Below are 72,089 nucleotides of genomic sequence, written 5' to 3'. Positions count from 1 at the left end.
AAAATGCTGGTGGAATTGTTGAGCATTAATCAAAATCAAATCATGAGTCCTGGTAAATTGTAAAGGCACTTGACATTTCTCAGGAACTTTTTTCTCTTAAAAAAGATTGGTTTGAAACCAACCCAGACACCACAAAAGTTATTTATTGTGTCCTTTTGGATTTGCCTCAACAATGCAAAATATGACTTTTGGGTTTTTTATTTGATTGCTGGCATGATATATCCCTTTTTAAAGTAGCAAAGTAAAGGAAAATGTAGGGACCATAGTAAAACCTAAAAGAGTCAAAACACATTAACAATTTAAATATTCATATAGCTCTTTGACTGAATACAGTTTCTGATTTCATTTCACAAAACGTCAATTCAAAAAGCAGTGCAGATGAACAATGCTGTCAGCCTGGTCAGCACAAAGCAGTATTGCAGAGAAGGACAAGTAGAGAGAACATAACTGAGAAGTTTACTCCGCTGGAGGAGATTAAGTTCTGCAGAAGGTTATTTGCTCTGTAAGGCTACCCTGATTGATAATTATTTTTTTTTCTGATCATATGACTTGCCTCTGTTTATAGAAAGGATAAAATGTAAGCAGCAAAACAAATGTGGTAATATATGAAAAGGTAATATTTTATTTGGTCATAGCTGGTTTAACAATTAGCTTTGGTTCATGTTCCAGCTGGGTTCATGACATACATTGTTTGACTCGGCTTTTTTTAATACAGAAGAGCTTTCACTGCAACTGGCCAGCTCTGAACTTTATAGGTCTTCAGCTCAGCAGTGAGCATAACTGATAAGGAACTGAGTCATACAGGGAAAAACAGAGAAAATTCTCTAATTGGGCAACTCCTACCTTGCATGGGACATCACAGGGCTCAGAGGATCTCAGCAGGAACTGAGAGAGCTTATGAGTCTGGGAATAACTGACATTAATCATCATTCCTGAGGTTAGCAGGCACTGGCAGCCACTGCCTTGGACATGTTGTAGCCAGTGGTCTCCTGCAAGGTCTCCTAGCTCCCACTGTTTGGGACTGTATTCTTGAACTGCCCCCTAGCACTAGAACACTGGGTGCAGACAGGTTTGAATTGACCTGTTGTGATACCTGTGGGCTAAATGAGCCTAAATCCCCAAAGTGCTATGGGGATGTTGAAATGCTTATTGGGTTTAAAAAGAAAATTCTGACCAGCTCCAATTTTTAAAGGGAAAACACAGGTACCTGAGGCATGTGGTGTATTAGGAAGCAGTTAGTGCTGATTTTGATCATCTCACGGTTACTTAGTAATAGACTTGAATCCCTAAAATCCATACCGATCCTCAATGTCATGTGTCTAATAGCAGATAAATCAGAAAAGTATGCTTGAATGCCTATGAGATCAGGTTAAAACCTATAGAGATGTATGGTTGGAAGAGGCAAGGCCAAAATCTGCTGTCATGGATTTGGTTGAAAGTAAATAACTTTATCTGCTTCATTGAAGGTGCTCTGAGTTGGTGTGTCCAAACCCAGCATTTCACTCCACATCTTCAAAGTAAAACAACATCTCAAATTTTTCCTGCTTGAACATCTCAAACTTTTCTTTTAGCTTTAATAAATTTTAAAATAATTCTCTTTCCACATAGGCCAGCAAAAGGTGTGTGCACTACAACTATATTGGATAATATAGCTGGAATCTGAAGCTCTTTATCTGGATTCATGGAAAAACCTTTTTTTCAAATAATTTGTTGCCACCATCTCAAACAATTTCAGATAAGCTTTTCACAAGGGAAAAACAGGCTCTTCAATAAACTGCTTAGTATTGCTTTAATGCAATTGATTTTTGTGTTAGGGCTTGGTAAGCTCTTAAGAATTTAAAACCCATCAGGCATTTAACATACAAATGTTCAACTCTCAGCTTTGTACCAGCTTTCATCTGAAATAAACCAGCAGAACTAAGTAGGATTGCACAGGTGTAATTCACCAAAGAGTATGATCTAACTGTTTCACTTTTCCTATGACATCAAATACACTCCTTAGGGTGAGTCAATCTCCAGTTTAGTGGTGAAAACCAGCTAAATTTATTAGTAGCATGGATTCTTCTCAAGGTTTATGCCATAGTAGCCAAAATCAGCTACGGTCTCTTCAGTTTAATAATGTTGTATTTGGACAGATGATCGTTCACTTGAATATTTTGAAATAGGAGTCAGTTACTGTGCAGACTCTGTTCAATCAATTTCATGGCTTGGATACATTGTCCTTAGCTAATGGGTATCAACTTAATTGCTGCATGGAAATGTTCCTCTGCTGTACAATTCTTGCCATGGTGGTATGCTGTTTGCAGTAATCATCTCTCAGGAGTATGTAGATGCTAATTTATATATTTAAATTCATTCATAAATAGCTGACCGTTTACTAGGGCATGAAAATTGAGAATTTAATTTGATTTTTTTCAGATGAGCTTGTCAAATGTGTATTGCACAGTACAATTTTATGGGCATAAATGTCTAAATTTATTAATTACCTACACTGATAGACCTTTGAGCCAAAAAAAAAAATACAGTAAATATTTTCAATAGTCAGCCTCGATAGATATAGTCTGGTAAACCTTTTACTGGAGGAAAAAACCCAGCATAGTGTTTAGTGGGACACTGTTACATCACTGTAACATTCATTTTTAGTTCAGTTTCAAAATAAGTAACAATCATTAGGAACCTTTGATAATAAAAAACTATGCTGAACCTTGTCTTTAGGTTCATGTCTCTCCTTTTCATAGACTAATGTAATATGTTAAGTATAATATTATCTACCGAACCCTTCAAGTTGTATTTTCACTGAGACAAGTCTGCATTGAATCTACAGCAGTTCTGATGCAACTGAAAGTATTCATAAAGATGTAGTATATTAAATCGATACACCAGACTGCTTCAGAATTGTTCAAAATCCTTTCTTAGGTGAATGTTTATATATTCTTCTCAATGCATAAGGATGTTTCTCTCTGCTTATTAGACATATTTATTTTACAGTGGAAAGAGCTGCCAGAGAAGACACTGAACACAGAGGCAGCCCAGGTGGTTCACACAGACTGGGCACTCGACTTCTTATGGATGAACCTAACTGATAGGAACTACATGCAATATAAAATGAACACACAAACAAGAGTATCTCTTGGATGTTGTATTTTTGGCACAGAGGAAAAGTAACTGTAGGTTTTCTTCTTCTTCCAAACATACTGAATGTTTTCATACCACTCTGGAGCCAGGGTGGAAAAAAGTAAGAGGACAGATCTGTTAGTAAAACCCATAGCCCAAAAGCAGAGCCACCATACTCCGCTCCTGGTTTTACCTCACGCCATAGCCAAGTTGCATCACTTCTCTAGCATCTCTGTTTTCCTTCCCTTTCCATAAAATGTGGGTAGCAACGCTATCCTGCAGTAAACCACAGATATGTAAGAGTGCATTAAGCTTCTTGTATGACAGTTCTCATGCAAGTGCTAAATATTCTGTTATGTAATATGGATGTTCTTGCATGTGGTTGTCTTTTGATGTTAAGGAAAGGCTGAAGCAGTTTAAATACAGCACAGATTTACTGGTGGGTGATATGGAGACAAATGATGAGGCAGTCCATCTGCTGCCTTCAGTGAAAGCATTTTTCCGTTTCAGGGAATTTATATTTTAATACAGCTAGTTTCCAAACAATATAAGGTTTTCTGCAGTTCTGTAAGACAAATTGGATCCAAAAGTAAATGGCCTGCATTTCCATCCATAAAATGGTTTGTTTCTAGATTACGGACAAGACAACCAGTTCAATGGCCCTGGTAGAAGACAAAGAGGCTCTTGAGAGATCTAAGTAGTCCATTCACCAGTACTCTCTGGCCCATGCCCAGCTATGAACTGGCTTCCCTCTTGTCAGATTTTTATGACAACCAATTAAATCAATATGACTGTTGAGGCATATGGCAACAATAACGCTCTGAGTTTCTGCCTATTACCACTCCAGCAGGAAACCAAGAACACGCAGTATTTGTTATTGCTTATTGCAGGGATTCACTGAAGAATATCTCCCTCTTAAATAATAGATTCACTGTGACTGTGTCAAAGGCAATCAATACTGTGGATGCTGTCTGCAGAGCTGCTAACACATCAGCGTGCAGAAGGAGTTCTCCTGCTTTTCTGCTGTCTGGAGCCATATTCAGAAAATGTTGCTGGAATCTTAAGGCGCATCTGTTCTTGCCAAGACATATTTTAAAATATTAGATATTAATCTTGCTACAGACAACCCTCTGAGACAAGCCTACACTAATGTGCATTTCTGGGGTTTCTGCTTCATGGATTACTAGACATTTGAGTGGTGCAGACTGTGGTGAGAATTCACTAAACAGAACTTCTTTCAATGAGCACACTAGAGTTGTGATTTGTAGCCTTTATCAGCCATGAATTTATTTTGGAAAATATGCATTTTGCTCCTTGTATTTCTGGGTCCTGACAGATTTTTCTTCAGATAATGCCATGTTGGTAGAGCTCAACAGGGAATTTCAGTGCAAGGCTGTTTCAGTGAAAGGTTTGACTATGGAATTTCCATTTCTGTTTGGTTCAGTGTGTAAAATGGACGTAGTCCAAAGTCTCTGGATTTTCTGATTAGTCATTCTTAAGTAGAGCTAATGACCAAAGAGACTGTTTGGGGATTCCCCCGCTCCCCGCCTCTTTTTTTGGCAGGAGTTGTTGTTTTATTGCTATGTTGGGAGGAGAGAGGTCTATTTTTTACTGTAACTGTGATTTATATGATATATTGCGTGTGCTCCCAAGGCAGAACAAGTGTGGACATATTTAAGAGGAACAAAACCCATGGGATTGCACTGCATAAGATGACCATGAAGTTGAGACATGGGAAATGCGGTCATATTAGATCCAGAGAGAGCTGTATGGCACTGTGGCTAAAGGACTGCTCGTACCTCCGTTGGCTAGCTTCTGCATCTGTATCCGAATTTTAGAATAATAAGTAGATATCCAAAGAAGCATAACAGCTCTCCTGTGCCAATGACTGACAGGACCTTTTTAATGTTCCTTCTAATTCTAAAGTTGTTATTAATCTCAGTCACATAGAGGCATAAATTTGTGCATTAGTGTGTGATTACAGCTTTCCTTGTGTATGTGATCACAAATGTTTTAAATTTAGAAAACATACACTTTAAAACTACTATATATTAGATTTATATTATGGGTAAGGAATGTGTAAACTTATAATTCTGAAATTAATTTTTCAGATATCTTTAATGCTTTACTACAATTTAAGTCTGACATCTTCAAGTCGGAACTCAAAGTCTTCAAGACGTATCTGTTTATACATTTCACTTAAAGAGAAGCCACAACTTGAATGTACTTAGCCCTTGCTATTGCAATAATCTAATGGTTCTTACATCAGACGAATCTATGAGTAGAAATAAGGCAATGTTTTTCTAAGAATTTATGGGAAAGTTTGAGACCACATTAAAGAGCCATGCTTGTTTCCTTCTTCTTCTTTTTTAAGTCAAATAAACACCCCCACCCTTCCACGCCCTTGATATTAAAGTTCAGTATGGAATGAATTCTAAAATTTTGGCTTGGTTGCTCCTAACCAAGTTGTAGGAGTTCACGTGATTAGGAGGGAACAAAACCTTTTGGATAGAGCCAGCCATTCATGCTTTTAATGGATGTCAGGTGTCAGCTTCCTGCAAGGCTTACTGCACTGATGAAAATAGTATGTTATAGAATAAATTATTTTTCAACATGAAAAAAAGATAGTATCTTCTGATCCAAAATAAAAAACCTGCAGATTAGGCTTTAAGCACACTTAAAAGGTGATATAAAACTTGCAAAATCAACCTAGGTTGGGGCTTTTGTATACTGCTGGCACCTAAACCATTGAATTGGTTTAGAGAGATTAGCCACAGCATTATGTAGCTCTAGAGGTTCCTACAGATTTCTAGATATCTTGCTGGTGGTCTTGAAATTTTGCTAGATGTCTTAAGTTCACATACATATGGATGAATGCTTTGACTTGAGCAACTGGTGACCAAATTCCCCCTCGATTTTATCATGATCCAGCTGGAAAGCAGAAAAAGATGTGAATACATTAGCCCTGAAAAACACCAGACTCTGCACTAGTAACACTGAGTCTAGCATAGAGAGCACAAACCTCATTTTCGTTACCAAGGACTAACAACAAAAGGAACATTGCTGAAGGGGAGAAGGAGAGGGTTAAAACATGGCTCTGGTTATATATAATGACCTAGTGGTTTGAGCAACTGCCTAGGAAGGCAGAAACTGAGGGTCAGTTCCCTTCATAGACTGGGAACATAAAAACATCTTTCATCTTCCACTTGCCAAGTATGTGCTGCACTCAATCCAGACAATGTTTCAGAGGCATCTTCCTCTCATCTGACTGACACTGGCTACCATGGAGTGCATTAGTCATGGAGTTAGAAGAGGAACAAGCCAGGAGGGGCAAGACTTGGAACTGTAGTATGATGGCTAGGATATTCAGATTGGCCAGAAGATGTCTTAGTTCTAGCTTGCACTCTGAACACTGTTTCTGTAGGGAGCAATTGATTAAAATATAAATTGTATTTAATTTCAAATTAGTTCCATATACCAAATATAGGTCTAGATTTTGAAAGCAGAATACTTCTGCACAAGTCCAGAAGCTACGGTGAAGGAAAGCACATCAGAAGTTTTTAAAAATCTCTTCTGTTTCATAGCTCTTAAGAAGGTGGTGAAATTGCTTTATGCAATTATGCAAGCTCATTAGGCTTTCTTGAGCTGTTTTTCTTGGACTAGGCACAATGGTAGCACCTAACTAAGTCTAGCAAGTCCGAAGCTTGTCTTTGTCAATGTCTTAAAATCTAAGTTGAGTGTCTAATGTGGACATTTTTGACTTTTCTATGACATTTAGTTAATTTGTTTTCTGAAGGTGTCCCACTCATTCCCTCCAGTCTGCTAAGGCTATTAATTAGAGAGTTCTGGTGGCTGATTTAATATGTTTGGATGATAGTTTTAAAACAGGATGTTATTTTGTAAACTGACTATTATCTATAATTACAAAAGAATATTTAAAGGTTATTTTAAAGGTCATAAATGCTTTTAAAATATTGTGGGTAAGAAGCATAGAAGGGACTAGTTCTACAGCTTTTACTGATTTCTTTCATAATGTTATTGAAAGGATAAAATTTCTCATAGCTATTTAAATGGCTATTTTTTAGCTGGTAAAACACAGATTTCTTTTTAGGAAGTTCTTTCTTACAGAAAGTGTTTTCAAATATACATTTCAAAAGCAGCACATGTAAAGCATCATTATAGTACTTCATATTAACATTCCTGCATCTAAAATTTTTACCTCTGTCAGATCACATGAAGGGAAGGCTTTGTGCTTGGAATCATCATTTCTCTGAACCTCCTTGACATTCTAGAGACATCAGCCTCCCCTGGAGTATGTCTCTGATAGTCCTTCTAATTCCTTTGTTTCACAAGGGAACTGAGCTGAGCATGGCTTTGTGATTTTTTGTTCTTGAAGTACTATAAAGAAATAGATAATGATCGCATGCAGTGTTCTATACCAAATGTTGGTGGCTACTCAGATCAAAGCAAGGAATTGCTTTCTTATCCACTGCTTTAGAAAAACACTTACCTAAATGGTATGGGGAAAAAGGGCATTTTCATAGCTTCTTGCTACACATGCATGCCTTGTTGTATTTGACTAAGCTTAACATTGTTGCTGGTTTTCATAGGTGAATGAGAAAAATAAATATTTCCACTTATGCTTATGCTTCTAAAATAATATTTATATTATTTAATTAAATTTGTCATTCCAGTCTCATTATCAGCCTCATTCCACTATGAAAATGCTAACATACTGATTTTCTTTATTTCTGCATTGTTTCACATCTCTTCACCTTGCAGTGTGTAGCCAATTAGCCTTTGTTTTCATAGAGATAAGCTACTTCATTGCCACTGTAGAACTTGAGTGGCATGCAAAAATGCTGCAGAAATTACCAAGCACAATGAAAATTCAAGTCATGATAAAATATATGGCTAAATATATTGTGTTAAAATCTCATTCCAGCTTTCTTAGAATGGCTCATATTTTCATCAAAAAGCTTTCAGTACTTCAAAGAAGGTGGTGCCAGGCACTTGCCAGGAAGCCAAGAAAACTCGCTCCCATATAGGTGTTGTTAAAAGCGTGCAGTGGGTGAATCCATATGAAAAGCATCATCTTTAGATGTTGGATTATTGTTTCTACCAATTCACTCTCTTTCTTGGAAATTATTATGGTAGAAGGCTACATTTCTAATATTCGATTTTCATCTTCTGTACCTCAAAATGTCTAACTATATACAGTGTATAGCCTAGTGAGGTGCACCTAAAAGTACAGACCCAGCAGAGAACAAAGCAGCTGTTCACAATAGGTCACAAGAAGACAAAACCAAACTGATTTATGTCTCTTTCCCCAGTTACAGGAAACTGGCTATTATTTGTTATTCATGCCCATATCCTTTCTGTAAAGAGATACAATATGAAATGTACACTTCTAAAAAATTCTTTCCCCAAGAGGCACAGAAGGGCTCATAAGAACATAAAATGCTGTCCAAATTAAGCTGCTAAGCATGGGGGTATGAAGCATAGTTTGAAAAAAAAACAACGATGAAACCTTTCTTTCCCAGTGCCTTAGCAATGATTTCATGTGACTAGTTCCAATAAGTCTTTAGGACATGACTGGCTGAGTCAGGAGGAAAAGATGGAGAACTACTGGTTAATTCACAGTATTTTTGCCAGATGCCTACAAGAGTTTTATCTCAAAGTGAAAAATATTAACGGTCACTTCCCACTTTTTGATCCTTGTTTTGGAGAGCTGTACAGCAGGAAAATGTGGTTAATAAAAACTGTAAACATTGCTTAGGTGTTGATTGAGAGATTTTGGTGGCTGATGAGGAAAGTATTGGAGAAAAAAAAAACATAGAAAGAAGTCTTTCTCTTTAGTTTTTGAGAATGATGTGGAATTAGGACTTAGAAATTCTCCTCTTTCCAGACTATGAAATCCCTCTCATTTTTGCCCCCATCCTGTAGATGATGTTCTGCATTTTACGCAATAGATCTTATAAATACAAGGAATGTAGAGTCTTTTTTGCAGTTAGTCAGAAGGGCCTGATTACACCTCCAGAGTTAACTCAAGAACAAATACGTAGTTCTGAAAACCTAAATAGTTACTGACTTGAGAGTTACAATAATGCAAGGACAAGATGTCATACAGAATTTCAGCATTGCCTCCTTTCTTTGAGGGATGCCTGTTATAAAACATTTTTAAAAAGAAGAAAAAAATATTTACATTTCCAAAGAAGTTTAAATAACCATTTAAACAACAAACCGAGTAGCCCAAGTATACCTCAGAGACCAATTTTTCAATTAAATTGTAAGTTCACTAGGATGTGTGCTCACATTTAATGTCATATCTGTCTAACTCTGCCAGCTACTTTTAGTTGCTTGCAAAATTGCAGTCTTTGTATAAACGTTATTGGTTATGTAGACAGCCGATTATTGAATGATTTAGCTGAAGGTAGAGTTGCAGCCCTAGATTGCTGTCTGCATTAGAAAATGCGATACTTTTAGGAAGTTTGTTGTAAAGAGTTAAATCCTCAATTTTGCAGGCTTGACTTGACTCATCTGAGCAGTTCTTACACAGTTGGGCTGAGCTCAAATAGCATGTATACTGCTCTAAGTCCATTGTCTTAGTGGAGTTTCTCCTGGTTTAAGGTCGTATAAGATGGCTCTGCATGTGCAGCCAAGGCATCCCACTCAGGGAGCAATCCCCTGCCTCCAAACCAAATGGTGTAAGGTGGCTCCTCACTGTCTTTTCTTAAGCAGAGTGAATAACATATTGAGCATGTGGCCTACACTATCCTCTGGGCCTGGCGTGGTGCTCCCATGGGTTCAGATGCTATTTTTGGGGTATGTGTCTCTTTCAATAAAAATGCCTTAAACAATATGAGGAGTGCCACAGCCATCAGACCAGTGTTTTTGCAGCATGAAGTTGCAGGTAGGTGTTTGAGAAGGTGAGCCCTGTCCAGGTTGAAGGTGGATGCTACCCATACTCAGTTCAGTCTTCTTACAGGGATGATGTCAGGGTTAAACCATCTCGGGAAGCATGCGCAGCTTGATCCTGAACTGTCTGGATCATTCTGAAAGAAAGCTTGAGAATAAGTGTAGGCAGTGAGACAATAAGAAGGTGAAACATAGAGGTGAAACACAGAGGTAGAGTATTTGTCAGTGGAGGCTGATCCTATGTGACTTACCAATGGTAAGAGGAAGGTCTTGTCATGTAAGTAGGAGTCCTCTTACATAAGGTCCAGCCTCATCAGTAGAGATTTGTACAGCTGGTTATTAAGAGGATTGCACAGAAATAGATAGTGGAAACTTGCAAAATACAGAGTCCCAAGATGTGCTCATTTTCATTTGACATCAAAAAAGTCTGCCAAACAAATATTTTTGTAATGCATAATTGTGAGCAATTCAAAAGAAAAATTCCAAAAAGATATCGCCAATGTTTCTAGTTCAACTGTTTTTTTCCCCAGGCAAGTAATCAGATTTTGGTAATGGTTTTAAATTGTGTGCTTACATGTTACAAATGCTTTTAAAGATTTTAAATCTGTACCTGGTTTATATTGAGATTGTGTCTTTCTGTAATTTAAAACTGGTACAGTAATGAGGAAAATAGTAACCACAATAATCAAAACAAGATCATGGAATAAAAGTGATTAAAGTGAAAATGCAACCTAGCTATATAAAATAGTGCTAATAGTAATAGCTGAAGCAAGGATATTTAAGATCTAAGGATCTTGCATTCTTTTTTTATGATCTAATAGAAGCTACTATTACAGCACTATTGTTTTGCTGTAAGGCCTCTGACTAAATGGAAAAATGTTCTTTCCAAAGAACTTTCCTCCGAGACTTAATAAGCTGTTTTAGCGGAAAAGACATCTGATAAAAGTTACAAAATTCTTGCGATAAGTAAAAGTTACCTCTTCTAAAAAACCTCTCTCCTCCCTTCCCTTTCACTCTTTTCTTTCCTGAGTAACTGTAAATCCATTATGGTCTCGTTCATGTACTGCGTGGCAAGAAACTGGGAACTGTTATAAGTTAAAGAACCGGTATTTGGCACTTATGCATGTAACTGAAATACTGTTTCTTCCTGAATAATTCGGGTGTGCTTTTCATCAGCAAGAATCTGTGTCTGTAGTGTGAAATTCCATTAGCTGATACTGGAATCGCCTTAATGCAATAGCAGCAATATGAAAAGGCTCATGTCTAATTCATTGCAGTATCCCCAAGCCTCCCCCCACCCTGATGTATGAAGGCATGATCCTCCTGCAAAAGAATGCTGCGTAGGCCTTCCTCCAGAATACGGCTTTCTGGGATGAAATATGGGACAAGTTCATTTTTTGTAGACTTCAGGTACCCCTGACCTCTTGATCTTTTGTATGTCTCTATTTTTTTGGCTTGACAGACCACATGCCAACGTGCAGCCCAGAATTCCTCACCCGTGTGATTTATTGTTTACAGCTGTTCGAGTATTTCAGACATGGCAGCTGCTTTTCAGATGTCCTCAAATTAGAATGAAAGTCTTAGATAGAGGTCTTAATGCAAACCTGCGTGCTTGCAGAAAGAAAGGGGAAAAGCTGATGAAAAAATCATCTGAATTCTGCTCTAAAAGCTCTCAATTGATCCTAGCCTTGAGGGCAAAGGAAAATGTTTGGTTTATTTCGTAAGCTCATTAGGTGTGGGAGAGCCTATTTGGCATTTGCTATTGACCGGGCCTAAGCGAAAAGTGATCACTGGCAGGATGCTCAATAAGAGATCAATAACAAGCGTGTGATTGGATTAGCTACTTGATCAATGCTTTGTGCTAATATATTAACAAGCAAATTACCAGGCAGCCCATAAGAGCGGAGTGCTGACTATAATTGTATTACAAACTATCGTGATCTAATGACCCTTGAAGTGCAAAAGGTTATTTATACAGTCAAAAGGCCTAAAAGTACTTTGAGTGATGCTGCATTATTTCAGAAAGAAAATCCTTCCCTCAATTAGATAGCGTTCAATCATGTGGTTAAAATAGATGCATGTATTTTGCATTCTTCCAAAATTTTTGGACCAGTTTTAGCCGTGCTGGTGGGATTGAAAGGGGAGAATGAGTGACAGTATTTCAGTGGGCAATTAAAGGTGGCAACACTTCCACAAGAGCTGGGAAATCACTGGAGAGGAGAGTGGGGAAGGAGGTGGCTCCTGGGGGGATAGGAGAGCATTGCGAAGCAGCACCGGGGATCGAGTGGGAAGACTGCTGTGCAGCTGAAGGAATTACTTAAAGGCATCTAAGCCTGAAGACAGGGCTGTGCAAATACTTAAATTTAAATCTGAAAATTCTGTATGAAATTCAGAAGTAAGACATAAAGTATTGTAAAAACAGAAATCTCACCCTTTCTACAGAGTCTGTATTGATTTGTCTACCACCAGACCAGAACAAGGTATCTGTTTCTTGGAATTATGTTGCCTGGGTTCTCAGCACACAAACCATATCTTTTAGGTTTCTGTAAAGAGCGGAAAAACATTTTTAAAAGTAAGATCAATCTGGGTTTTGAGACAAGGGGACAAGCTTGTCTTCTAAATTTGGTTTTCATGATTAAATGGAAAATTGGGAAAAATTATTGAACTGCCCTCCTGCCCCCCCAATTCTATTCACTTTCTAGTTAGTTCTCAACTTTCCATTTTATAGTGTAAAACCAAACTGGTTCAATTTCTGTTCTTTATGGTCATTATCTCTGATATACAGCAGGCACAAGGCAGGTAAGCGCTAAAATGTTCAGAAAAATAAGCAGTTATGGAGTCCTAGACTTCATATTCAACTGGATCGATGTTTTAGCTGCGATTTCAGATTTCCAAAGCTTTGCCATTGCCCTCCCCCTTCCCCTTTGCCTTTCCTTCCTTCCAAGGGGAGGCCAAAATGATGGCAGTGAGCTGTTACTTGGGGGCAGGTGGGGGTCTCTGCCATGGCGCGGGGGCCAAGGGGCACACCAGCTGCGGCCACCAGCGAGGGGCAAGGAGCCCTGGCCTGGGCTCCCCGCGGCGACCAAGGTCCCTGCCTGGGCTGACAGCAGCTGGCCACAGCTGACAAAACAAGCTGCCAGGCTGCTATCCTCGGGGTCCGGCTCGGAGGAAGAGGAAGTGCTGTCAATCAGCGCACACACACGTAGAGCAGGAAACATGATCGCCGATGGAGCCGCTCCGGGGTTTGACGAGTGCTTGTCAGTGGTTTCTGACTTCTCAGGCGAGTTAGGGTGTTTTGCCAGGTGAGGACGTTACCTGCAGCATCAGCATGGGCTGGTCCCCCCTGTACGCACGCAGATGAAAGGAGCATTTGCCCATTTCCCCATTTCCCTTCACTCTGTTACTTTTTTTTTTTTTTTTTTATTTTACAGAAGGAGCTTCCCACAGATGTCAGATGATGAAACAGGGCTCTCTGACGATGATGGTTTTGAACCATGTGCGATTCATTTGACTTCTTTCTTTTCTTTCCCGTTTTAGAATTCCAAAGTGACCGTCTGAAAGCGAATGTTTTCACAGCAACCAACACCTTTATGAATTACTTCAAAGTAATCCGTTTCCTTTCCAAAGCCACATGTTAAGACTTGAAAAAATATCTGCAGTCATTGTTTTAAAACAGGTTTTGAGGAATTAAATATTATATATATATTCTTATTTCAGCTATAGATCTTATTTAACTTAAAAATGTATAGGCCCCAGACAATACAATAATACTAATTGCCTGTGACAGAACAGCTCAGTCAATGGGTCTTCAAGTCATCAGGTCACTCAGCATAATTTCAGCACATACGTTATTGTTTATGCCTTCATGAGGAAATTGCTAAAGGAACATTTTGCCATCCATCCCCTTAAGTAAGCACATCCAAAATCTTGAGTGCCAATTTTAGACTTCAGTTTGAAGCTGAGGGTAGCAAAGAAGTTAAAGAAAGGGCACAATTTCAAAACAGCATGGAGCCACTGAACCAGACATCATTTTTACTTTAATTGTTTGTCACTCCATAGGTCAAAAAGATAACCACACTCCTATCATCTGCAGTGTGAGGGAAAGGGAGTAGTCACATGTAGCTTGTAGTTTAGCTAGTCCCTATGCGTCCTAAACTTAGGGTCTAAAACTCCTTGGGAGATTTTTTGTTAAGAAACAGCTATATGCCATTTAAATTACTGGGGTTTGGTGCATTTTCTCACAATCATTTTGATAATTACACTTGATAAAATCAATTAATTTTCAGATTTTGAGTTTTCCACAAAGGGTTATGTCAGGTTATTATAGACTAAGAAGTCTGATAATTGGGAATGTTATTCCCTTTATGCAGCTTGAACACATCTTAGTAGCTTAAAATAAATATTAACTTTTTTCCTTCTAGAAAATCCTCTCCCTCAGTCTTCACAGGCAACAGGTTCCCTTCCAGTAATAACAGTGATAAGGGAAATTGTAGCTCCTAACTAAGATAAGGTTTGCCAAGATTGGATTGAGATCATTTTTAATGACAATTTATAAATCATTGCCAATTGCAGCCCAATACTATTATGTCACAACCCGCAATATAAAACAAACACACAAAGTGGAGTTAATGATTATGTCTTCAGTGGAGAAGAAGGCTTCTTTACTAAACAGTAAAATACCATTTAATTCTTAAGCTTCCGTAACTCATCCACAGGTTTATCAAATACTTAAAATGAGCAGTTAGAGAAAATCCTACATCTTAGCAAAGTGAAGTTGTAACACTGCTCTCTATTGCACACAATATGTGGTTAATTGTACTTCTAGGAATAGCTGCTAGAGATGTTTCTTTCTAGAAGAACTAGTTGCATGGGATGAACCCCACCATCTTCAGAGAGGGCCACCTGATAAAATCATCAGTGAAAAGGTACCGCCCCTATGCCATGCCTTGTGATGGCTGGTTGGTGAGTCTGAGCTGGGAGACAGAAGAGTGGGCAGCTGAATGTGAGAAAGAAAGTGAGAGATAAAAAAAAAAGAATTTGATAGTTTCTTAACTGTAGGCCGGGCTGCGAAGTACTGTATAACAGGCTGGGAAGATTAATAATATACTGCTAGGCCATTTCAGTGGCACCACTAAATGGATAAGTTAAAAGAGAAATTGAATTGGAACCTTCTGACTGGTTTATACATTTACTTACACAGTGGCAGCCTTTGAAGCACAATCTATTATGCTTCAGACAACCAATTAGATAAAACAGTAGAGTCCCAAGCAGATGCTTTTTTCAAAGCCATCACGCCACTCTAGCATCATGGCCTTGGTCTGTATCTAGAGTGATAATAAATGTGTGTCTCAGGATGGGCATATCTTCTTTTTTCTAAGAGCAGAAACAGCCACTGTGCCCTGGGAAACTGTGGAAGCAGTTCTGTCCTCTTCTGACGGGAAAGGAAAAGATTCATACCTTGTTTACCTCAGCACCTTAGATGGCAACATTCAGAGCCTTCTTCCTTTCTCCACCTGACACCATGTCATTCCTCACTGCAATGGTATTATTTTCTGGGCTGCAGAAGAAAGCCATCTTGAGACTAAAATCCTACTGAGCTGCAAGAGATAGCTTTCTTCTTGTAGAGCTTCTCTCTGGGATTGCTTCAAAACCCAGACAGGCATCCCTGCGTTGGTTATAGCTGGCTTGAATTTCAACCCTTCCTTAAAAAGTGCAGAGACTGAGAAGATGAAATTTCTTTTGAAATGAAAACTGAGATTGAGACATAACCATACGAAGCCAGGAATTTATACCGCAGGCTAGGCATAAAGTACCTATGCTTTAATCAGGTCTATCCTTAAGCCTGGTTTATGACCATTTCATCCTGGTTCTTTGATGAGACCATTTCATGGTTTCATTCACATTAATTCTTGCTTTATACTTAGAGAAGTTAACTGTTGGCACTGAGAATCAGTAGTGCTGTAACTGAGCAAGGATGGGTAGTTGTCATGAATCCTGATTTAGGATCCTGCCGACTATGCCAATTTGTTATGAATGGGTGATTTAGACCACTTAAAGAACCACTGTCAAAGGTATCAGCAAAAGTGGTTTTATTGAAATATGATGTTGTAAACTTAACAAAGCTTGATGGCAAGGTGTATTCTATTACTTTCTGCACAAAGGATGTAACAATGATTCAAAATTACCAAGACAGAATCAAAGTTACCAAGACAAATTCAAAATTACTAAGACACAAATCAAAGTTGCCATAATACAAAGTTGTGAGCAATGTTGGTCTCTTACCAAAAGTCTACAGTTGGCGAAAGGTCTCCCTGCCTCCAGGAGCAACCTTGAGAGGTGTCCCAGCTCAAGGGGAGATCACTGCCACGCAGCCAGCTGCTTAGCAGGGAGAGCTCAAAGAAGGCTCACTTAGGCTGTCATATTTATGGAATAAAGTGGTTGGCGTGTAGTCAAATTACATGTGATGGAAAAAGTATGCGTGAGACTGCTTCACTGCAGTGGACCGTCAGAGAAAAGGAAACCCCTCAACAAGAGAAGGGGATCAAGTTAACCAGGCTAAGGGTTTCACATGGGCAGTGCATCTCTGAGACCCAGCATTACGGTAGGGTAAGTGACCCACCTTTCCTCCTTGGCTGACTCTCCGGGTGGTTTGGAAATTGATGAGGAGTAAGGGGGTGCTGCAGGGTGAATCCAAAGAGTACCAAGGTAGCCATCCAGTAACCATTGATTGGGATCAGAGTTCTCTGCGTGCTTTTTTTTGGTTTTTTTTTCAGCAAACCCAAATGTTTTTTGGCAACAAACCCAAATACCTTCCTTATATTTTAATCCCCTTGTGAATCCCCTGAGTTGCTAAGACAGTCTTTTATTGTATTGCCTTTTCTGTAGCTCTGGTTAGAGCTCTTGCCCAAGGATTTCTAACGTGCCAGTGATCCAGCTCACAGGCATGAAGCACCCCACAGCCCAGATGAGTGCTCTGGGTGCTATTGTTGTCGAGGTATGTTCTCTCTCAGTTCATTCTAATTAAAAAGATGATTTCATTAGTGTAGGATCTGGAACTCCGTTCTGCTCAGTCCCAGCTCACAGCATAGGTCGTTCTAATATTTTTTCAGTGTCTCCAAGTGAAATGGTTTCCAACCTTTTCCTAAACGCTACAAGTTCTATTTGGATCAGGACCTCTGAGTTGTAAAGTAATGATGATAATGATTGTATTGTTGGTGTATTGTCCAAATAATAAGTTGTAACTATACAATATTTAAAAACACTTATATAAAAAACATTTTGCCTGTGCTGTGGGTAGGAAAAAAGGGAAAAACGAAGAGCTGTTAGCATTCTTTTCCTTTACTGCCTGGAACATTATGGGTACAGCTTCCAAAAATACTTGTAAAACTGACTCTACACATATCCAAAGGTAGAGAAACATGTATTCTGCGTGTGACAGTGATGACCTGGCATTTTCGTCTTTCTTTCTTTTCTTCCTTGCTCATCACAAAGCAATTCAATGCAAGGTATCTGTGCCATATACATAGTTTAAGGGGTGCACATCTGCAAAAGTACTATAGCATGGGTATTTCTGAGAGCCAGTGGCATTTCTTACTCTTATTAGTACTTCATTAAAAAATAAATTTAATGGAATTAGTAAACATCAAAGTGTGTAGAATATCCTTGCACATATATCAACATACCAAACAACTTTCCAGTGTTGTTAACTGCAGAAAAATCTCTGCCGAGCTTTACCAACTCTATACACTTCAAAACGGCTCACTTAAAATCCCCCATTCCTTTGATCAAATACCTGGAAAATATGCCTTAATGCATTGACAGTCTGGAATAATCATGCTTTGGTCATTCTAATGCATAGTTAACGTTCAAAATCACATACAGATTTTTGAGATAAAACAACTTTCCTCTGTTTTTTCTGTTGGTATTGCATTGGGCTAAGGTAAAAGCCCAGTTCCTTTGCAAGTTTGTGGGAAATGTTTTCGCACTTAACATTCAGAAATAATTTTGCTGGTGATATGGTTACCTTCCATTGTGGTCAGCATTGCATCAAGGTTTTCTTGATTAACCTAGGTGCACAACTGCATATATAAGCTTTTCATTCAGACATCTATTTCTTATTCTCTATGTGGTGTGGGGTATCTTACAAAAACTAGCTATGATTGTGAAGGAAATAGTCATTTAATAATGGGAAGCAAAGTCCTACAGTCCTTGCACACTCCAAACTGTCTTTAGTTCATAGGAATATTCCAATGTGAGCTATTATTTTCCACTGTATATTACTTTTGCTAGTTAATGTAATCTCACTGCACATCTATAACGTCAGCAATTATTATTATTAGCTCAATTTCTTACGCAGGAAAACAGACATTGAACATCTGTGCAATTTGTTCAAAGACTTACCTCAGCTAAATGGGAAAGCAATGAAGAACATCCAGATCTATCCTTAACCACATGACAATCCTGCCAGACCTAAAAAGACATATTGAATTCTACTTAATCACTTCTTGGAGCATGATAAAACACTCACCAATAAACTTTGATGAAATAGACACTTTCAAAGTATTAATGATTGGCCACTACCATTACTTTATAAGTAATTAATTACGTTATAAAAACAGAATTGTCCCTCCCATCTGCTCTATGGATTTCTGGATATATCATGCCTGCACTTCTGTCCTAAGGCATTTCTGTGTGAATGTCACTTTTAAAGAATTTGATATTCTGAAAAATAAACAACTATCTTTCCTATCTTTTAGGCATTTCATTCACATTAACTTTTAAAAAAAAAACAAAACTAATAAGTATTGGCTTAATACTTATGGTAAATCGTTGAACTATTCTGTTATTCCCAGTAGATGAATTGATTAAGTAATTTATTCTGAGCATATTAGTCATCCTGCAAACTTTCCAGTGGTCCTTGGTGGAGCCTGCATTTGTATGAATGCAAGTTTTATGTGCAAATCATTTTTATGGGTCTTTCAGCACCCTGTCATTTTTGTGCAAAATCAATAGAATGTGCACACATCAAACCTCATTTAAATGTGAAAATAGCTTTCATACCAATGAAAAGAAGCCATTTTGGAAAACACAGGGTTTTCTTTCACTTCTCAAGTCAAAGCTTCTGAGAACACCTACACAGGTCTATGAAATGCCTCCAAAAGCACCTGTGGCACCTCAGAGATCCTCTGCTTCTCTCCTTCGGTGGCTGATTGCATGCAGGGGACAAAATATGAAACATTTTTTGAACAGAACAATGAAAAATTTAGTGATGCATTACTACTTCACCCCTCTTCTCCTTCCAGAATGGGAGGGCATAAGACAGAAATCATGTACACTTTTTAATGTAAATAATGTGTGTCTCATTCAATTAAATGCTGTGGCCCTACATTGGAGTTATACCACTATAAAACTGAAATTGTAATCTGGAGAAAGACTGGTATATACATATATATACAGAGGGCAGAGCTAGAAGCAGGAAAATGTCACCTCTACTTCTGAATCTGTCTGCATTTCTCTTTGACAGCCATACTGTTATTTCAGTGGAATTTTTATAGAATTTTATGCAGACATGCATACGTATAGATAACTTTCACTGAGATACTTTCAGTGCCCATTGCGAAAGACTACAAATGAAGAGCAACTAAGCAGTCTGGGGGCACTGCATTACATTCTGTTTTGCTTTGTAGATGTTTCTGAATCTTACAAGAATTTGCAAGAAGTAAAGTCCAAGTAACATCTTTGGAATGAATTTGCAAAGCAATTTTTAAATAGTATGCATTGACATCCTTCAAAGCTGGGAAAAAAATATGGCTGGTATGACCCTCCAAATTGGCTGGTATATTCTATGTCCCATTTAATTTATCTAAATAGCTCCTTTAAAAAAGACAGATCTGTGGCGAAAATTAGGGAGGTGGCATAAGTATTAACATTGCTCCATTAAGATGCATTGTGAGCAGTAAACTTGATGTTAACTCTTGCACATATAATTGTTTTTAAGCAATTAATGAATAACATTTAAGGAAATCTGAAAAAAGGAGAAGATTATCATTTCTTTTTATGGCCAGGTAGTAAGAGGGTTAACCAGTTTTGCTACGGTTGACAGCACATAGTAGTAAATTCAGATCTTGTCCAATATGCATTTTTAAATGTTAAAAGAAAATACAGTTCAACTCATGGAAACACCATTCAACCCTTTAAATTGAGTTCATCAGTCACTGGCCTTTTATATTTTTATTTACTTATTTGCTTGTTTTAAAAAAATTCTCCATTGCATTAACCACATTAAAATCCTTCTTCAGAATAAGATCAACATCCAAGGCTAAATTTAAACCTCAGGAAAGGTAAAAGAATCTTTAATTTATGAAACTGAACAAGTAGACTTATCTAAACATCTCTAGGGCTTTAATGGGGGATATCTATAATTCTCTGAATTGTATTCCTTTCACAGTGATATTTTGTAATTCCATTCTATTACCCTTGCTTAACATTAATGAGATAAAAAGATCACATTATGGCGATTGATGTTCTTCAAATTAAATGCACGTTTCCATGTACAAAGCTGTCTGCTAATTTAAAAAACATAGCATGTAACATAGAATCATGACCATGGTCATCACTCAGCTGGGATCAGATAGCATTTTTTATCTATTCATTGGATTTAACAAGGCATGAGATGGAAGCAGAATACAAAGTGTGGGTAGATTATCCCATATCCCCCCTTTTGGCCACTTCTTGGCAATCTCAGCAAGGAAACTGAGGCTTCATGTTGCCATGGAAATAAACCTCAAGGTCAAAGGGGCATATGGAAGGTCAGGCAATGACAAAGGAACATCTGAGAGGCCATCTGGATGAGTGACCTGACATAATTAGTCATTAATCCCACTCTTGGGAACAATAGAGTTAGACGAGAATGTGTTTGGACTTTGATCGTGGTCAGGGTGATCTCATGGGGAAAAGGGAAGAAAGCTCCACTTGGTAACTAAGCAGATTACCCTGGCATGCTGTTAACTAAAGAAGAGTAGTCAGAAGAGGCCAGTGGGATATGCATTTTACATATGCTGTGTTTTCCCTTTGGTTACTACAGGCCTCTCTAGAGCCATGTGGCTCTAGGATTAGCTTTTGGGTAGTGATTTTTTTTTTTTTTTTTTTTTACAGTTTTCAATGAAAAGACAGCAAGTGTCCCAAAATACTTCACTTAAAATTCCCAGGCAACAGATGGGAAGAGAGCTGAAGAGCCAAAGGCATCAGCCAGCTTGGTTTACAGGTGTCAATATTTACTAAGCAGGGTTGGCCAGGGTGCCTTTTGGGAAAAAAGGGAGAGAATAGCTGATCAGTAAAACAATAGCAATCATCCCTGTTGCCTGTTTTATACTGAATGGTTAGAATTATAAGATGACCGAGTGTGTGGCAAAAGCTCCCTATCAGCATCTGTCTTTCTATTCCCACTCCTTTCCCTTGCATGTCATGTTTTCATTATTGAGACCAGTGCCTTGATGAGAAGATACCCCTCACGTGTATCTGAGATTCTTCCACTTAAAGAGTTGGTGATGTTTGGTGATTGATGGTCTACAATGTTATGGGGTGTGAATGTGATAACGGACTACATTATATGCATGCAACCCAGGACAAGCAGAAATTCATTTCTCCTTTGCATAAAAAAATATGCTTTTAACTGTGCCATCGAAGAAAGTAATAAATGATTAATAAATGCATTCTCTAAGCAATCCTGCTTCAGCAGGGGAGTTGGACTAGATGATCTATATGGTCCCTTCCAACTCTAAAAAAAAAAAAAATTCAGTGAAATTCAGTGAAATAGACAAAGGAGACTGCAGAGTAGGAACAGAGGGAGATTTCAGAGACATTTTTGCTTTTTTTTTTTTTTAAGTGAAATGCAGCACATTGTGCTCATTTTTAGTGAGGATATATTTGTTAAATATTTTCCTCTCAAAATAAAAGATATTTATTCCATCATATTGTACAATCTCTGCTTAAATGTATCATCTTTGCCTGTGACAAAGGCATTTTCCTAGGCTATGAGCAAAAGCTAAGCCACTGATACTTCTCTTATAAACTTGCACTTTTTACTTATAAATACAAGTAAACATCCAGGAACCTCGACAGAGAAGGTCAGATACAACATCAGCAAATGCAATCCTTTGCTGTTCCTGTGTAACAAAAGTAACTTTTGCAAATAATTTCTGCCACCAACAGGTTCCACATTTTAAATTGTCTTTAATAATTGTCCAAACCCAGGAGGAATATGTGCTGCTTCTCTATAATTAGTGCTCAATTCAACAGTGCATAGAGAAAACCCAGTCTTCTCTTTTTTATTGTTGTGATTTTGATACCAAAGGCCACTATTTTTTCCCAAGATCATATAATTTATCTGCTCAATTAACAAACAGCAGTTGTAACCCAGGAAAACATAATATTTGTCAGCAAAAATCAGCAAAATCCTCGGAAATGGTAGGTGTGTCACTCTCTTCTCTTCACTCCCTTTAAAATTACCAAGTGAAAGACTGACAAAACTGTATTGGTTTATACTTTCAGAGAGCTATATGGTAGCGATATTATGAACATCTAAATCCTTTACCCAACTAAAAATTAATTTTACTTTTGTATTTCTTGTTATGGACTATAAGAAATTGCCGATGGCAATCCAGAAATGAAGCTATATTATCGTTGTGGAAAAGTTGTTACTCCTTGAAGCACAAGCAGTATCATAGCTGTCATTAATGGAGTGGACTTTAATGAATAGACTTTGTATGAATAAACACAAAACAAATCTTGTCAGCTTCATAAGAATGTAGAGGCAATTTTGGCAATTATTCTGGAAGGAATAATCCAGCCCGCATGATCAGTGGTGTTCACACAATGGCAAAACTCAAAACTATACAGGATGCGGAAGACATTAATTTGGAACAATATATGAGCAACAAATAGCCTCTTTATTTTTTGCAAAATCATCTTGTTTTCATTTGACAGAATCATGCTATGCCCATTTTATTAGGGAAAAAGATTTCCACATTGTCCCATTTTCTTTTTTCTTTAATTTTTTTCAGAATAAGAGTGAAGAAGAGGGGATTATGTAACATGTTGGCCATTGTGCATGACTTCAGTGCAGAATATATTCTTCCTTCCTTCAACAAATGCAAGCACTTGACTTCAATAACAGTATTTTTAGCCTTCATGGATAAGTGCTAGCATAGAACCAACTGAGAGAGGTCATTGTATTGACAGAGATGACCTTGCAAATCTATAGATTCTTTTATTTCCTTCATAGTTAGAATACGATGTGTTCATAGGACTTTATCCAGACTTCATGTACCATACTGTCCACGAGTAAGTCAGAACAGAACGGCTGAATGGGGATATAAACAGGCCATTGTTAAATAGCTTTGTTGGATTGCCTAAGGTTTGACTCGGAGTTGTTAAGATATTGTATTTCAGAATGACTCATCCCAGTGCCAGTGGTAACAAGCTGCATTTGGTTTCATTTATCAGTACTATTAAATAAAATACATCTTCCTTGTCCCCACTGCTGCCTAATACCTAGACAATACTCCAAGGACAAACCCTTTCCCCTGCGGAGTTTGATTTAACAACTCTATATCATGCAGGGATGTGTTTTCCTACTTTTCAGTTTGTTTATTTCTTGGTTGTGTATAGTTTTGAAGATAAGACCTTCATCTCCTTGTTTAATTAACATTTGGGGAGATTTGAAAGTGTTTAATTCCTGATCTTCTTGCCATCTACCACAGGCAGGATCACGTTGTCCCTCTGTTGCATCAGTTAGAAATTTCTGTCCTTGATGCAATGAGTAAGAATGACACTACAGTCTATTCCCAGTTTTGCATAGGTTTCTTACGTTTCTCTTCAGAATTACTAAAGCTTTGCAGGCAAGAAATCTAGGTCCTAATCTACCAATTCACTGCATGTACCAACACCTGACTGATGACTGTCAGGCTAGGCGAGGCGGCATTTTAAGTTATACCCCAAGCCTGGGTTTCTGGTGTCCTTGTTGCTGTTGTGTTCAAGCATTCCTCTCAGGGAGTGGGGTGGACAGAAACTAACTGCAGAAAACAAGAAAACATTTTTTCTTCAGCTTTCCCTCAACTACTTCTGTCTGAGGGCTCCTTGTTTGCTTCAGTGCTCCCCTTTCCCCCCAAGCCAATGAAACTGATGGGGAAATTAAAAAGAAATGACCTTTCTCTCAGATTTAAGCCTCCACTTTCTTGCCTGGCTTCTCTGTGGCTGGGTGTTCTGGCTCACCAAAGAAAGCCCCAGCCATCAAGCGATGCTGGCTGGTGTCTTGCTTGGGATCACTACCTAGACCTGGGGATTGCACTTCAGTTTGGGCACTGAATTAACTCATGGTGGAGGCGTGTGTGATTTCATACAGCCAAGCTGCAGGACTGCACGAGTTCATTTCCACCCACCTCTCACAATATTCCATAATCCCTGAGCTGCTCTATTTATTCTCTCAATACTTGATTGAAAAATGGCTTAGAAATACTGAGAAAATTCTGGTGATAATTGAAATATCGATTGAGTAATGCTATTGATATTCTACCTTGGAAGATTCATAGCACTCTGAGGTTATTTCCAATCCTGTTATTTGTTTTCACAAAATGGGAGCCAGAGGTTATGAGCTGATTTCTTATGACCTAGAAACATTCCCGATATAGACAAAGAAGTTTCAATAAGTTTACTGCTTCTTCTGAATTTGTCATTGCATGTAAATGGCAAAGAAAAACAATCTCTGAACTCAATATTTACTACTAGTTGTTCAAGATTGATAAACTTATTAAAATATTTTTAAAAGAAGATCTGAAGCAAGTTTTCCAGTATTAAAACTTTATTTGAAAATCTAAATAATTAATAAAAAGGATTAAAATACTTTAAATTTATCATGAAAAGCCTTTCAAGCTGCATGCCCTGGGCTCAAATTTATACTCTAAAAGAGGAAGGGAAGGATTGATCTTCAGTCCTTTGCATGAGCATACCTATTACTGGGCTATGCCATCTGCATATGTAAACTTTCTCTTCCTCCATCATTCTTTAAATTGTCAAATTTGAGCCTCAAAAGTAAAGGGACTTCATCCCAAATGAGTTTGAAGTTATTTGACACTTCTAGTCGTTCATTTTTGATTGAAACTATTTCTAAGACATGACTTAAATTCCCAAATAAGTTTGGGTTTACTAAAACTACTTTTTCATTTGAGTGTGAAAAATGCCAAATAGATATCAATTTGTTCATGCCTAAATTAAATGTATTTCAATAGACGTAGTATTTGGCAAAATTAGATTTATATTTTTAAAATTGTGGCATATTTTTATGTATTAGAATATAATCAGGGTACATACACCAAGAATGAATGGGGTCTTTAACTAATATTTATACTATTTATAGCAGCTGTTAGGCATAACCACCTTCCTAATTTTAACCATTACCAAAATATTTAATACCATATCTGAGTCTGGCTGAAAGAAGAATTGTGTGGAACCAGCCACTAGGAGAAATTTCCATATACTATGAAGTTTCTTGAAGCAGAACACCTGCCTCAAGAAGTACTGACAGAAACATTAATAGAAAAGTGTAAAATGCTAAGTGAAAAGCTCTTGAGCTTCGTATAATGTTTTTTGAAACTAAAAATAACTTAGGTTTGTACAAGAAGGGTAAATAACTACAAGAAAGCACTTAGATCCTAAGGAATCATAGGCATTAAAAGAACCACAGCTGAATTTTTTTTTTTTTTTCATAACAGGAATACTGAACATTTACTTGCTTGTAATAGAGGAACTTAAACTTCGGTCTTGAAGCTGACATTTCAGATCAAAGACCAGTTTGGAATAAGTTTTACTGCATAAATTTTTTTAGTAGTTCACATAACACTTCAGGGAAAAAAAAAAAACCTCAGAGGAAAATAATTATGTTTGATGAAAGCTTAATGTGTTAAGATTCATATTAATTCAGTGCTAAGATTCACATAGCAAGCCTTAAATTTGCTAGTAAAGTAGATAAAGCTTGTACTCATATTGTCATACTGTTATTACAGAATTCAGAAACAGAAGTGAAAATCTTGTTGTTGACTGGGTAAACCAATTAAACTAATATGCAGACTTGATACCCATCTGCAATGTTCTGCACATGCAACTGTTACCATAAAAGTTAACAATTTTGTTCTATTACAGTTCATTTGAAAGTATACCTGTGCTATAACTAAAATGTTCTGCGACTGATGAACTGTCCTAAAATCTTCTCTAAAATAAATACGAACTTTTTATCTTATGATTTAGGAATATTTGATCAAAGTATTGCACATATTCATGTAGTAAAAGTGAACATCACTGAAATAACAATTCCAATCAAGCAAATAGGAGAAACAGTTTTCTAATGTCCGAATTTAAAAGGGAGCATAACATATTAAAATTGTTGTAAGCACATACCTGTCAAGAAGACTAATATAAAGCCATAAAAGGCCTTAATATTTCTTACTCACATTCATGAATATATAGCTGGACTGAAACTCAGAGTGTTCAATTTATGGTGCTCTTAAAAGAAAAAAAAAAAAAGTTGAAAGTCTCTTTGAGGTGGTGTCAGACATGTCAGGTAACATTCAGACAAAATAAATGTTTTCAGAAATCAGCTGAGTGATTTCTGCCCAGCTCTCAAAAGCCACTTAGTGTGTTACTGCAGCAGCTTTTGCTGTTAGGAGTGGACTCCACAAGGCTACAATAAGTACCTTCCTTCCTAACATAGCAAACAAAAAAAGCTAGAGCTGGAAGATGAGTACTTCAACAGGGAGCATGCTCAGAAACAAAAACACCCAGAATCCCTAGAAGAAATCTTGAAGGACTGTTGTCTGGCAGTCTGCTCTGTCTAATTGACCACATCAGTAAATCATTAAGCTTATTCTTTTAGTTCGCCATCTTCATCACCCAAAATGAAATTGTTTTGGGGATGGAGTGTAGAGAAGAGTCTGGAGGGAACATGCAGGTGCTCAAGCTCTGAAACTGGGCTTAACCATTTTTACTGTAAAGTGCAGATGAAGGGGACTTGTGTGCTGTTTTTGAGATTAACATATAACAGGTTGGTCTTTATTACTTCTCAGGTTTACATTACTGGTTTCTGAGAGAGTTATTCTGCTCTGTTTTAGAGCAAAGTTAAAGATGTAAGTTTAAATCACTAAGAATCATGGCTTTCAGTCTTCACCTGTTTGATTTTGCTTTCAAAGGGACTGCATGCATCCTCACAGTCAGTTACCAGGTCTTAGCTGGGAGCCAGGATCAAACAGCTGAGAGATGATAGAAAACAGGTCCATAAACTACTTCTCACTTATTCTCAAACATATGACCACTTTCAACCTGCTTGTTTGATTTTGGCATGAGGCAAGTTCAATTTAAGTTTTAGTCTTATGTTATCAGCTTGCCTCTGCCTTGAAAAGGAAATGCTCACAGAGGTATTGCTGGGAAGCCGTTTAGGAAGCTGCTCCTTGCTGCCTCTCAGCTGTAGGCTAATGGCTTCCAGCTGAACTAACTGCATTCATGCTTCTCCCCCAGCCTGTCCCCCTGCAAACCGCTGCTGGAGACGGCCACAAGCCCAATCAGATGTCTTAGGTATCAGAGCCGGGACCCACTGTTTCTTAACAGTAACTTTACTGCTTTCCTGCCTATCTCCGAGTGAGTTCCTGTCTTCAGCTCTGCTCCTTCAGTGGTCTTCGGTGAAATGGGGTTAGCGCTCGCCCAGGCGGTATCTGTGCTTCAGCTGGGAGCCATTAACTGACAGCTTGTGAAATGGCAAGGAACAATTTCCTAATTGCCTGTCAGCTGTAGCTGCCTGAGGAACCCTTCCAGCATGTGTCACAGCAAAGTCAAGCAGGTTATTTCAGTTATTTCAAACAACCCCCAGCAGAGATATAGGCTACTCTGGTTTCATTTTTTTGTGATGGGTCTGTCTAGGAGCACTCAGAAAGTCTGGTGGTGGAGGAAGCCATACATCCTTAAAAACACTTTGCTTTCAGTTACTTGCTCTTAACCCAGGCCCAGCTCACCATGATCACAGGGTCACGCTCTATGCACATGAGGCACAGAGTTTGGAAGCCCCCTGTGACTGGATGATGGGGATGGAGACTCTATGTACAAAACCATGAAGGTTTGCCAGCAGCCTGGAGTGCACCCTGGACAGAGGAATAAGCATTGCTGCCTTGGCTATAGCTTACATGTTGTCTTATTGGGAAGGCAGTGGAAAGAGAAGTCAGCACCTGCCCTTTGCATAACAGCTTACTGACAGAAGGATTCACGCAGGAGGAGAGACATCTACGTTAACAGCTCCAGCCTCAGTTCAAATGGCTTTAAAGCCACATCTCACATGAGGCGAGGCTGTTTTACCTGCCAGGGTACAGAGGAGTCAGGACTAGAGAACACTTCACCATTACTCTTAAAACTGAATACCAGCTCAGCCAGGAGTGCAAAGGCCTTCAGGTTGGAAGAAGAGGGAAGAAATGAGTCTATATGTCTGTAGCCTATTTGTTAGAGCTATGAGGTGTTAGACTGGGTTTATGTTCCTATTTCCTGAATGGTTTGTGTATTTTATTTTAGCCAGTTCTATATGCTGTTGTCCCAGGAGCTGAGCAAGTGGGAGTTAAATTGCATTTTGTTTTAGTTTTCACCTGTACAAGCTCCATAATCAGGGACAGTATTCTGCCACTCACCACAGTGGCAGTAAGTACGGAGAGAAGCAGAAAGGGTGATTGAAACATCTCAGTTTTATCTCACTCAGGGCAAAACATGGAGGGACAGGGACTTGGAGCCAGAATTTTGCAAGTTATGAACTTGTAAAAAACTGAACGACATTTTTTATACCAAGAGCCAAATGTGCTCCAACCATTCTGGATAAACGTAAGAGAGTGAACTATTAGTCTGGAGGTGAAAGAGCATGATTTCTCTCAATAGATCTACATCCAAGAAATGTGCATAGTATCTGCACATTAAAAATGAAAAGCAGCCTTTCTAACTGTTGTCAGCCTGTGAAAGTCTGATTTTTATTTCAGAAACCTCTTTGTTTCAGAAATTGCTTACGCTGAATGAGTGGAGATTAAATAAGTTGGCTGGCTGTATTGAATCAGGGCCTTGCTTAAGAGTCCAACAGGTCTCCAAGCTGACAATCAAGAAGAACAAAAGGGGCCAGGCAAAGATATTTCAGAGAGATAGCAGTTCAATTTCATACATGAGATCAGCAGATAGCTTAAAAGCTGTTAGATCCATAGACATCTAGGTCTTCAAACCCACCTCACCAACGGGTACATCTCAATAGTAGTCTTAAAACAGAGTCTGAGGACTGAACCTCACAATCCAGTGCGTATGTACCCAGCTATAAATTCAAACCCCAGATGGCTTTGTGCTTCACACTGCAAAAAGACCTCTCTGATATGTTAGCATGACTTAAGTGACCAAATCAGCAAATGAAACCAGCACTCTTTCAGAGAGCAAACTGTACACAGCCTTCTGGATGCCAGAGTTGCAGTGTTCTGCCATTAAAAAACTTGACTGGTGGGAAAGATACAGAATTCTTAAGTTCTTATCTCAAGCAAAAATGCTTCTGTATTTTTTTGACAGTGTGTTTAAGCAAGACCTAGTCCTGCTGGAAAAGGACAGAAGCTGAGGCTGCTCACATGACTGCTCTAATTGTCACAAACTAATTAAGTGCTTTCAGCTGTGTCTATATTGTGCCACTGTTTACTTGGCTTGTTCACACTCAGCTGTAGGTGGCTCTTTCAAACATTCCTGTGTTTATTACTTTTGATCCCCAAATCAGAATGTTTTTTGAGGAGATATAATATTGACAAACATGTCAAACTTTACTTTCACACCATGTCTGGTAAATAAATGGCTTGAAAACATGCCGATATTCACTATAAGGGAATGCGTAGAATGCAGTTGTGGGTACTTGGAAGGAACAGTCACCGTTGAAACTCAAATCTGTAGCTGCTTTCAACACGGATTGAGTGACCGGCTTCTTTCGGGGCTGGGGTGTAATTCCAACCATCAAATGCCAATTTCTTTTTAGACTATTATTGCAATATACATAATATCCTTGTGGCAACCAAACTATAATTACAAAAGATATATCACGTTTCTATTTCCAGGTGCCTCAGGTAAAGTTTTGAAACATTTCATGTGTGAACTGAACTTTCTCTTGCTGGCTCCTTCCCAGGCATAAGTTTATGAAATGTGTAGTAAAAATCTAGCTATTCTAGGCTTCTGAAGCTGACAGTAAGCCAGTGTTTCACTAATTTCCAGTTACATTATGCCTATATTTAAATCAAATATCCTTTTAAAAATTACTAAATGCACAACTTGTGTGTTATGACTAGTGAATACTGGCAACTAATTTTGATTTACCAACTCCAACTGACTAACTAGACATCATAAATTAGAAGTGATGAACAAATCCTTATAAAATTTGGTTTACCTTATTTGAAACTAGTTTGGTTTTGTCTGAAAAAAAATATGCAGGTTATTATTATAAGGTTTTGGCCTTTTCTTTTTAAATAGAGCTTCCTAAACATGTAGATGTTTGAAAGAAACACAGATCCAAAGTTTGCCCGCTCAGCACTGCCGTCCAGACTGACCCAATTTTTTTCACACTGCTTGACATTTGACATGCAAGTTACAGAAAACAAAACGAGGTGCAATTGTGCAGGAGATTGAACTAGATGGCATCTGGAGGTCCCTTCCAACCTAGATTAGTTTATGCTTCAGAAGGTAATGAGTGAATACAGAAGATATGAAATTAGAATAATAGGTTTTCTATACCCGCTTTCCTCAGTGCTTTGTAAGTAGCTACATAGTTATTATAAATTTCATTTAAGTTATCTTAGTTTGAGTGTTAGTGAGTCACAGCCACGTTACTGAAACTGTATTCACTTTTAGGAGAAGCTACTGCTGGGGGGAAATCTGAAGGACCTTAGCAAGGTCTGACTCCTTCCCGGAGGGAGATCTTATCAGTCTTTTTTGGTTCATAGGAGCAGCCCTAGGTAGAAGGGACCAGAAATTAGTCAATATTTGAAAAAGTCCATGTTCTGACTGCAAATTTGGGTGAATAGACTAGAGGTAGTAGAAAACATGTTGCTCCTGGCACCTGCAGTGTGAGCACCCTAGGACCAAGCACATAGGAAAAGAAGAGTTTTGTACAAAATGGCTATGATAAGGACGAGCCCTGATAGGAAGCATGAAATAACGCTGCGGTTCAGAGGTGGAGACTGCAGGCACACCCGAGTCAGCTCTACATTAGCTAACCCCTGTGCTGCTGGCACCATGACCCAAGCCTTGCACAAGCCAATTTACCCTGTTTCCTATTTAACAATAATCCTCATGTTAGTTACTACTGCAGCCTATCAAGCTAAGATATACCCTCAGTCTCTTAGCGAGACTGGAGAAAAAAAAAAAAAAGGAATAAAAGCTTAATGGGATGACAGTTCCCATTGTTCTCAAATTGTGCCCAGATACAGTGGAAGCATTCCACTGCTGCAGCATGTGTTCAGTGGTTACAGTCATGGGCAGCAGTAGAAAATCCTATGACAAATAGATGTTGATCACTTTTGAAAATCTCACCCTCGGTTTTTGCTGAACACTCCTATAAGGAGGCTCCTTTATGCTCTGCAGCGCTGTATTCAGTGCAGGAATGTAATAGGAATGCAGTATGTATAACATTTATACATCATTATCATCATCATCATTATCATGATGTGTTATCTGTCTGGCAATCTGCTTGCAATATGAATGACAATTCTTCATATTGGTCATGTTTTTCCACGAAGCAGATAATTATTGCTGGCAGAGAAAGGCAGCTTGGATTTAAGAAGGCACCAGATGTTGCTAAAACTGCTTTTAAACTCTTTATTGCTTCCTGGAGCTTGCAGCATACAGAGAAATTGCAGAGAAGTACTGCTTCACCAGGACCGGTAGCCTAATCTCTTTGGCTGTTTCTGTTACACTTTAGCACCAATGTCTGTGTTGTGGACACCCAAGGCAGCCAGTAAATCTAGTCCAGGTTCTCACTATGGTCCACTGGCATCAGTTAAAGATACTCATGGCAGCTAGTATCTGCCTTGTTGAGAGCAACCTTGACTGGAACCCATACCTAAGGATAGCTCAGCTTGAGGCAAAGAACTGCCTAAGTTACTTGAAAGCTAAATGTCTTTCCTTTTAGCAAAATATTTTTGACTGAGTCTTGGCATCAGAGGGCCAGGCTTTGACACTGAATAGTGGCTTCAGTATCATCTGTTTGAGAATATATGTATATTTGAAACTGGACACCAACTTCAGAGTTTCCTACTTAAGAGACTGTTTCTGCTTGTCAAAGACCTCTATTTTCTATGTGTTTGTCCTAAGGTCCACATCATGTAATTACAATTAATTACTTGAAAGTTCCTGAACAGCAATAACATCAAATATAATCTTATCATAGGTTAACATAAACAAGTTGGGAAGGGAGTTATGGAAGGAAATCAACTGGACTGCATGTTTTGCCTGAGTGTGCTACCTATGGCAAGAACCATTATCAACACACAGTATTATATAGACAAAATATTTATGGATCTCAAGAAGTACGTATTTTCAATTATTTTTTCCAGTTTTATAAGGCTTTGTTTTCTTTTTTTTTTTTTTTTCCTTTTTTATAATGTGTGTCAGCTTTCTGACTTCCAGAAAAACGGATGACACCATTTATCTCCTCCGGAAAAAGGTTGTCTTTAGATAGCTAAAGGACTTTTTGTTAAGTTTTAAAGAGAATTACAAATTGCTTAAAATCACAGTAAGTTTCTTTTAAAGATCTCTTGGGTCTGGTTCTCTCTTTACAGACAGTAAATTACACAAGTGTGATTACGTTTGTGATATTTCACTAGAGATACTCCCAGTCCTACAACTGTAAAGTAACAAAGAATCAAGCTTCTCAGGTAGATTTCAATTTCTCCAGATTATACTGGGGTATAGTGCAAAAAGGGGAAGCAGACAATCTTCCTGAACAATAAGCCAGTCCATTTTAACCTCATCAAACAACAGACAAAGTCCTTCAAAGAAATCATATAATCAGGCATTCATTTGCATTGATAAAATATGTAGCTATCAGATTGAAACAATGGTTTCAATAATAATAATAAAAATTATTATTATTATTGTTATCAGATCCTTAACCAAGACAGGTGAAATCACCTTCATTTCCTGTCTCATTATCTATCATCTGAACATCTTACTGTCTGTAAGTGGAGAAAAGTTTAGTGGAAAGAATAGTTGGACTGTTAAAAGTATTAGCATTTCATTATTTTTCTTAATTAAAATGTCACATAAAATGTCTCATATCTAGATGCCACTATCTCGTTTTCTAAAATGCTATGCCTAAAAGACAAAGCTAAAGGTTAAAATTAAATGCAATTATATTCCCCAGGAATAAAATGGATATACATTAAAAGTATAGTTAGGGTGTAAATTCATTTAAGCTTTTAAAAATTACAAAGGAATATATAAAATGCAAATTAAAGGAGAAAATCTTATTTATCTCCCCTGTTTGTATGGTAATTGGCTGCTTTTAATGAATTAATCTTATGCACAGACTCCTGCTAAATTAGACTACCTATAATGTACTGTCTTCAAGTAACTTCACATTCTCATTATGGCCTCCCTAATTTCTAAAGTAAAATTAATATAATTAGGGAGCAAATCAATACATATTGATCTTGAGTTACTTCAATGGAACAAAAGAATAACAGATTAAAAGGAGGTGATTTTTGTTAGCATTGATTTTGTTAGCAGGCTGAAACAACAGTGTTGAAGAATTAAGTCTTAAAATATTTTCCTTCCCTGAACGATATCCTCTGGTCATTTTATATTCTCTGTGAAGCAAACATTTTTGCATGGCTGTGTTTGAAAGAAATGAAAAAATAATCTTTTTTCCCTCTGTATTTGGGTGACTGTTTTCTTATGGCATAGTTTTCTTATGGCAAAAGACATTGAGTATATTTTCTTTTCATGGAGATCCATTCCAGGCTGCAAATTATTTCATCAGCCTATGTTTCTTTTTCCAAGTGTAAATTAAAGGTGGATGCATGCTGGCAAACACTACCTGAATAAATAACTGGTGGTATACTGGGATATAATCAAGCATATGCAGTGAGGAACTTGAGGTTCATAATGAGAAATAATGGAAGCATTCACAGAAATCAAAGCAGCAATGCTTTTCTACATACCCACGAACTTATTTCATGTGGAAGAAAATGACACTTCCTAGCAGAAGAGAGTAAGTTCTTTTTATTGTATTCAGGAAGACATATTGCTACATAACGGCTTTAGACTGACATTTATTAGTAAGGTGTGCAGGAAAAATAATAATGTGTTACCTCGGCAGCTGAAGTCCATATTCTAAAAGTTGCCACTGGGTATGGAAATGTCTCAGGTGGTTCTAGACAAAGGCTTGTGCTGCTCCACATTCCTCTGGAGCCTCCACAGGGCACCAGGCTGCTGCTGCAGGTAGACTTTACCCAAACTCATAAGAGCATGGTGATTGAAGTCAGGGGCAGTTAATTTGCTTTTCACATCTTAAAGTCTCTGCAGAGCATAAACCCTTTTTCCTAACTCATATTTCATTTCTGTATTTCACAGAAGCTTTATGATATGTGAACAAATTCCCCTGGTGCATGTGATAAATCTAAATTGCTTTGTTTAAAAAGGTAATTAATTTAGAGTTTTTCTTTCAATTTTCACACCATATGAACATGAATAAAGCCTTTCATGGTGTATAAATTTATGTGCAGTGATTACCCAAATGAATGGCAGAAACAGCTGCACCTTAAATCTTTACACTGAATATTCTGATTTACTTGAAGCAAAATTGCAGATTCTGGTTGCATTTCAGACATTCATTTAAACATAATTTTAGGGAAAAAATAGCAGCACATATAAGAGATGTTATAAATACTAGAGGAAGAAGAGCTTTATGTTTTATTTGCAAATATACAAAAGGGTTTGCACTATATAATCTTCTTTACTAAAAATGGGGCTTTGATGGAGGTAAGGTTATTTGAATATTTAACAGTATTCCACATTAAGTTATATGTTGATACAATTCTAATTCACTGAATTGTGTAACAATCTGAAAATAAAACATACCTGGCCGTCTACGTGACAAGTGAGAAAGCTATTGCTTAGTATTAAATTTTGTCATTGAAAAAACAATACATTTAACACAAAATCTCAGGGAAAACAACGTAGATGTAACATAGAAGCTGCCATCACTAAAAAATAATGTTTTTTTTCTTGTATTAAGACACAGCCCCATTCTAAGGTGACACAGCAGAGGATAATGGCATTTTAAATATTTTTAGGATAATTTAGAAAACAATTCTCTGTTTTATAAATCAAATAATTGTGCAACAATATGACATTACCAGGAAAACTGGGAGGTTTCCTCTCTTCTTCTTATAGAGCAATGTTTACTTTAGCTCTTCTTTTTATTTCTTGATTACATTATTTCTGCATTAAGAGATATTAATATACCTTATTTAATTATAATTTTCAGATGTTCTTGATCTTAGACCCTATTTGAACAAATGAAGACCTGGTGATAACGAATTTTGACTTGAGGCAAAGTCTGCGCGTCTGTGCTGGTGCCAAAATAGTCTCATCCAGTCTTGTTGGATAACAATTATTTTGATTTCAGTTTCATAGGGAATCTCAAGAAAAAGTATCAGTGGAAAAGGCACTATTGTCAGCAGCAGACTGATCCTCAAGAACTAAATGGCACTTCTTGCTGGTGTCCATGAAAAAGAAATTGAATTTGGGGGATATCCCCTGAATCATGATATTCTGGGTCAAGGGTACCCTATTACTATCTGAGATCCTGTTTGGATCTCACTTGCATGTTCTCCTAAGCATGAAGAAATGTTTTTCTGTGAGTTCACTGATTGGTAAGCAGAGTTACAGAGAAGTGAGGATTTTTGCATTTGAGTCCTTTTAAGAGAACCTTTTTTTACGATTGTAATGGCAAATGATCTTCCTTTCATTCCTTTCCTTCCTCTCCTTCCTTTCCTTCCTTCTTTCTTTTTTCCTCTTCCTACATCTCCCCCTTTCCCCCTTTTCCTCTTTTGTTTCTTTTTTCTCCCTTTTCCCTTTTTCCCCTTTTGTTTCTTTTCCCATTTTCCTATTTTTTCCCTGTTTTTTCCCTTCTCCTTTCTCCGTTTTTTGCTACTTTTCTCTTTCACACTATTGGCAACCTTTTCTGGCAGAATAGTCCTTTTGACATCATATATGGATTCGCACATCAAGACCAGAAAGTGGGAAGCAAGTCTTCTTCCTAGAAGTGGAGAACAGCCCTTTGCGGCCAGAGTTAATATCCAGCATGTGATGCAAATAATAAGAAGAGGTAGAGATGCCAGAGAAACAATAGTTCCATTCAAAGGAAAAAAAAACCCAAAACTCACTCATTGCACTAACGTCTAAAGCTGCTGGTTCCGAAAGAGTTCATCCATGTTTGTGTAGTGTTATTGCAAGACCTAGTAGTCAGTGCTAAGTTCTCTCTTGTGACACAAAGATGAACTCCTAATTCAAAGGTGCTTTATTTTCCTTTTAACTGGAAGAGATAGGCCAAATTCACATTTGGCTAAGCTAATTAGAACAGTATTGTGGAAATGAGGAAAAATGTCTTTTTGTGGTTTTTTTCTGATCCTAATTTTTAAGCTATAGCAAATATATTACTTGGCTATAGAAAAAGACAAGATAGCCAATAGCCAAGACCCTGAGAATAAATGATAATTCCCTTACAGATTGCACTGAGCTTGAAGATGGAAGGTTTAACAGAAGAAAGCTACTAATTAAAGGAAAAGAAAAAAAAAATTCTAAAAATTTGAAAATTAATAATTAAAATTAGAAACTCACAGAGATTGTTTTTTCAATGAAAACTTTACAAAAAAAAAAAAACCCAAAGGACTGTAAAAAAGAACCAAGGAATTACAAAATATAAAAGAAAGAGTCAATCTAGAGATTGGGAGAAATTAATTTGAAGGCAGGCCATTTCACATACAAATGTAGTAGCAGAGAAGCTTAAATGGAGGAGAAAAAAATGAGGTAGAAGGATGAAAAAATGGGAGAGACAAGTAAATGGGGTCCTCCTGGTGCCTGCCTCCTGAGACAAAAAAGTGCCTGTGTATCCATCCTGTGAATGCAAGTCTGGAAAACCACTGTAAAGGCTGCACCGGGAAGATTTGCTGAGAACAACATGTTTGTACCTGAATAGCCATACAAATAGGATAGAAATCACCAAAGCCAGAGCCCTGGGAGATATTTCTTGGTGAAATTTCTGTGGATATCTTCTTCCCTTAGAAGGATGTAATCTGTGTCACCTAAGATTTTCTGAAGAAGTAAGATTTATGGAATGGAATTGAAATTTTAGGAAAAGAGAGGTTATCATCCTCATTTCCATATCCACACCTGGATATATTTCCACCCCAGAGAACTGTTGAGAAGATATTGATCAGCAAGTTAATTTTAGTTTAAGTATAACACTGAGCTGGATTTATGTTTACTTTTGGACTTCAACAGTTTTTTACCTTCCTTATAACATGTCTCACAGGATCCAGTGAGAGATTTTTTTAGTCATTGTTGTGAGCCTTGCTAGTCCATTGAAAAAAACCTTGTAACAGCCATCACCTCATGGAGTGGTAGAGAAAGGATTCAGTTTAAAAGTATTGAATGAGAAAAGGGAAAAGAAAATATGCTAGGATATCGTGAGAATTCAATTGGGAAATCTAAAATGAGTCTCCAACATGGAGAACTATGCAAGATGGATTAAGTTCAGTGGATTTGGAGAAGCTTATTACTGCCACTTATGCAAAGATTATGTTATTTTAAATGCAGAAAAAGGTTGGTTTTTTTTAGAATTTTAGTGCTACTTTAGGTGAGAAATAAAACAGATCCCCAAAACTTCATCTTTCCTGAGTGGCACCAAGATTTTTCACAGAAACATCTCATTTATTGCCAAAGAAGATGGACAAAAGTGTAATAGCAAAGGGTGGTTGGAGACAGACAAAGACCTCCTGAGCTATAACAGCAAGAGCTGTCAGGGACATTTCATGTTTAAATGCTGGTGGGATTCTCCAACTAAGAGTTCTCCAATGTATCCCAATATCGTCTGGTACAATAATTAGCGATTACCTTACTCATATCATACATTTGCAGTAGTGGCAGCCATAGCCTTATGTTGGCAATCTTGCCAACATAACCTAATACCCAATAAATATGAGAGTATTCAATAAATTTACAGGGTAGGAGTTGACAGAGCAAAAGTACAGATACACCATGAAATAAGTTCACAATTACCTTCAGAAAGGATAGCTTATTTTCAAAGTTAATTTATTCTGTAAATCAAAGTGACTCTCATAAAACAAATGGGCTAATAGCCAAGATTTCACAAGAGCAGCCCTTTAAGCTTCATATGCAGAGTTATTCATACAAGCCTGTGCAGCCTGTCCAGCATTCCTCATTATTTCCCAGAAGGCAATGAGGAGCCTTGGATATTTATTGGCTCAAATTATGTATCACCTTGATTGTACATGACTGGGTTCCCCTTGGGTGCCATAATAGCATTTGAGTATGGCCATAAGGTATTTGGTAAAGGAATTAATTATTATTTCTTCTGCAATACCTGGGTGTCTAAATTGTGAGGATTGGTAATATCTCACATGTTGAGTGTAAAGATTAGTCAAATTTGAAATTGCTGTATGAAATTACTATTATGAAGAAATTTAAAACTGAAATTAAAAATGAAAGCTTAAGGCAAAATCAAAATGTCCCTAGGGAAAATTTGTTCTTTGTCAAAACTGTGATTTTATTGGAAAATGTTCTTCATTCTATGAGTTCTGGTGTATGGCTATTTTGCAGAGTCTGTCCAAAGTTTCATCTAGCTTCTGTGACAGTGAAAATTCTAAATTATCATTTAAAATTCCTTTACCAAAGGAGGTTTATAATCACTGTGGGCAAAATACAAATAAGCTTTTGCTACTTTCTTTACTAGCCCACATAAGCTGTTGGAGTAGGACAAAAAGAGCAGATGAGCATGAAGCTTTCTTTCCTTCTTTCCCATGCCTTTTTTAGCATAGGAAGCTAAAAATTCTATTTTACAGATACAAAAAAAGAAAGAACAATACAGATACAAAGAAAAAACAATAAAGCAAACACTGGGAGCAGGCTATACTCCCCAAATCTTCAAAACTAAAATTAATTTTAATACAGAACATCAAGTTTATGTAACCAAAGTCAAGAAAAGTCAAGAAATCCACAGTTTTTAACAGTTACTGATCATATTCTATAAATACTCCATTCGTAATCCTGTTTCCTTGTTAAATGTGAAGCTTAATAGATTATTGATTATGCTGTAAAATCTATACCATAAAATATACAAGATATGCACACTGGTAACATTCAGGTTGCTCTTCTAGCATTAACTTTTATGTTTCCCAACTCTCTGGATTTTAACTACAACCTTAAATGTTACATTTTTATACTAACAGTTCATGTAGCTCTTACTAAAATAAATTGCACCTAACTTTAACATTTACCAACAGACTAGAAAAGTAAGACAATGGTCTTTATTCAAAATTTGTTGTGACAGTCATGACAAACATATGGATAGTAACAGTCTTACAAGCAGGATGCTTATCTGTTTTACTAGTTCAGAAAGGTCTGATTGATGTGAAAGACCAAGGTCTCTCTAAAGATAATTTAGCCATTTCCATACAGTTTACGCTTGTGTTAGCTGTATCCTGCAAGGGGACTCCCAGGGGGATTTTCTCTGACCTTCCCTCTAAAAGGTAACACATAAGAGATTCCTAAAGGAACCATCATCTAACAAGACTAATGATAGCTTCCATGCCTATTATCATTCAGTGAGAGAGAAAGAGACTTTAAAAATGCAGTACCACATTCCTCCCTTGATGTTTCTCATGATCTATTAAGGTATTAGATGCCAGATAAATTAATCATTAAAAACTTACAGTTAACTCTTTACAAATAATAACCAGGTGTACTTTGATTATTTTTTAACTCACTATATATATTTATATATTTCTGTCACTAAGCACAAGTGATACAAGACAATTCGTTTATTAATGACTAATGGTTAGCTAAAGTTCACAAAAAGACCTATATTCTTCAGCCTTTCAGTGCATTAGAAAGTTAGGAGGATTACAGAAAACCACCCGTTCTTCATTTTTAAAATAGCTCACGATTTGTCATTCAGCTATCCTTTCATGCTATTTTGGGGAGTGTGAGCTATTGTGATGACTATTTATTAGTGCATATAACCTGCCACTTGATTTATTTTTCTCCTGATCAGTAGTACTTTGCTTAAAAGTTTCTCCAGTACAGAGTTACTACAGAGAATTTGCTTGGGAACTAATTTTTATTGAAGTAGTCCTTCTTTCTTATCTTAGCTTTTTTAGCACAAAAGAGATGATCTACATTTCCGTCTAAACCCTTGTCACCAAAATATGGTTATTGATGTATTTTTCAGTGTTTTATCCAATGTATATTTTTAATAAAGAAAAATAAAGCTCTTTCAGAGTAGTGATGACTTGTTGAATTTCACTGTTATCACAAAGATATTTTTTTTTTTTCAGGGTTTGTATTCAGTTGGTCCCATGGGGACCATGTGCCTGCATTTCTCTGGTGACCATGTTGCTTTCTACAGAAGATGATTGACCTGTATGGCTGGAGCTTAAGTTTCCCGATGTGAACTAGTTCAGCTCTGTTTCTAGATCCCTAGGTAAGCATGCATTTGCACGGAATATGGGTAATTCTTGGTGTGTCTCCACTGTAATATAACAAACATAGATGAAATCAACAGAGTAATTCCAAATATGTTTTTAAATGCCAAAAAAATATTCCAACAATACTGTTTATAGTGTATTTTATGAACCAGTGTTGTTATAATTTTTTTCAGTATGATGCCTTAATATCTGTTTAGTTTTATTTTATTAAGAGTCTTGATTGTTATATATGGATATTTGGAATAGTAACACCAGAATCTGGAGTAATTCATTCAACCAAGGGCACTGATTTGAAACATACAGGAACACGTTTAATAAGTAAGGTGCTGTAGTGCACAAAGCATCCTGGAGAGTATTCAGGAAGAAAAGATACACTTCCTGCCTCTCCATCATCCATCGTCAGACAGCAGGACAGATGCTCTACTGTGGCAAGTCTATAACAGCCAACAGCTACGATGCACGCTCTTGCGGGGTGTGCCAAAGCTCTGCTTCCCTCAAAACTGTGCGGAACAATACTATCCTAAACAGTAATGGCAAAGCTCCTACTGACTGTGGCAGAGACAGTACACATCCACACCCAAGGTATCTACATCTATGGTGTGACACGACATCTAAGAGTAGTTTCCCTTTCTGAAGGTAGCAAAACTTAAACAGGAAGAAAATTGAGAGATCGAATGATGATTAATAAATAAATAATTAATTTAAATAAATGTAGCTTTTTTCCCCCACTTAATCTGAACAAGGTCTTTACTTTCACATGTTCTTTGGCAAGGTTATTCATTGTTTCTGGAGATAATCCATAACCTGCTGAACAATCAGTAGAAATATCTCAGTATATTTTTGAAACCTGAAATCTGAAAAGTTTTAGTTGTGAAAAGGTGAAGTGATGAGCAAAAATCTGAGGGTTGGATTCTGATCTGTATGCTCATTAATATAACTTTAGGTTTCACTTTTCCCTGGTTTCCTTGAAATATTTTGCTATTTGTTTCTAAGGCCTACAGCTTCTATCCCACAACAGGGTTCCAGTACCTATAGGAGATTCTCAGTGTTAGAGTGATGCAAGTAAGAGTTTACAAAAAATATATGTTTTCTGGAGAATATTCCTGCCACTACAGTTAATTTGTTACTATATTAATAGAAAATATGAGAAAGGAATGAAAAAAAAATTGAAATGTTCTGTTAGTTAGTAAACCTCGTATTTTATGCAAGCCAATGGAGAAAGTTTCTGCTCCAAATGGTGTGAGCTGGCTAACACAGAAAATATCTGATAGTTAACTACAATCAATTTATATGATTTAAGTCACCTCAAATGTTAGGTGTTGGATTTCTAAGAATTTTTCTACCAGAGTAGCCATGTAAAGACTTGAAAATATTTTTGCACAATATATTATGAGTCACTTACCCATCTCTATCACTGGCACTTGAACAAAGAAAAGGAGATGTAAAATCCTTTCATAGGAGAGCTCTCCTCAAGACTACATTTAGTGGAAGAGATAAGACTCCAACAATTGTTATGTTACTCTATAGACATTCCTCTCCTTTCTTCTAATCCATTCATTTAGACATCAAGCTGAGGGGCCTTTTGTGGCACTGAAAATGTGTGTTACACAAGGCAAACTGCTAAAATGATATTTAAATATATATCAGTGGACTTCAAATGTGGGCATGACATACCTTCCCTAAGAGTCAGATATCTAGTCTAGTACTGGTCAGTAATAGGACCAAAGTATAACGTATTTTTTGTATTGTTGAACAAAGTACTGAAAACTAGGAGTTGTATAGGTATTTAACAAAAAAAAAATCCTTATCTGTCAAATCTGTGAATTTGTCAAATTTGTGAATCTGTCAAATCTGAAAACAAAGTGATAGAAAAAATTGCACCTAGAATTTTGAGAGTCCTCAGGATAAAATAATTTCACAAAAATTATAACATTAGCCAGAAGGGAAAACATTAATAATAACATCTTCAGTTTACTCTGTTGGACTCTTCCAAAGCTGGAAACCAGCTTTATCCCATCTCTCTTTGCTTGTTAGCTTGATTAGGAATCTGGTCTATGGGCACCAAAGAAGACCATCAAGGACAGATCAGATCTTAGGCAGACTGAATTGATTTTGAAGGTTCCTTTCCCTCTCTCCAATAGCAGAAAGCTCTAAAAATAGAAGCCTTAATTTTAGCAGTATTTTTCTGACCAAGAAGGGAAAAGAATACCCATAGAGTATCGATCTCTAAGTCTCCTTCAAGCTGGATTCAGGTATGACAATCAGCTCTAGGATGGCTTGCTCCTTATTCGGGTAGGTGAAAGAAAACTTTTGGGTTTTTTTCCTTCATAGGGAAGGATGGAATATAGTTCTAAAGGTATCAGAGATTATCACTTAAGTTCTTATACATTGTCCATTCAGGCTGGATACAGCAGTGAGATGGCCCAAGAGACAGTTATGCAGTGGGGTAAGGAAGGCAAGCAGAGACAGAGAAAAGCTATTGGGTATTCAGCATATGTAAAGGCTGGATGTTATTCTCTAAACAATGTTTGATGTTGAAGACAGCACTGCTCACCCAACATTTTTCCTGTTACCTCTATGTAAGTATTCTGTGCATTGATTAATTATTTTTTGGTAACTGTGCTGCCCTTTCTAACATTTCTCATTTGATTTCCTAAGTACCCTGTTGAAGACTTATGTTCAAATCCTATAAATGTAGAAATGAATGATTGCCTATAGTGTTAATAAGCAATAAAACCTCCAACATAACGTTCATATAAGGCAAATGTTTTATTATGAGAATTAAAAAGGTGTGGTGTGGGGAGATGTGGAATCTGGAATGTGGAAATGATAGAGATGCGGAGCACTGTCATAGGAAAAGAATGTTATACGAACAAAGGGCAGCGAGGAAGTGATGGAAAAGCACATCAGAGAACCATTCTCTTGCTCTGTGGCCTGGCTGTTTCTAAGCATAATAAAAATGAGAGATATGAGGGTAATAAAACTCATGCTAGACACATCTCTAAAAAGGGAACTGACCAAAGAATAAAAAAAGCTCTTTCCTCCCATATGTTTTACATTTCCGAGAGTGTATTCACCTCCAGTAGCAAAGTACAAAGGTACCAGTGGCCCCTGGCTAATTTAAGATATAGGCAGCTCTGATGAAGGGCAATGTATGCACGGAGCAAAAACTTTAGGGCCATTCTAAGGGACACTTTTTTTCTCATCAGTTTGTTTTACAAATGTCTATATTGTCATGAAATACTGTGAACAGTTTAGGAAGGGGTTCATTTTGGATGTCTGTAGCAACTGTTTGTTTCAGGAATGATGTTCAGATATCATTCTTAGCCTCATCAAAGGCTATAGATCAGATGACTGTGCCTTGAGTTCTCAATTGGCAAGTGTTCAATTCCCTATTCAATAGTAAATAAAGCTTTTTGTCCCCTAATCTATATACGTCTTCTCTGTGTCATGCTGTCTTGAAGCTTTAAACTCATTGACAATGAAAAATACCAATGTAGATAAACTGGTGTTTAGTGTCCTTTTTGAAGAGCTCACTCACTTGTGTGTAAGCACGCATGTGCAGGAAAGAGTTCTGGAGCATCTCCAACGGGTCACTGATGTATCAGCCTTAGGTCTCAGCCACACTTTGACTCAAACCTCCTGCCTCTTCTTTAGTTCTAAGGAATGCAGAAAATATATAGGGATAGCAAGAGAATTATCACTAAAATTTAAAAAGAAGAGACAGAACGCTTCAAACATCTTAATTAGATCATCACTGGAACTAGCAAACCGAAAATGTAGTGGTTTTAGACGGGCCTTGTTGCAAATAGTATTATCCACAAGGCAGTCTTCTCCATGGAACAGGGACTCGGGCCAAGGCTGAGGAGTTTCACATGTTAGGGTGTAGTTTCACAATACCTCGGCAGCAAAAGTGTCTGAAAGTGTAACTCTCCCTCACGCTGGCTGCTTGGTTCCGTGTCTGTGTTGCAGCTTGCCACCAACTATGATGACAGATTTGCTTTTTAACCCTTTTTCTGCCTACTCACTAGGACAATTACAGAGAAACAGATGAGAGTTAGGAAATGACAGCATGGGGATGGGAATGAACCATGAAGAGGAGAAAGCAGGTCGACTTCTACCAGTTCTGGTAGAGTTTTTACCAGCTCTTCTGGTAAAAGAAGTGAAAGAAATGCAACTTCAGCCTTAGTTAGAACTACAGAAGGCTTATTTATGAAGAGTTTAGTATTAAACTGAATTATGGTGCATTTATCACATCTCAGTTTCTTTAGGAGGTGGAGACTCATATGAAATTTTCTCCAAAGCTTTGAGAGCAGTGGTTAGATAGCTGCAATTAACCTTCAAAATGGACATTTTAAAATGGGAATCATATAAGTCAACAGAAAATGGTGGCCATATTGTCCAGCATTTTCCAGAAGAAATTTAGATTTTTAGTATAACATCAAAAGTATATTTCTTTTATACCATATGTGAAAATATTTGTCATAGTACTTTAATCTTGAAAATGGCACATTTGGATTCAGAAATATTGAAGAATTCCATGCAAAATTTTTGCACTGCAGCTGCCTTGTGCATGTTATTCTATATCAGCTTGTTGACCATCATGCGCTATGAAATCCAGAAGTCACCATATATGTCTTAAAAATACCTGCCATGGTGAATTCAGAATGGAGAATCCTGTCTACAAAGGAGAAGAGAGGCATTTGTCACCCAACAGTGAACTCCCATGAGGACCCAGCGAAGACTTTTGTAAAAACATACCTTTTTCTTTTTTCCAGAAAGAACATGCATTTCAGATAAAAAAAAAATAATCCATTAAAATCTGTCCTCCCTTAAAAACAAGTTTAACTGAAATTTTCAGCCACCTGTGGCAGTCTCTTAGGAAGGTTGCTGCTATTGCTTAGAGAAAACTGTCCTTTATATCTTTTATTTGTTCAAAAGATTTTCAGTGTCCTTTCTGAGGCACTGCCAGCTACTTTCTGAGTAGGTAGACTCTTGTTGCTATAGTAATTAAAGCCAAAACTAGTGCCTCAGTCGGAAGACTGCAGGGCGATGTTTGTTCCTGAGCCACTATTGCAAGTAGGACTGTATTTACACAAGCTCCCTGGACTCTTCATGCCAAGAGTAGCAGAAAAGAAATAAAACACACATGCACACTCAGATGCACGTGCACACACTCTATTGGAGGTATGAAGGTTTTATTCAAGGTAAACATTTTAAAGATACAGTCCCAGAAAATTCAAGGGGTGTACAATTTTGTCCTGAATTGCACGCCAATGACATGATCTTACCAGGTATGAAGTTGAAAAGAGATCTTAAATGTCCTTAGCCATTTTTAAATAATATATTTTGAAAGGAGTTAGGTGTCTGAATACCTTTGAGAATTTGGCTGAAGTGCTGCTAACTGTTCTGTGGCATCTTACTGTTAAACTGAAAGGTGGTAGAGGGGAGGATTACCAACAAAATAACTTAAAAGCATATATTCTGACACCTACTGTTTGTAGGGGTTCAATGAGAGACTAGATGTGTTCACACGAGAGTTCCTCATTCTCTCCCTCTCTCCTTGCCTCCTTCCTACCTTTTATTTTCCCTTCCCTTCCCTTCCCTTCCCTTCCCTTCCCTTCCCTTCCCTTCCCTTCCCTTCCCTTCCCTTCCCTTCCCTTCCCTTCCCTTCCCTTCCCTTCCCTTCCCTTCCCTTCCCTTCCCTTCCCTTCCCTTCCCTTCCCTTCCCTTCTGTCATTTTTTTCCTCAGAGCTACAGGTAGTTTACAGGTGACAATCAAGTCTTGTTCACACTGAAGTCAGTGACAAAAAAGTGCATTTTGATGCCAGCAAAATCAGAAGTTGATTTGGAAGTATCTGTAGGAATGTAATTAATAAAAAATAATTTAGAAATCCTTTCCTCAAATAAAAAAATATCAAGGACATTTTACTATCTGGAAGGCTTGAGATGACTAATATGTAGCTCTTAAACCAGAAACTATAGACAAAATTTAAAAATCTCAAATGAAATGGTTCTGTAGACATTGGTAACTCCAAAAGATTTCCAGCTTTGGAAGAAATATTTCTCCTTGCCCTTGGTGTAAATCCAGCAGTTTTGAAAACAACAATAAATATGTTCAAAGCCAAGAACTAATTTTTGGTGCTGAAGTTCTTGCATATCCAACATGAAACTTGTTAGCGTCTGATGAGAACATGCACCAACAATGTTGTGGACCTCAAAGGACAACAATTCGGGCTCACAAAAACAGAAGCAGTCAAAAATCATGAGTTCATTAGAAAAATATTGGTAGTAGAGAATTTTCAATCAAAGTTAACAGAATTATTAGTAACTGTAGCTCTTAACATCTTAAACTAGGAGGAAGAAGTCATTGAGTTCCTTTCTTGAATGCAGAGCTTAAAAGTAGGGATGAGTGTCCACAGCATCTCCTTCAGTGATGCAGCCCTGTGTCATTTGGCCCATAGGTTGGGAACCGATTGCACTGAAGCAAGTGTCCCTCTGCACGTGGGAAAGGAGGAGTGGAAATGATGTGGAAGCAGCAAGAGCAGTGGAGACACAATTACCAAAGCACAGCCTGTGTGGCTCTGAGTGCTAAGTGCTGGCTTGAAAGGAGCCCGCAACTGCAAATATGAAAACTGTCTTCTGCTGTGTGATTCTTGCTGTCTTGAGGGAAAAAGGACTGGGTTCCTTTGGAAACAAAGAGGATTACATCTGAGACACTGCTGACTCAAATTTTCCTCCCAACAAGCAGCCCACAGCGTCCTGAGTTTGGGCTAAATGCCTAGCTAAAACTATTTAAACTAATTAACGTTAACATTGTATGATGGTAATATATCCCATTCAGCTTCCTGTTTACATATATGAGACTTCTCCCATAATGCACAGTTATACATTTCTCCATAAAAATATTTATTTCTCTTTTTTTTCTGTTTCTTTTTCATACATGTTAATACATTACAGATAGGATGCTCTGATACTTCTGGTGCATGGCTCAAGATGAAAAAGGATGAAATATCAGCCCATACATCTTAAGATACCATGTTTTTGTCACATTTATAACAGTAGATAGTAGTGGTGTCACAGCATGTGTTAACAATTAGCAGATGATTCATTTTAGTAGCAGCTTCCCTGTAAAGGCTTCAATATTTCTGAGCACAAGGACTATGTCATTTGGCTAATCTGCTTATTTTACTGTCCAAACCAATGCTTGCCCATTCTTTGAATTTCATGTTTGCATTCAGAATTCTTTTGACTGCAGGTTTGGGAAGTACCAAATGCTTCCCCATCTGGGAAGGTCATTTTAATCCCCAAAATGGACTTGCTGACATGAAAACAACATATTTGGAATCGCTGCCAACTCTGGGCTGGTCCTTCACAAATGGCACTTCAAGCATGGGGCATGGGAAATAGACATTTATTACTCACATGTCCTATTTATAGAAATGAAAGTGGTTAGTAAAGCATATTATTCACATGTTTTGTCTATTTATTACTGTTATTTTCCTTTTGGTTTTCACCCAGTAACTTTCTACTGGCCAGCAGGATCCTTAAGTAGCTGCCTGCCACCCCAGCTGCTGATGTTAAGTTGCAATGCTGAGTCCAGCCTCTCCCGAAGGGAGTGATATATAGGCTCATATCTGACAACAACGGAAAATAAAAACAGGGCTGTATAACCACACAGAGCAGGAGGTTGCCTTGGGCAGCAAAATATAATGGGCTGCAAAATGTTAAGAGACTGTTTACACACTGGCAGCCTATTGTGCTGCCCCAACACAAATCGTTTCATCCAGATAAAATTGGATTGAAGTTTGTATGAAGTATATGAAGCTACATATATATGCATAGCTTTAGGGACTATGTGGGATGTACTTCAGCTGCGTGCCCTGCTTTCCTTATTGCAATTAACTGTATATGCAACTTTACCTAAGAGGCAACAATTTCTAGATTGCCTTGGGTAGAGGTATCCACATATTTTTTCCAGCTGGGGACAATGCTGGTTATTTGCTGCAAGCAGGAAGACCACATATAGACTGTTTAGGGTGGAGCAAATTACAGCTCCTCCCAACCAATATGAGAACTCATGTTTTAAAGCCACAGTCCCCACCTCAGCTTGATCCAAGCAACTCTGCTAGAATCAATACAGCATATGGAATGCCGGGATCTTACTGGAGTGGTCTTACACGCCACTCTGCCCTTGGCTGTAGGTAGCACCCATGGCTAGGGTAGCTGTAGGATCTAGAGAATATGCAGTTTGACAGGGCTACTGACATGAATGAACAGTGTCAAGTCTGAGATCAGATAATTGGTTGATGCTGATCATGTAAAAGGAACTGCTGTCAGAACATGAGCTGTCTTAAACTAAAAGCCTTAATAAAGTTGTGTCCATTGGATTTGAAGATATATGCCTCCATTTTCAATGTCTATATACGCTTTTCTATCTATACATTTGCATCAGTACTTTCAACAATGTATCTCATAAAGCTGTAGGGTTTTTTGGGTATTGCAGTCAATGCTTAATTTATAGAGCAGTAACTCTCCAGGGAATTACATATAGCTTCTTGGCTCACAGTCTTAATATTGGAGTAAAAAATACATGAAATTCTACAGCTGATTAATATGCCCAAGGTAAGATTTTACTTTTCTTTTTTTTAACCATGTTTTTCCTGTCAAAGGATCCTTAATTTGGAATTATCTCAGCCTTCCCACTCAGCTATGCTTTACCTCAAAAGGTGAAAAGGTGAAAGGTAAAGTTGATTTTGTAAAGGGCTGGTTATTATCTACATAGTCAAGATTTTAATTTCCAGTGCACAGAAACCTGAACAAAATGAAAAGGCATTTCTATAAGAATCCAACTAAGGAGAGCTTGATGAATGAGGCAAAACTTTTCCATTAGTATTTGGTTAAAAATTTACATTATTTTATTCAGCTATGATTGTGCTTTGATTGTGTGCTGATTTTCTGCAAACATTGGAGAAATTGAATTTGAATATCACAAATATAAAACCAATTTCAAAAAGATACATATAATTGCAGACAGAAACAAAACTTTAAATCCACACACAGAAGTAGTTTGTGCTGGAAACTCTAGGGGGCTCATCCAATCAGGGGAGAAAAATCTGTACTATTCTAACTAACCCAGAGCACTTAAGTTTGGAACACTTGTGCGCATATGTATTGACATAAGAGGAACCCATGAGTATAAATTTCCCTATGTAAACATACTATTTTAATGTAAAACACAACTGGTCTTTAATGTTTATTCTGTAGCTGAGAAAACAATGAATCAGTTATTTAAAAGCCTAGATTCTTCCAGCAGCAAATTGACATGGGGAAAGGTAAGATGTGAAGGAAAAAGCACCCTCCAAAGCAGCTTGAACATAGAAGAGATGAGTGCTGAGATAAAATAGATGTAAAAAAATCTCTCCTAGCTTCAAGTCATCAGCTTGCTGCAGTGTTTAGCTCCAAATATGCACTTGGGTTTTCTTTAATCTAGAGGTCTAGGACTATAAAACCATATCCTTCACTTTGCATTTAGTGATCCTATAACTTTGGTTGTTTTCCATTTCTTTATTGATTACTTAAACCCCTCAAGGCTCTTCCTATGAAAACTCACATCTTCCCAAGTTCCTGAATTCTTAAATTTCAGAAAATCTTTTAAATCCTTCGGGGCCTGTGGTCTGTGACAAGGTATCATGGAAGGTATCAAATGAAGGAAAGATATTTAAGAAAAAAACAAAATGAAAAGAAACAGGATTGAAAAAGAGTACCTCAGCTTTACCTTTTTATCACAGGATAGACATCTTTAAATCTTGAAATATAAATATTAAACATATTGCAATATGATATGATGATATAAAAAGTCTGATTTATCTTCTAATATGCCGAAGTGTACAGTTTCACAAAGTAAAATTTAGTAATCTGTAGGTTATTAAATAGGTTTTCCTTACTTGGAGACTATTTTTCAAATGCTTACAAGAGTTGGGACAGAAAAACATTTTAAAAAATGAGGGATAACAATTTAAATCAGAAAATGTTAATCAGTATATGAGTGTTTGATATATTAAATTAGCATATGTTTGATTTCCACATTAATTTTTTTTTAATTTTGTGCAGGTACACTGTACCTTTGAACAAGGGACATCAGAAGAATAAATTAAATATTGGGCTGATTCAAAGACAACTGAGATCTGATGTCTGCTGAAATGAGTCCTGAATCAAATACTTCAGCTGAGTGAAATGCAGTCAGATAACAGAAGAATTGGCACCAAAATACAGAGTTATCTTGGCAAAGGTAAAAAGAATTAAAATTTGTAATTTTTTACAGCTCAGGTAACACAGTGTAATATCTCTGCTCCTCATATAAGTAAAGGGGACTTATCAGCCAGTGTTTGGCTCATAATCTGAAAGTACTTTAAAAAAAAGTTATATATCTAATTGAAGAGTATTTTGAAAACTTCTGTGTCACTCTCAGAAAAGTAACTGAGTGCACCAACCTGCTCTAAGTCAGCTCAACCTTTGGTAAAGGCTCTCCCCACAAACATCATCAAATGATTCCACCTGTCTTCATTATTGCAGTAATAGCAACAAATGCTACTGGGACAAATCAGCATTTATTGACATCATTGATCTGACATGTTGAATTATAACTTAAGTTACAGTTAAATTCCCTGCACATGGTCAAATGAAAATCCCATCACGGGGATTAACATCTCAGAATTACTGAGCAGAATAAAAATGATAGGCAACAGATACATATAAACTTCCCTGATATTTCTCAATTCTTAAACCTGGATAAGTTAACAATAAAACGGTATCTTGGCTTCTGCTCAGCTTCTTCTGTCTCAGTTAGACTGTTCTTGTTCTCCATTGTTACTAGGCAATACTGATAACTCTATGTGTAATTTTTTCTTAAGAGTCTTGAACAGACAGTATGAGGGCCTTTTTTCCCCCCTTCCTAACAGACTTCTCCTCTGAGACTTGAAGTACAATTTCACTCATTATCTGCTGTCATATTTCATTAGAAGTTACAGCTGGGCTAAATACGGTATTTTCTGTGTTGTTTCATAGGAAAACTATGATTTGGTATAAACTTTTGCCTTTAATAAGAAATGAAATGCAAGTATTATTTCACTTGACTTTGGCCCTAACTCAGTGGAAATGCTTGATGTTGTGCGTTTCCCTCCCAGTGTGAGAGTGAGGGACCTTCAGTCCAAATCCAGTGAACCTGCTTCAGAGAAGTAGCTGAGCACAGCTGTTCAAAATTCAATGTACTCCAAGTGTTGTGAATTCACAGGCTTCAGGTGACTCCCGAGTAAATGCTCAAGCGGCGTTGGAAATACTTTTCTGGTTATTTCTCATTTTCAAAACTCTCAAGGAAAAAAGTTAATGAGGAAAATTGAATAGCTAAGCGAAGAATGAAACTCTCCAAGGGCAACATAGCTTTTCTTTTACTTTTGTTTTATTTCAAAACAAAAGTTCCCTTGAGCCCTTTAGAGGTTAATAATTAGTGACTAGATTTCCATTTCATGTGTCTTCCTAAATTCTGCTTAGTTTAGAGACTGATATAACCAAGCTCATGTCCATATAAACATAAACAGAGACACATATAACAATGAGTGCTTTTACGTTTTGCTTTTAGATGACTCAGTCCTCTGTTTTCACAGAGAATTTCCCTTCAGACCTAGCTTTGAGATAAATAAACAGTGTTAAAGATGCTCATTTTACTCGTTCCAATATAATAAAAATAATAACACCTCATTATTTTCTTTGGAGGTGGATAACTGGATCCAGATCACAGGCTTTGTAAGTCTTTCTCTTTGGTGACCTCTTACTTTTTTACTTATACTAGCTTTTGTTTTTAATCTCCTTCCATTTGTTTTACATTTTGTTCCTCTGCTTTTACTCCTGCCTACCATTTGCAATGGGAAAAAGAGCACACATCAGCAGAGCCTTTCAGGGAATAAACTTTTCCAAATTCTTTCCAGCAAAGCCTCTCAAATTTTTGCTTTGGATATATATTAGAATTTCAAATCTGAATTCTTTCTGGATATCAAATTTTAAAATGTCTAAATTGAGCCCAGATTAATTATTCAATTCAGTTACTCATTTATGGTGGAAAATTTTCACCTAAATTCGATTTTGGTGTTAGTTAGTGGTACAGAATTTTACATAAAATCAATATTGTGCCAAGTTATGCGATGCGATACTTCAGTTTAGAGACCATGGGGAGCAGTACAACATGAAAAACAATTAATCTCACCTATTACAGACCCCTATATCAAGATGCAGTGAACTTGCATCTCCACATGCCCCGTTTTCTCTACTAACTGTAAAAGGAGCATAGATGACAACATTATATTATATCCAGTGCATAAATTTTAAATGGTTAAAGGCAAAGGAAACAATTCCCAATCTTGCAATCTTGAAAACAAAGCAAGTATGTTCCCACTCCTACAATGAGTGCAGTTTATACTTAAATGACTCAAGTATAACTGGCTTTTTTTTTAAAGTAAGAATCTGATGCTCTAAGCTCTTGTCACTTTCAACTCTCGATAAAACCAGTGAAAGAACTTAAAGCTCGGGCACGCACAACAATCTGTCTACCTATTGGCATGTTTGCAGTTTTGCACAAGTCAAAAGGCACTTCATTTCTGTAGGAGGGAGAGCGGGACAAGCCACTGGTGAATCAAAAATCTTGAAAACTAGAATAAATGATACAGTCAAAATTGTAGTGGGAAGCAATGGAAAATTATACCAACCTCAATGTTTAAAACTATATCAGTGTAACAGTCTACTTTTATAGGCAGGATAGAAAAGGGAATTTGAAAATAAACCTTAAAACTGGCATAGTAAAAAAATCCATTTCAGGCAAACTAATTCAGAAGTGGAGGATAATGGTATTTAATTTGAATGAAATGAAATCTAAATAAGAAGCATCATTACTGAGCTTTGAAACACCAATGTTTACATAAAATATAAAAGTATTTCTGCTATAAATGCAGAAGAAAAGAAAAATCAACTCAAGAACAAGAAAATAGTGCTCATTCATCTGTACCCTACCTTATTAACAGAACAATTTCAATTTAAAGACATCCCATTGGAAGAAACAAAAGCTCATTCTTGTAGACTTAAACAGCCAAAAAATACAAGAGGAAATCCTGATTAACATCCATATAATGTTTGTATACAAATGAAAAAGTATACTATTAAGACAGAAAGAGTCAATGAAAGGCCAAATGTAAATTGAGGAGCTGAGGACTGCAATTTAAACCCCTGGAGATATCTCCACAACAGATTCTGCATGGAAGATGAAGGGATAGCCCCAAACTATATCAACATATTGTTTGTTAATTGGCTGCCATGTGTGGCAAAATCTTTTTATATTAATCCCATAGCAGATGCTGGTGAATATTCAGTGTAAAGCAGAGAAGAGTTCATGTTAGTATTCCTGGAACTGTGATTATAGCCCATAGAATCATGGCTGTAAATGGCCTCTTGGGATAATCTGTGTATAAAAGAAGGACTCCAGATTGAGAAAATAAATCATGATCAAATATTATATAATTTACATCATTTGCTAACTAAGAGAGAACATTAGGCCATTAGTCCATGTAAATAGAAGACCAAATGAACAAAAATGATAGCCAGGGGCATTTGAGCATTCAGCTTAGTTTTGTATTTGATGTGACCAATACTATGCAAAAATCTATCTTTCGTCTTTGGGTCTTTTTATCTAGTAATGGTGGTATGAAGGCAAAAGACAGTGCCGTATTACTCATAGTAGTGATTTGTGTGCCATGTCAGCTATCCTAGATGAGCTACAAAGCTATGTCCCTACCTCTCCTCTGGCAAGCTGAGCAGCTGCCATCCTCACAGCTAGCAAAAATAACTGCTGCCACAACAGGCAACAAAAGCAATGCTGTGGCACCTGCTACCTTGGCCAGCTGAGGCAATGGAAGGCTATCATTCAAGCCAGTGGCAATAGGGCCATATGAAGCCAAACACACGCCCTTGCTAGCTCAGCTGCTGTCCTGTCTGGGCACAGACACGTGCCCAGCTTCCTTCTCCCAGTTGCAGCCCTTGGGAAGCATCATTTGAATATCTTCCTCGTGAGGAAAAAGAACGATGAGGCAGGCTGGTCTACCCATGTGACAGAGAGCAGTTCCCAGGACTTCTGTGGGACTCCATCATTTTTTGCTTCCTGAGCACTTTGTTTCCATGTCGTACCATGCAGTCATGAAATAAGTACTCTGACAGGCTCTTCAGGTCCAGCCATAAGGATATAACATTGAGACCTGCACAGGTTGTTGTTTCTTACACAGTTCAATGTCTGTCATTATTATTTCTTATGGAAACAGGGGAGTATGACTACAGACTGCTTGTCCCAGATTATGTCCTTGGTTTCTCAGTGTAGGAGGGATCTTTAGCACAACCCTCTGGAGGATGTCAGCCTCTGTCCTGTGTCTCAGTCTTAGTCTTAGTAACTCTAAAAACCTATGAAGTGAATACAGTTACATACTTTCTGTTGTGTTATGTGGAAATAACACAAAGATAATTTGACATCGTATAAAGTAACACCTAGCTCTCCTTCCTGTTACCAAAAGAGTGACAATCTCCAGGAGAAAGTTCAGAATTTAAACTTTCCACTTCAGACAGGTTCACCTACTTTTCTTTGAACATATCATGGCTTTAGATCTCTGGAGGGCCTACAGAAGTAGTTCATTTAAAGGAAAATCAGTAAAATAAGATTAGCATGGTTATTGTTCGATTTTGAGCACTGTAAACCAGAATGATTAACATGACTGTATTTTGAACATTCTAAAATTATGCAGGATGTGAGATGGATAAAATCTAGGAATAAGCAAAAACTTGACATCGATTAAGTTTGGCTATCAAAATTTTTAAAGAGCTAAAGAACTTGAAAGGGAAATAAAAACCTTACACTTATTAAACCAGTTACCTTGTGTCGTGGTTTAACCCCAGCGAGCAACTAGGACCACACAGCCATTCACACTCCCTCCCACCCCATCCCCACAGGAGGATGGGGAGAAGCAGTAGAAAAAGGAGAAAAAAAATCTCATGGGTTGAGATAAAGACAGTTTAATAAATCAGTAATGGAAGATAAAAAAAATTGTAAGAGAATATACAAAATAAAGTGATGCAATACAACTGCTCTCACCACCTGATGATCAATTGACCAGCCTTTCCCAATCACTGAGCATGGATTCCTGCCCCCTGGCCAACCCCCATTTATATACTGAGCCTGACGTCTATGGTATAGAATATCACTTTGACCAGCTTGTCCTGTCTATGCTCCCTCTCAGTTTCTGTGGGAAGCTGAAAAAGTCCTTGACAATATAAACATTACCTAGCAACAACTGAAACAGTATGTGTTATCAACACATTATTCTCATACTAAATCCAAAACACAGCAGCTAATAGGAAGAAAATTAACTCTATCCCAGCTGAAACCAGGACACCTTGCAACAGACTGTTTACCAATTTCTCTTTTCTTTTTTTATTTTAACACAGAAAATAAAAAAGCAGAAATGCAGACAGGATGAACATGGCAAATGTCTTCATCTCAGGAGACAATGTGAAGAAGCGCAATCAATAATGACAAACTTAAGATGTGTTGGCTCTATGTTCTCCTTAAGGAGGAGATTTTCTTAAGGATTTTATTAAGTAAAATGAATGGGAATTGGACTCACAATTCATGGCCCAAGTAAACTTCTGAAAAAACCCAAACAAACCCAAACCAGAAATAATTTTGGTTTTCACCCAATATTTTATTCCAGAAGGAGTAAATCCAAAATAAATATTATTGTCCTTATCTCTAGAATGGAATGGGACTTTTACATGAAGCCAGTTTACATTAGAAAGTGATAGCTTCTCAAAACTAGAAAGTTTTGTGAAAACGCGAAAGATTTTCACAAATTTCCATAAGGACAGCAGCAGGATTACTGTCAAGCTGAGCCTGAAGTCCAGTTATCTTACCTGGCATTCTAGCTGAGATGTCTGGGATGTCTGGCTTCATGGACATCCTGCCATAAAGCTGGGCGTCTGGGTACCTGCGCATCCTGGCTCCTACCCTGTGAAGCCAAGTCCTCTTTGTTCTCTAAAGGCTGGAAACTGTAACTGAGATGAAATTGTCAGAACAAAGTATTTTAATTATGTAAATACCAATCATGTTCGGATTTTCACTTCCATGGAAAATTTCCAGGAAGATTCTATATCCAAACTTAGGTGGAAGGGCTTTTCTTTTTTCCTAGAATCTCCTACTGAGTACAATTTCTGCCATTTGACCAGGCCCTCTATGAGCTAGTTCCAAGGCGTATCATGGAATAGGAGAATTCCAAGCTGTTGAGACCATTGTTACACTCTAAGGGGTGGCTTTTGAAGATGAAAAACTGTTCAAAAAAGTTTAAATTAGTCTTTATGCTACAGCTGACTGACTTCGTGATACATTTTCCACCAGCTGAGAGCTTGCTTTTAACATTCAGGACTGTAGAACTCAATGGGGATATTTTGACACCTGCTAGATGTATGTGACTAAAACAGGATAAAGTTGCTCTAATTTCTCTTCTTGGCACCTTCTGCCTCACCTAAACCCAATTATAATCTGAATGCCTTCTGCAGGATCCTACCTTGCTTAGCAAAGCAAGTCTCTGCTCTACTTTCCACCCTGGAGTAATTTGTTAGCAGTGCTATTCACATGGCATTATGCTATTTTTGCAGCTAAATTCACATTTGATTTCTTGTTCTCTATGTGTAGCTTAATTTTCTTTTCGTATTTGAGTTTCTTCTCATATTTTTTATCTGTTCTCAACTCTTCTGTTCATTTTTTATAAATACATAGTGAACATATAGTATTAAAAAGTAAACATTTACAATCACCTGGTATAAATACAGCTCTGTGGTACACATACATTCTAAATTTAGGAAATACTGTGTTAAAGGCAATGCCACAGAAGAGTATTTGTTTACCTTTTAGAGGCGCCCTAGTTATTTAAGCATAATTAAGTTAGACTCTTTTATATAGGTTTTTGTCCATCACTGGAAAGTATTATTGGCACTAACAAAATTAACAATAAAACCCACACATTTTTCACTTTGCCTTAGAAAGAAGTTTTCACCCACATTAAGAAACAACATGACACATTCTTCATATCATGTTTCAGCTTGGATGGATTGTTTTCACAGCTATAAAAAGGGAAATTGTAAGAAATATGTGTAATAAGTCTATGGTAAAAAAAAATAAATTAGATACATGATCAATGTATTACTAATATTTATTCTTGTGGAAAAATATCATTCTGACTTTTAATTTAATATATACTTTGCAAACACTATTTGACTGTCAAAATTTTCAAAGGATGTCATTAACCAAAGAACTGAGGCTGGTTGAACATTTGGCTAGCAAATAATTTCCATACCATCCACACTCTCTGGAAACAATTTTTTCTCTTAAGCATTTGCCAAAACAATTTCTGTCAATAATTTCAGATTATTTTTTTTTTCAATTCATTTCCACAGTGCTAAATTCCTTATAAGTTTTATATGACTAATCACTTCAGACACATAAAATTGTTTCTGACTTATATTTTTTAATTGCATTTTTCTTTTAATATGTGTTTGTTTGTTGAGGAACTTTTTAAAAATATCAAATATTCCAACATTCCAAAATACTTGTATAAAAAATGAGCTTTATGATTTGGACTATTTCAGCCTGGCAATGAAGAGACACAAAAGAACTACACACTGTTAGCTCAACTGGAAGGAAATAATAGTAATCCAATTAATTCAGGTCAGAAGCATAATACTAATATTTTATATTTTTTCTTGAGTTTATAATCACAGCTAAACTTTCCAAAGAAATTTATCAGGTGAAAGAGATTTTTATTTCTATGATTTCTTTCTTATTTTAACTTGAAAACATTGATTCTTTTTGTGTCTGAGGGAAAAAAAAAATGACTGAAATGTTACTGAGCTTTTAATTTTGAATGCATACAAATATTAGCTGGTTTTTAAATTTTTACTTATTTTTGTTTGCTTTTAAAAGACCTACAGAATAACTTAGAAATATTGCAATTTTCCCAACAAAGTTTAAAATGCGAAATATTACATTTTAAGTCAAATGTATTTTCTTTGTTTCCAGCAAACTCTGTAACCGAACTTGTTAAAGTTTTCCTTCATTATGCAGCTGATATGACTACAACTTCTTTCTGCTTAAAGCAATCTGTGAAAGACACTACAATACCTAAAATATACCTGCCTTGGCTAGGAGATTTCCATGCCTGAATCCCTCCTTTACCTGACATAGAGCCGGATCTGGAAAAAATTTTCCCATATCACAGAAGGCTGAGTCAGGCATTGGACTTGCAAATCCTTTACTGGCTCTCTACCTGCAGAAGGTGCTCTGTTGTGTAAAATCAAGCATTTATGACAATATATAAGAACACAAGAATGAAGTTGATGGGTAAGGGCAGGGGTCCACCCGGCTTTTAGACAGTGACCAGCAAGAGAAACATGAGAGAACAGTGGAAGTATAAAGCGGCCTTTCCCTGATAGTGTCTCCTAGTTCCTAACCTGCAAGATATCTGGAGCCACAAGTGGTATCAGGATCTTAACATTTAATAACCCTTGACAGATTTTTATTCTTTGATTTTGTCTATCTTTTTGATCTCATTTATACTTTTTGCATGTGATTTTTACTTAGGAAAAAGAACTTCCTTTGGTTTCCTTTATACATGCTATCTGATCATTTCATTTGGTGTCTTCCACATCCTGAGCTATGTGAAACATCAAATAATTGTTTCCCGTTCATCTTCTCCCTGGCATTCAGGATATTATATTCTTCTCTCATATCTATTGCCTGCTCAGTTGAGTCATTTCCAGACTGAGCTGTTCTGGTCTATTTAATTTCTTCTTATCTTCTTGTCATCCCTTTCATCCTTCTCTGTACTGTTTTTACTGTATCCTGTTTGATATGTTGCAACCATAACTCCAAGAAGCGTTAAAGATTTTTTTTGCTTAGTTGTCTATTCCTTCTTCATAATAATAAGTCTTAGAACCCTGATTGGCTTTCGACCACTGAGGAGTACTGAGATGATAAAGTCAGAAAACTATCTTTAATGACTCCAAGATCCCTTTCATGAGTGAAACTATCTAATTTATAGTCCATTGTCTCGTCTCTGGCTGAATGTTTACAGTTATTTTTCCATTAATGCATTATTTTGCATGCACTGACATTGAATTTAATCTGCCATTTCATCACCTACTCACTCAGTAGTTTCCATCAATTCACTTAGCTCTAACCGCCATGCAATGATGTTGTTACTGCAGTGGTCACCCTCTTTTTTGGCCCGTGTTGAAGAGCAGATCCTTGGGAGAAGCCAGTGGTAAATTCCCTGTTATAAACGCTGACCATTTATTAAATGAACTTCATCAAAGAAGAAAAAATAAAAGTTTAATGCTCAAGGTTGGTAGTTAGCGTGCTGATCTAAAAGACGCAGGCTTTGAGCTCTGAGAAATGTGTGTTTATTTATAAATAATAACTTAATTTGCACCATTGGAGCGCATCTTTAGGGTATAGCCCTATATAACCAATAATCTGGTGGTGAAGGCAATCTCCTGAGAAATGAGTGGTCTTGGTTCAAATCAGGCAAGTGTGTGTTTGAAGACAGATCAGCAGTCCTTGAGCTGAGTGCTCTAATCAAACTCTTCGGCATTCCTGAAGGGTACTTCATGCCTTAGGGCTTCTTTTTAATTCATTTGTTTCTTGGAGTTTGTGAAGGATTTTTTGTGAAAGGGCGACCTGATTTTAGTGCCTGACTCCAAACCAGGGTTCAGGACAGAGAATCTTAACTTTCCCTGTAAATCCCAATATATTAGGTCTGGAGGAAAGCATGTGAAGGTGTTTGAAGGACAAGGATTTAGTCCTTGCCAGTGCCCTTGTGTACTTTTTTATTCAGAATTTCTATCTGGATATATTTTTAGGCATATATATCTGGATATATATTTTATTTATATTTTTAGCTCCCTTCCAAGGTTTTTTGGCCCCTGTCTCTCTTGGGTGGCAAATTTTCTGCAATCATTGAGTGGGGAGCTTGGCTGAGGACCCTAAATTACACCTCTGGGCAGGACAGTGTTTACAAGTTAAGATCTTGCTGTGAATATAGACCAGAAGCCTTTTTTGGAAAGTGCCTTGACAGGAGTTATGATATATTTGGCTGTAGCTCCCAACTGCCATGGCCAGTTTGATTCTGGTTTGGTCCTGAGTTAACAACTGATCTGTTACAATGTTAACCACCAACAAGGTAATGGTTAGTGTAGTTTTAGTTTTTAAATAAGTGTAGTTTTATTTATAAAATATGTTCACAGATAAATAATAGCAAAATATGGCCTTGTTTCTGATGGAAACATGGCTTTTAGATTTGGGGACTGGAGTGGGAGTGGGGATGGAGGAATGGGATGGTGGGTGAATTCTGGTGTTATTGAAGGCCAGGACAGTTCATGGGGGACAAAGCTCTTGTAACTAGCCCGGGCAGGGAAGTGCTTAATTTGGTGTTTACATGGTTTAGATACTAAAGTCAGTGACAAGCCTGAAAGGCACAGGGAAGCGGGCTTCACTAATTCTGGTGGTCCTCAAGCTATTCGTCAGTGATATTGTTGAATTACTTTGTGTTTGCCTAACACATTGAAATGTAGAAGTTATACGTTAAGGTTACATACTTTGCTGTAATTGTCATGAGTGGTTGGGTACTCTAATGACAGGCAAAATTTGACGATTTTTTTTTTTTTTGTATAATTACTTAAGCCTAAGGAGGTTAATAACCTAGATAGCTTAGTTACCTGCCTCCTTTTTCAGAGAAAAATGAATTATCTGTTGAAACCAACAACAAAAGTGCCTTCATCCTATCTGGGCTGACTGTGAAAGGATTTATAACAAATTGTTGTCAGAGCATTGTGACCAGCATTGAAATAAGTATGCCTGCTTGAGATTTGTGTGTGTGTCTGTAATCTTGATGTTAAGATTGAACAGCTGCTGTGTACCTCTTGGTAGTGTGTGTTTGCCAGGGTAAAACAATCTTTCTTGCGCTTTCCTCTGCTGGAATGAAGCCAACCAAGTTCTGTAGTAAGAAATGGGAAGGAATGAAAATATGTAAATCAACATCTAGTAAGGGGTTATATTATGTGAGTAAGCTACTGACATCCTTCTCTATCATTGTTCTCCCTCTGTATTGCTAAAAAAACAAACATGGAGTTGTCAAAGTTTTTATTCTCACAGTAGGAACCCTGCATTGTCCTGACTAAGCCTGAGGTGACAATCAATGGCTCAGTCTTTGGAAAGCAGTCCAAAGACTTTGAGAGACAGACCCTAAGTCCTGTAAAAATATTTTAGATGTTTGTGGGTAACAAGTAAGAGTCTCAAAATTACAGATTCATTGGAGCAAGGAGAGAGAAAAACTCAAACTTCACTGCAGGTGGCAAGGCAATGTACAGCAGCATTTCTGAAGTGGGTTATCTATCCATTAATAAGACACAGCCAGCACATGTCTGAAAGAGGGCAAAATACTTCATATTCCATCCTGTAAAACATATGTTTTCTCTGTGTAAAGTTTTTGAAAATAAGAAATAAGCTATTATCTTTTTTATCTTTGGAAGGGACAACTTCAAGAAAACAAACGTACATAATGGAAAAGCACTAGTAAAGAAGATCTGGAAGTAGTCTAACTGAAGCGGTTCAGAACTCCAACGTGTGTTTAGAAATGCTTTATAATGAGAAATGAAGAGCTCCCACAAGCTTGCATGACAGGAATCCACCTTGCAATTCTCTCCAGTTAGAGCACACAGCTGGGAGACCAGACACCGTCATTCAAATTCCTGTGAGAGAGATCTGGACTGCTGTTTTCTCCACCCAGCTGAGTACCGTAACCACTACACGCTATACGATATTCTGAGGTTGCCCTCTTGTTGGAGCCTTTATACAAAATGCTAAACAGCACGATGATGCTTGGCATCACAATGTGAATTCTAATCCCTTCAGAAAAAAGGGCAATTAAATTCTTGCAGTGCTTACAATTGGGGCAGAGATCAATGAGATGAATGAAGTCTCTTCCTTCCTACACTTTTGGCACTCATATTTTGACTTAATCTATATTATTCCTTTTCACTAAATTATTCAATAAATTTTACTTTAATTTGTAGCTAACTTTGGGATGACCTAAAATATTTTTAACATACTGACTGCTTCCAAAAATTATTTTCTTTGGCTCTAGTTATCAGCATAGCAAGAAGGGTGAGCCAAGAAATCAGCAGTGCAAATCAGGATAACCAGATAGCATGTTATCTAATGGAATGTAAACACTAACAGCAGCTGCAAGACTGGAAGAGGTTGTGAAGCTGTCTGTCCATCAGTACAGTTGACAATACACACTGATACCAAAGGGAACACATCACTTGGAACTGCAAGGTTAAAAGATGACTGTGGGAATTTTGGAAGAGTTTTTGAGCAAGAAATAGAGATACTGTTGATTTGCATGAGTACCATGCACAATAGAGAGGAAAAAAAAGACAGTCATAACATTGAATGTGATGGCAGGTAAGGACTAGACATAACTAGACCACAGTCCAGGGAAACAGTATGTGGCAAGCAGTATGGATTGCATCTGATCACTATGACAGTTAATCATACTGGAGAATGATCAGAAGCAGCCATAAGAGCATCACGATAATCACAAAAAAAGGGCAAATGCAGTCATGACTCTAACTCAGCATGTGGTGAACAAATTGATCACAAGATGGAAAAGAACATAAAATGAGGAAGCTTTGGAATGACTGGTATTACTTCTAGACATCTGAGAAAGGAAAGTTAAAAAAAAGGGTTCTGACTGAAGAAAGGAAATTTGATGTAATTGGCATTTTCTGAAACCTAATTGGACAGTTAACATACGTGGGCAGTTAAAAGTCCTGGTCATAATCAGTTCATCCATATAGCATGCACAAAAGGAGGTTCTGAGCCGGCCCTTTATTGGGGGAATGCCATCACCTACTTCACGGGGTTGTGTGGCTTCATATATTAACTAACGTATTAACTAACGTTAATTAATGTTAACGTATATTAACTAACGTAGAGATGAGGCTTGGTGGTTGACACTGAATCAAATCAGAGAAAAGGACCATTTATTCCTTCAGCACCTGTCTGTAGTATCTGGAAATATCTGTTAGGGGGATGTCGGCTTGAGCTGATAATTTTCTAATGCAACAAGAGTGATAACTACATGTAAAGTAACTCTACTCTGGATTTCATTATATCGATATTACAGATTTGTCTACTAGATGTTTGTGGTTGCTTGGAGGACCAGTGATCTTGAAATCATTACACTAAGTAGCAAAAAGATTAAGATACAACAAGGCATGAAAAGTCATTTCAAGATATGCAAATGATACCTTTCCATTGGAAGGTGACTCAAAGAAAATAAGTAATCTCAAAGAAATAGATTCCTGGTCTATCAGTGTGGAAGAATTATGTATCATTAAACAAAAGTTTGGGAGGCTGACACACTACAAAGACAACTGCCTCTATCAGGCTAATGGGGAATGCCTGAGGATAGGAGGAATGACCAAACTCCCATTTTTCCCTTGAATACCCAGAACAGTTTCTTTGCCATATACTAGGCACTTCTATACATTCAAAAATTAACATAATGTCTTAAGATGAATAATGAAGAGGAGCTCCTTCTTCCAGAGTCTTTAACAGATGTAACTGGGACCAGTTATAATGCCAATTATGGCTGTAGCATATTGACTACACCTCTTTTGGATAAAGCGAAAAAGGGATTCCAAACATTATATTATTCTCTGCTGTTGTTGGGTCTTTTTATTTTAAGTTAAGCACTTATAGGATTGTTAGCCTGGGCAACATCCACCAGAACCCAGGCTTCCTCCCCTTTCTAAGGAGCTAAACGTTGCAGGGGAGCATTTAAGGCCACTACCTGGAAGGGGACCAGCTCAGACCCCGTTCCCTGTCTGGGCACAAAGCAAAAGCAAATCCAGAGATGAGTTTCATTAAAATTGTCACATGCCAGTGCCATGTTTGGCATGCTACAGAAAGCCAGTATAGAATTTCAGGTTTAAGGGATATTGAAAGACTTAGGTAGAAGAGTGATGACAATATATTCCATGCTGAAGGAAAAGCTTCAGCTTTTCTGGCTGTAAAACAGAGTCCATTAGTCATGCTGAAAAGAAAGCTGAAGAGTGACTTGATGACAATGTAGAAATACTTTTTGGGAAAAGGAAAAAAAAAACTTGAACGCTAAAGCTTTTTTTAGGCCAGGGAAAAAGAGTGTAACAAAAAGCAGTGGGTGAAGCTGAAGCCAGGCAAGTTCACACATAGTGGCAGTGCTTTTAGCAATTGCTTTCTTAATTATGGGGGTAAACTATGAAGCCATAAGGTCTCTCTTGGCCTTGAAGCCTGGACACTTTCTGGAAGGTATGCTATAACCAAAACCACGTTGAGCACGGCACTGCACAGTGCACATCTGGCTATGTTCTGAGCTGAACCAAGAGCTTTCAGGGTAGGTATTGGGCAGCAAAGACATTTTGTCTGTGGGTTAGGAACAGCTTTACAGGGAAGACAACTGAAATCTTTTCTGGGCACTCATGAAAGCACAGCTTTTGCAGCCACAGAATGCTTTGGGGGAAATGTAGGACATCAAGACTCCAGATAGGCTTTGTGGTACTACTTTCTCTGATTTCGTGCATTCTCCCTGTGTTGTGTTTGAGGTGCCAAAGCGATATTTCAAGATTCTCTGTAAAAACTAAGCAGCATCTGAACAGGGCTTTTTTATAAATAGTTTTGGAGGTACGAGGGTCCAGATCATGGAAGCAGAAATAGCAGACAGCGTCACTCCACTTTATTTTCACCATCGCTGACTTCTAGTTATTAACATCTTGAGCTAATTCCACTGCTCTGAAGCAGTACATCATGCTACAAAAACCTGGACCCGTATCCAGTGTGGAGCCAGGCTCTATGTGCTTTAAGAAGCTGGGTAGCTGGTAAATCTCCTGCTGTAGGATGTAGGCTTTATCACTCCACATCATCCCTGCCAGGCAATTTGTGCACCAGCATGTAGCAGCAGTTACATGAAAAAGCCTTTAGGCAATCCTCCAGAGTCGAAGGTGAAGCACCTGCTGCACAGGAGGCAAAATTGAAAAATGAAAAATAAAAAAGTCACCGCAGAACAAGTAGGAGAAATCCATAATTATTTCAACTTTAAGAAGTGTTGCAGGAAAATCCTGCTGAGGGAATAAGCAGGATGAAATTTCAGCAGAAGCTGTGCAAATGTCCCTTATCTTCCTGAATAAAAGTTATACTTACTGTAACATAAATTGATCATTAAAAAAAAATTGTACATTGATACACTAAACATTTTTTACACAATTCTTAAAGCCTCCTATTTGTGTGCCATGTATGGATTATTTTGTCCCATCTGGTACTGTGACATGTTTGGGGAGAAGCATGGAAGCCATACCCAGGAGAGACTTTTAAAGTATCTCAGCAGGACAGGAGAGCAGCCTCAGTCACTTGTGGGAAGACCAGGACTTGCAGTATCGTTCTAACGCACATCACAGTAGGATTTGGGAATTTTCAGCCAAATGGTATGAGGTTAAAAAATGTTGCCATTTTCCATGCAAAAAAATATTTCATGAAAATTTCTAAGCATTGGACTTTGATTTGATTCTTTATCAGAATGAAACTGTAAAAGAAAATCTATTTCAGTGGCAGGTCCCTTGTCTGAAATATGAGAAACCTATGTTCAAGTGTGTCTTATAGGATGATTCTGTTTCTCAGCTATGAGTCCATTGGGTTTATAGTTTGAATGAATGTTTCCAGACAGGCAAATACTTTCCCAAACATTTTTGATCAGTTGTGACTATGTAAAGAAAAGTGGGCAGGATGTGTTGTATGAAGGGAATTTCCAGGCAAAGATGCATTTCTGAGAAACGTCTATGTCATGGTCATCCTTGACAGCTAAAATAGTCAACAAAAAGTTACAGCAGCTCTGAGGCAACTCTGCTTTGAGCCTTACTGAGTGCTCAGAACCAGGGTGGCACAAAGCTACAACTGCTTTCACTTTGGTCCTTGCCCTACCTAGAACCGATGTTCTGCACTGTGGTGGGTTGACCCTGGCTGGACACAAGATGCCCACCAAAACCACTCTATCACTCCCCTCCTCAGCTGGTCAGGGGAGAGAAAATATATTGAAAGGCTTGTGGGTCAAGATGATGGAGGGAGATCATTCAGGACAGGCAGATCATTGACTAATTACTGTCACTGGCAAAACAGACTCAACTCGGAGAAATGAATTTAATTTATTGCCAATTAGAAGTCAGAGTAGGGTAATAAGAAATAAAACCAAATATTAAAACACCTTGCACCTACCCCTCCCTTCTTCCTAGGATCAAATTCACTCCTGCGTTCTCTACCTATTCTCCCACAGCAGTGCAGGGGGACGGGGAACGGGGGTTGTGGTCAGTTCAACACAAGTTGTCTTTGCCGCTCCTTCCTCCTCAGGGGGAGGACTCCTCACACTCTTCCCCTGCTCCATTGTGGGGTCCCTCCCATGGCAGAGAGTTCTTCATGAACTTCTTCAACATGAGTCCTTCCCACAGGCTGCAGTTTTTCACAAACTGCCCCAGGTTGGGTCCCTCATGGGATCACAAGTCCTGCCAGAAAACCTGCTCCAGCATGGGCTCCTCTCTCCATGGGGCCACAGGTCCTGCCAGCAGCCTTCTCCAGCACAGCATAAAAATAATTTTCTCTGACATAAACAATTGTATAGGTGCATAAAACAAAGAACTTGCAGTAATTTTACACTTGTTTGCACAAAATAACTGGCCATTGGACAGTAAAACCTTGCTGAAACCTGGAACTTCTTCAATAGACTATCACATTATGCTGAGAGTAACAAGTGAAAGAGAAACACTCCATATCTTTTTCTAAGTGCAAAGCAAATCATGAGTCTGTTTTCAAAAATATCTGCAGAGTACAGGTTTCTTATCAAAAGTAATTCAGCTGCTTGGCCCACTCTGCAGGATACTTAGGTAACTAAGTCCTATAGACCTCAGCAAAAGAGAACCTGTGTCCTAATAACCAGCTAGAGTATTGGGGTAACCAACATTTGTACCTCTCCAGATCGCCCCCTTGCCTAAAAGCAGCTCTTATTCATCAGTAGAACAAGAAGGAATGAAATATAAGCATGCTGCAGTATTAAGACACTGCAACATGTCTATGCCTTCTCCAAAAAAAAGTAAATAACCTGGTATTCTGATGTCCAGGTGTGTGTTTCTGTGATTGTTACCCCTCCAGCATTTGCGGACCCTTAAGGTGCAATTTATGAAATATAGCTAAGAACTTAGATCTTGGAGAGCTGGACACATTGCACGTCATTCATTCTTTCTATAAAGGGAAAAACATAGTGGAGAAACTTGTAGAACAGAAAAATAAGGAATGATATTTGTGGAGAGATTGTTTGTAGCTGAAGATTGCCACAGATTATATACCTTTTTTTTTTTTTTTTTTTTGGTTTATGTGACAGTAGAACAGGTTGCTCATTATGTTTTAATGTTTAATTTTCTATATATTGCAATGTGTTAAGAGCCTGAGTGAGAAAAAAAAGTAGATAAATAACCAAGCTGTTGTCCGAGCAAGTAGTCCAAATGAGTCTTTAATAGTGTTCCCTTTTTTAACACTTTTTTATTTTGTACTTTTTTTTTCCTTTTTTTTTTTTTTTTTTTCAAACTGGTCTTTATTTTAGTCATGTGAGAGGTTGCCAAATGTGTCTCAGAAACCAAACTGTATATTAACATCTACTGATTTCTCCTTATCTACCATGTTAGTAATGTCTTTAAACATGAGATCTCTTGCCCGATTTTATGCTTCCCATCTTTAATCAAGCTGTGTCTTCCCAGCTGTTGTCCATCTTTAAGATAGCTTCTAGAGATGAGCCCTGTTAAAATACAACTTCTAAGGTAGGGAAGGAGGCTGGCTCTCAATTTACATTTGCAGCTACTTTGCCCAAGATAGCCTTCATGAACGTCAACACTGGAAAATGTAAAAATTTGACTACTAACAAACTCATGGCTTTCCAACTGAATCTTTAGTGGTAAATGTTATCTGCTACTCTCAAGCCTTTTGGAAATTGAGTCATCTTATAAAAAGATAAATTTAAAAGTCAATGCATGAATTCCAGTCATCATTTTCTTAAAAGCATGGGGAGATAAGAATATATGGATGATGTTTTCCTAAAAACAGTTGGGCCCAACAAGTTCTCAGACTGGATTATTCACATGTAGTACAGAAAAACTGAATATCTTTTAAATGTTATGCTTTTTCAGTGTTTTAAACAAACCAATTTGCTGAATAACAACCTTTGACATTAGCATAAAGGTACCCAAATGTGCAACTTGGTTCTTGTTAATAAAAGTAGAGCATCCAGCAGCACATAAATGATAACATTATTTTTAGAGTGTGTATCATTTCTCAATTTGTAATTTGTCAGATTAACTTGAAAACTAGTTAGGAGGAACTGCGGATGATTTGAGTATCAAAGGATATATTGTTAAAAGTAAAACAATGGAAGCTTCCAGCTGTTTTCATCATTGTTGGTGTCTGCAGATACTGTAGGTCGTTTTTCTTATTTACAAATGATGCCATATTAGTGATAATAAAGAACATTTATGAGAAAATGCTCTCTTGCAACACTCAAAGCAATTTGTAGGATTAGTTCTATACAACAGAGTGCAGGATACTGCACACTTTCAGTCCCTGTATTCATTATGGCTAAAAGTGAATCAGCTAGCATTATATTTAAACAACATTAACTTTAGCAGATAGTTTAGATTAGCAAAGACCTAGTGCATAAAGTGGGTTTATAAAATAATATAGAATGTGACAAAGTTTTGTTTAATGCAATGGTGTTACAGGATTAAGTAATGAGAGACATATCTAGGAGGGTTTGAAAGATAAGTGCATCTGCCCAGCTATTAAACAAAGTCCATAAACCTTATTTTTCTCATGGCTGGATGTAAGAGCAAACACCAGTGGTATTCTAGTTACATCATCCTATTTTTTACATTTGTCTAAGGACACCTGAAGACACCTATGCTTTCAAACTGACAGTTTTCAGGCCCAAAGGAGAGACCAGTGGGTTGATTAATAAGGCATTTGTACACTAGTGGGTAGAAAATAGTTTAAAAGGCATTAAAATATTTAAAAGAAGGGACCTTAGCAATGCATTGTTTTCAGCTACCTTATTTTTTGGTCGTTCGAAAGCAGGATGTGAGCTTAAAAACTGAGACAGTGCTGCCACCTTGAGGATTTTCTTGAAGCATGTCCCTCAGCAGAAGTGAAAATTAATTGTGCACACTAATTGCATACATTTCATGTACTCATTTGTATATGCGTAAGAGATCTTAAATAACAATATCACATTAAACATATATATTCACTGGAAATGCACTGGAAAATATACTATGACAAAGGTCTAGAGACATAACCTAAGAAAATTTAGAGAGGAGCTGGTTTATAGACGAATTTTAAAATAAGTTCTCATAACCAAGCAATCAAGATGAGATACTTTTCCTGACAATACTAGGTGCTATTGGCCATTCATAGAGACACCAGGTCTGTATGTGAAATCCAGATGGACTTTTGAGTTCCAAGGCAACTTGGCATGGTTACAAGACCAAGGTCATTTACAATGCCGATTTTCACCACATCTAAAGTTTATCACTCTGTTCCTCAGTAAAATCCATAGGCTGATGTTAAGTGCCTATGGAAAGAGAAAGTTTTGAATGGGATCCATAACACAAAGTACTGATGGGTGAGAAAATTGCATGTCATTACAGACAAGAGGACGTTACCAGGAATACTGTCCTCAAAATCTGAGTCTGCTCGGGGAGACTTAAATTCACGATCAGGAACCTCTCCTTGTGTTAGGCATCTGCATCAGCCATTTAGAGAACAGAAGTTTGATTTGGTCTTTTTGGATACAGAAGGAAATGATGGTAGCCCTACCCTCTTCATACTGTTGCCCAGTGGCTACAGCACTCACTTAGGAAATAGAAAGTAAGAGGTTTAGTCCCTCCTCATCCTGAGTTGGTGCAGAGTAATGTTTCCTACTGCCCAGCTATCTTGTACTTTGCCACTGGGACTTTTCCCTGAGTGAGTGCTAGAGAATAGTTCCTCTTGTACCTCTTTTTTTTTTTTTTTTTTTGCCATTATGAAATGCTTAGCTGGTAGTTTCAACAGCAGAGATGAAGAGTGACCCTTCCTGCCCTATGATTAAGGTCCATTGTGTTACTGAAAGCCAAAGATTTGAACTTGAATAGAGAATAGAACAGAGGTGTCTTATTTTGGAGGGAAAGCTTTTTTTGTAAGAGTGTAGCCTCAATGCCACCTATTCCAATGATGAGTGAAAGTGAAGATATTGCCATGTTTTGCACTTTAATGTACTTTATTTTAAATGTTTTGGGTTGTTATGGTTTAAGTACATTGATTAAGCCAGACTGAGAGGAAGGTGAAGAGAGATGAAGGTGAAAGGATGCTTTGGTTTATGTTTGGATTTAGCTGTCTCACGTATCTGTAGGCAGGCCACTGCTCTGTCCCCCAGTGGCAGTAGTTTGGAATGCATGCAGAAGAAAATTTCTACAAATGTGAAAACTTAATTGATTAACAGTTAGTCATTACAGTCTCACTTCAAATCTCTGGAGTTGAAGAGAGTTAGTGGAGCTGGAGCATCACAACCTTAAACTTCAGTCTTCAAATTCTCACCAACTCCTTAGTGTCTAAAGAGTGTTGTTCTCACCAATGCTTTACTGTCTAAACCTCTTAATAGGCTTAACTGTGTATACTGAATTGATTATTTGTGTTGGCAAGGGTAGCAAAGTTCATCACCCAAGGCAGACATTTCATTACTAGGTACTATAATTGGCTTAAATTTGCTTTTAACTTGGCTCAAAAAAATTTCATCATTAACCAATAGCAACGGATCTACAGGATGTTTATCAGGTCTGACCCATTACTAAGAGACAGGTGAGCAGATAAACACTCCTCTGCCAGGTTATGAATACTGTGAGGTATTCTGGGTGATTTACTGACAGGTAAAGACATTAAATACCTGCTTGTACTGCATATAGAGGACTATATGTCTGAAGAAGAGAACAGAACTTCAAAGA

The sequence above is a fragment of the Numenius arquata genome, chromosome 7 (genome assembly GCF_964106895.1).
Source record: "Numenius arquata chromosome 7, bNumArq3.hap1.1, whole genome shotgun sequence".
In the NCBI taxonomy this organism is placed as follows: Eukaryota; Metazoa; Chordata; class Aves; order Charadriiformes; family Scolopacidae; genus Numenius; species Numenius arquata.
The sequence above is the reverse complement of the archived record's forward strand: the minus strand, read 5'-3'. Positions refer to the sequence as shown.